The 60948-nt window shown below is 35.1% G+C and overlaps 13 protein-coding genes, 1 long non-coding RNA gene, 2 other non-coding genes and 1 pseudogene across 37 annotated transcripts; 7 read left to right on the top strand and 10 right to left on the bottom strand.

Moving 5' to 3' along the window:
- Nucleotides 1–7006: 7006 nt before the first annotated feature.
- Nucleotides 7007–8739, bottom strand: LOC104748380 (uncharacterized). The gene has a single exon (XM_010470032.3). The coding sequence runs from the start codon at nucleotides 8650–8652 to the stop codon at nucleotides 7189–7191; it is 1464 nt and encodes a 487-aa protein (XP_010468334.2). The 5' UTR covers nucleotides 8653–8739; the 3' UTR covers nucleotides 7007–7188.
- A 39-nt stretch (nucleotides 8740–8778) lies between these two features.
- Nucleotides 8779–10921, bottom strand: LOC104746515 (nifU-like protein 4, mitochondrial). The gene is made up of 6 exons (XM_010468014.3): nucleotides 10509–10921; nucleotides 10156–10317; nucleotides 9887–10062; nucleotides 9386–9489; nucleotides 9180–9291; nucleotides 8779–9071 (listed from the first exon to the last, which is right to left on the bottom strand). The coding sequence occupies exons 1-6, from the start codon at nucleotides 10726–10728 to the stop codon at nucleotides 8997–8999; spliced, it is 849 nt and encodes a 282-aa protein (XP_010466316.1). The 5' UTR covers nucleotides 10729–10921; the 3' UTR covers nucleotides 8779–8996.
- Nucleotides 10922–12880: 1959 nt separating this feature from the next.
- On the top strand, nucleotides 12881–14485 carry LOC104746513 (F-box protein ETP1 pseudogene; annotated as a pseudogene). Its single transcript, XR_015582111.1, has one exon. The product of XR_015582111.1 is annotated as an F-box protein ETP1 pseudogene (transcript).
- Nucleotides 14486–15341: 856 nt separating this feature from the next.
- On the bottom strand, nucleotides 15342–17897 carry LOC104746508 (cytochrome P450 705A22). 10 transcript variants are annotated; one of them, XM_087488115.1, is made up of 4 exons: nucleotides 17764–17897; nucleotides 17416–17490; nucleotides 16253–17163; nucleotides 15342–16162 (listed from the first exon to the last, which is right to left on the bottom strand). In XM_087488115.1, the coding sequence occupies exons 3-4, from the start codon at nucleotides 17123–17125 to the stop codon at nucleotides 15542–15544; spliced, it is 1494 nt and encodes a 497-aa protein (XP_087344241.1). In that variant the 5' UTR covers nucleotides 17126–17163; nucleotides 17416–17490; nucleotides 17764–17897; the 3' UTR covers nucleotides 15342–15541. The 10 variants fall into 10 exon arrangements, with proteins under 10 accessions (XP_087344241.1, XP_010466306.1, XP_087344242.1 ...); XM_010468004.3 differs by having other exon boundaries at nucleotides 16253–17153; XM_087488116.1 differs by having other exon boundaries at nucleotides 16253–17140.
- Nucleotides 17575–20289, bottom strand: LOC104746509 (organelle RRM domain-containing protein 1, chloroplastic). Of its 10 annotated transcripts, none has more exons than XR_015582113.1 (9): nucleotides 19602–19903; nucleotides 19427–19524; nucleotides 19129–19339; nucleotides 18937–19038; nucleotides 18778–18843; nucleotides 18548–18625; nucleotides 18347–18415; nucleotides 18145–18251; nucleotides 17575–18010 (listed from the first exon to the last, which is right to left on the bottom strand). XR_015582113.1 is itself a non-coding variant. In XM_087488120.1 (9 exons), exons 2-9 carry the CDS (start codon nucleotides 19506–19508, stop codon nucleotides 17924–17926), a joined length of 816 nt encoding a protein of 271 aa, XP_087344246.1. In that variant the 5' UTR covers nucleotides 19509–19524; nucleotides 20150–20289; the 3' UTR covers nucleotides 17575–17923. The 10 variants fall into 10 exon arrangements, 6 of the variants coding, with proteins under 6 accessions (XP_087344246.1, XP_087344247.1, XP_087344248.1 ...); XR_015582114.1 differs by having other exon boundaries at nucleotides 18778–18822; XR_015582116.1 differs by having other exon boundaries at nucleotides 18778–18857; nucleotides 18941–19038.
- Nucleotides 20172–22118, top strand: LOC104746511 (uncharacterized). The gene is made up of 5 exons (XR_015582117.1): nucleotides 20172–20596; nucleotides 20692–20753; nucleotides 20856–20973; nucleotides 21207–21228; nucleotides 21682–22118. It is a non-coding gene; the product is annotated as an uncharacterized LOC104746511 (long non-coding RNA).
- A 2042-nt stretch (nucleotides 22119–24160) lies between these two features.
- LOC104785936 (uncharacterized) lies at nucleotides 24161–26690 on the top strand. The gene is made up of 5 exons (XM_010468001.3): nucleotides 24161–24425; nucleotides 24844–25158; nucleotides 25375–25579; nucleotides 25831–26059; nucleotides 26221–26690. The coding sequence occupies exons 1-5, from the start codon at nucleotides 24327–24329 to the stop codon at nucleotides 26441–26443; spliced, it is 1071 nt and encodes a 356-aa protein (XP_010466303.1). The 5' UTR covers nucleotides 24161–24326; the 3' UTR covers nucleotides 26444–26690.
- On the bottom strand, nucleotides 26642–28918 carry LOC104746506 (nuclear transcription factor Y subunit A-9). Of its 2 annotated transcripts, none has more exons than XM_087488733.1 (6): nucleotides 28698–28918; nucleotides 28129–28405; nucleotides 27959–28044; nucleotides 27794–27868; nucleotides 27270–27434; nucleotides 26642–27158 (listed from the first exon to the last, which is right to left on the bottom strand). In XM_087488733.1, the coding sequence occupies exons 1-6, from the start codon at nucleotides 28698–28700 to the stop codon at nucleotides 26844–26846; spliced, it is 921 nt and encodes a 306-aa protein (XP_087344859.1). In that variant the 5' UTR covers nucleotides 28701–28918; the 3' UTR covers nucleotides 26642–26843. The 2 variants fall into 2 exon arrangements, with proteins under 2 accessions (XP_087344859.1, XP_010466302.1); XM_010468000.3 differs by having other exon boundaries at nucleotides 28150–28405.
- Nucleotides 28919–31450: 2532 nt separating this feature from the next.
- LOC104746505 (cyclin-dependent protein kinase inhibitor SMR13) lies at nucleotides 31451–32245 on the bottom strand. Its single transcript, XR_015581611.1, has one exon. It is a non-coding gene; the product is annotated as a cyclin-dependent protein kinase inhibitor SMR13 (transcript).
- A 1030-nt stretch (nucleotides 32246–33275) lies between these two features.
- On the top strand, nucleotides 33276–34225 carry LOC147926496 (large ribosomal subunit protein eL22z). The gene has a single exon (XM_087488112.1). The coding sequence runs from the start codon at nucleotides 33682–33684 to the stop codon at nucleotides 34054–34056; it is 375 nt and encodes a 124-aa protein (XP_087344238.1). The 5' UTR covers nucleotides 33276–33681; the 3' UTR covers nucleotides 34057–34225.
- Nucleotides 34226–36089: 1864 nt separating this feature from the next.
- On the bottom strand, nucleotides 36090–37761 carry LOC104748379 (uncharacterized). Its single transcript, XM_087488111.1, has 2 exons — nucleotides 37558–37761; nucleotides 36090–37273 (listed from the first exon to the last, which is right to left on the bottom strand). The coding sequence occupies exons 1-2, from the start codon at nucleotides 37569–37571 to the stop codon at nucleotides 36415–36417; spliced, it is 873 nt and encodes a 290-aa protein (XP_087344237.1). The 5' UTR covers nucleotides 37572–37761; the 3' UTR covers nucleotides 36090–36414.
- Nucleotides 37762–37913: 152 nt separating this feature from the next.
- Nucleotides 37914–37995, top strand: TRNAS-GCU (transfer RNA serine (anticodon GCU)). The gene has a single exon. It is a non-coding gene; the product is annotated as a tRNA-Ser (tRNA).
- Nucleotides 37996–41406: 3411 nt separating this feature from the next.
- LOC104746503 (zinc finger protein WIP4) lies at nucleotides 41407–43420 on the top strand. The gene is made up of 2 exons (XM_019237410.2): nucleotides 41407–42082; nucleotides 42931–43420. The coding sequence occupies exons 1-2, from the start codon at nucleotides 41453–41455 to the stop codon at nucleotides 43351–43353; spliced, it is 1053 nt and encodes a 350-aa protein (XP_019092955.2). The 5' UTR covers nucleotides 41407–41452; the 3' UTR covers nucleotides 43354–43420.
- A 262-nt stretch (nucleotides 43421–43682) lies between these two features.
- LOC104746502 (zinc transporter ZTP29) lies at nucleotides 43683–47138 on the top strand. 2 transcript variants are annotated; one of them, XM_010467996.3, is made up of 12 exons: nucleotides 43683–44135; nucleotides 44460–44518; nucleotides 44839–44931; nucleotides 45035–45124; nucleotides 45217–45298; nucleotides 45655–45710; nucleotides 45844–45900; nucleotides 46124–46164; nucleotides 46261–46328; nucleotides 46445–46501; nucleotides 46597–46714; nucleotides 46944–47138. In XM_010467996.3, the coding sequence occupies exons 1-12, from the start codon at nucleotides 44072–44074 to the stop codon at nucleotides 46987–46989; spliced, it is 831 nt and encodes a 276-aa protein (XP_010466298.1). In that variant the 5' UTR covers nucleotides 43683–44071; the 3' UTR covers nucleotides 46990–47138. The 2 variants fall into 2 exon arrangements, with proteins under 2 accessions (XP_010466298.1, XP_087344236.1); XM_087488110.1 differs by having other exon boundaries at nucleotides 45027–45124.
- Nucleotides 47139–48047: 909 nt separating this feature from the next.
- On the bottom strand, nucleotides 48048–50838 carry LOC104746501 (serine/threonine-protein kinase Nek6-like). The gene is made up of 12 exons (XM_010467995.3): nucleotides 50263–50838; nucleotides 50096–50162; nucleotides 49920–49985; nucleotides 49797–49840; nucleotides 49674–49719; nucleotides 49503–49583; nucleotides 49321–49413; nucleotides 49165–49246; nucleotides 49037–49086; nucleotides 48873–48946; nucleotides 48748–48799; nucleotides 48048–48648 (listed from the first exon to the last, which is right to left on the bottom strand). The coding sequence occupies exons 1-12, from the start codon at nucleotides 50379–50381 to the stop codon at nucleotides 48136–48138; spliced, it is 1287 nt and encodes a 428-aa protein (XP_010466297.2). The 5' UTR covers nucleotides 50382–50838; the 3' UTR covers nucleotides 48048–48135.
- A 2105-nt stretch (nucleotides 50839–52943) lies between these two features.
- LOC104746500 (uncharacterized) lies at nucleotides 52944–53475 on the bottom strand. Its single transcript, XM_010467993.2, has one exon. The coding sequence runs from the start codon at nucleotides 53460–53462 to the stop codon at nucleotides 53025–53027; it is 438 nt and encodes a 145-aa protein (XP_010466295.1). The 5' UTR covers nucleotides 53463–53475; the 3' UTR covers nucleotides 52944–53024.
- A 426-nt stretch (nucleotides 53476–53901) lies between these two features.
- LOC104746499 (AP2-like ethylene-responsive transcription factor PLT1) lies at nucleotides 53902–57095 on the bottom strand. The gene is made up of 9 exons (XM_010467990.3): nucleotides 56731–57095; nucleotides 56198–56639; nucleotides 56024–56106; nucleotides 55895–55903; nucleotides 55702–55790; nucleotides 55539–55612; nucleotides 55390–55440; nucleotides 55201–55277; nucleotides 53902–55016 (listed from the first exon to the last, which is right to left on the bottom strand). The coding sequence occupies exons 1-9, from the start codon at nucleotides 56846–56848 to the stop codon at nucleotides 54235–54237; spliced, it is 1725 nt and encodes a 574-aa protein (XP_010466292.1). The 5' UTR covers nucleotides 56849–57095; the 3' UTR covers nucleotides 53902–54234.
- Nucleotides 57096–60948: the final 3853 nt, after the last annotated feature.

Here is a 60948-nt window from a genome sequence, read left to right as displayed (position 1 = left end):
CTCTGATACCAAATGTTGAGAAATTAATCGGTTTAATATTGGGTTAAAGTATAATTGGTATCTTGTAAATACACAATTTATAAATTAACCACAAATATATAAGCCAACTAAATAAAACACTCTTATATTTATTTGTAAATCACTCACAATACAAAGTTTATAACTTATAGTAAAAACACTCAAATCTCACACCACTCGTTATTTTTCCAAACCTCACACACTCTCTTATTTATATGTTGCTTAGTATTGCAACTTCTCTTTATTATATTGGATGCTATGGGATGATTTGCTCTCGCTTGATCTCTCTCTATTTATAGGAAGCTTGCAGCCCACTTTTGTTGACAAACATAACAACCACCACTTCTTATTTCAACAATAGAAGCACCGTCCTATTTAATTACCTTCTCTTTTTGACTTTCAGTAAATCTTTGTAGCACATGTGAAAGTGATGATGAATTACTTTTAACAGGCATTTGGTAACTTTTTTTACATTTGGTAACTAAAAGAGGGGTATTGTGTTTCAAAAGATTTTAGAAATTTCTTATTATTCTCTCTCAGAGAAAGTGAGGAGGTTTACTCGATTTCGATCACCTGAACTGAGCCTAACCGTTTGTAATTACCATACGATCGATCCCACAGAGTATCTAGCTATTGTTTTAGATATGTATGAAATCTTTACACTATATATTCCCATACCAAGGTTAAAAAACATTGAATTATTCAAACAAAAACTAGAACGGCTCAAACGACGTCTCGGCGGTAGTGGACCAACACCAACCAGCCAAACCTGTAAAATATATATACTAGGTCAAAAACCCTAAAAACGCTGTAATAAAAAGAAAGATTTCCAAAGATACTAAAAAAAATATATAAAAACAACTCAATCTTTTCCAAATCCGACGAAAAACCAAGATTTTTTCGGTAAACTAAATCTTTTCAACTAAGGGTGAAATCCTTTAGTTGAAAAGGAGAGGCCTAACCAAACCTTTCGTCCCTATACTTTATTGTTTTCAAGTGTATTCACTAAGGTTACTTCACAAACATAATTTTTATGTAGATATAATGTTATGTTCTTAATTAGCTACCCTATTACGTTTCCAAAATATTAATTCTTTTGAGATAATTTATGTTATTCTTTTTAAATTTGTTATTCACTATTTATTGATTAATAATAATATACATAATTACTGAATTATTTTTTTGTTTATACTTGTCAAAATCTCATTAGTATATTTGACACGTGTCATCATCCTGTTAATGGCTAACTTTGAAAACCAAACTTTATATAATAAGATATAATGAATGAGGAAGACAGTTAAAAAATATATATATAATGAGAAGAGGTAAAAAAAAACTCACCTAGTAGCCCGGGTGACACGTCTACTATAATTCTCGACGAGATGATGCGCCTCGTAACAATGGAGTCGACTATCATTTAGAGGGATCCGTACACCTATGGTGTCACCTCTTCCAAGATTCTGCCACAGGCGGCTACAAAACAATATTATGATTGAATTTAAAAACACTGATTTATAATTCATAATTCAGAATGATAAAAATTACTCACTTGCGATCGTGGTATTACCTCATGAGAAAAAGATAAAGACCAACGGTTCCGTTGGGTGGAATGGTAATCGAGTTAGTGAGCTGATCCCAAACATTCATGATCTGGATAATCTCCAGGCCCTGAAGCCACCTAGTGGTGAACTGAACAATAGAAGTGCCAACCAATTCTAACATGCAAAAAAAAGCAGAGCAATGCAATTTCAAATTAACCAGAGCAATTTCAAATTAACCAGAATTAAGCTTTCACATAAAAGCTACAGAAATTTAGAGAGAAATGCTTTCACCGTGGTTTGGGTGTCTTGATTGCAGATTGTAGAGAGAAGGTCTTGGGACTGGTCCAAAAAGTATAGGTGGATGATCTCCATAGATCAATTGCCGCTGCGCCCTTGCTTGCTCCCTTGCTTCAACTAGTCAAACCTCCCCTGCTTCAGCTTGTAGCGGAAGCCTTGCTTGAAAAAATTCACAAACTAATTAGAGAGAATTCACAAACTAATAAGAGAGAAGTTCAAATTCTGCACAAATCCAGAAACCTGATAAGAGCTAAATCATATTCTTCCTAATTAGCCTAAAAAAATTCACAAAATTTTAGAGAAAATTCACAAAACTAATAAGAGAGAAGTTCAAGTTCTTCACAAATCCAGAAACCTAATAAGAGATAAATCATATTCTCCCTAATTAGCCTAAAAGAATTCACAAATTAATCAGAGAGAATTCACAAACTAATAAAAGAGAAGTTTAATTTCTTCACAAATCCAGAAACCTGATAAGAGCTAAATCATATTCTCCCTAATTCGCCTAAAAAAAATCACAAACTTATCAGAGAGAATTCACATGTCAACCACCAAAAAAATCATTTACTCTAATTTCTAACTAACCAAAAATTTTGAGGGGACCAGAATGAAAAAAATACAGAATATAATTAATATATATATATATATATATCCAATGTTGGCATTGACAGTAAATAATTGATTTTTAGATAAAAAATAAAACATGAAAAAACTCGATACATATTGAAAATGGATTCTAGCTAGTGGCTATTTTGCTAATTATAAATAGTGAATATATTACTTTCACAATTATATTTTTAAAATGTACAAAAAAAATTCAATTTATCTCTCAAAGTATTCACCTTGATCATCATATGATATCATATATATATACGTTTCATTTCTTTTGGTTATATATATATATATATATATATATGTTTATCTAAAAACTGAAAAATAAACTTAATTTAACTCAGTTTAAATTATTAATTGGAAATTATTAGAAATTTATGTAAATGTGAACAGATAGATTCTCTTTGTTTTTTAAATATATATGTTAAATTATTTACGTATTTAATTGAAAAATCGAAAATGGGATGTTTAATATTGACTAACTAAGACTTTGTCCAGTTTATTAAGTGTGACGAAAGAAGAAACAAAGAAAACTAGTCAAAGACTTAAATCTAGTCAAATATTATCATTAAATTATTGTTTTTGTTTTATAAATAGTGAATATATTACTTTCACAATTATATTTCTAAAATGTACTAAACAAATTCAATTTATCTCTCAAAGTATTCACCTTGATCATCATAAGATATATATGTTTATTAAAAACTGAAAAACAAACTTAATTTAACTCAGTTTAAATTATTAAACTGGTAATTATTAGAAATTTATGTAAATGTGAACAGATAGATTCTCTTTGTTTTTTAAATATATATGTTAAATTATTTACGAATTGAATTGAAAAATCGAAAATGGGATGTTTAATATTGACTAACTACGACTTTGTCCAGTTTATTAAGTGTGAGGAAAGAAGAAAAGAAGAAAACTAGTCAAATACTATCATTAAAAGATTATCTCTGTTATATAGTATAAAAAAAAGATTAGGCTTTTTCAAACATCATAAGTCTATAAATCTGCAAAGACGTACACAAATATAATTTAGAAGTATTTTGCAATAATACTCATATAAGTACACTTCGATTGATACAAAATAATGAAACTTGCATTAAGCTTTCTGTTTTTCATATTTGTTTTGTGTTTTGTGTCGAATGAAGCTAAATGTCATAAAAACATGGTTGTTCTTCAAAACAACCTTTCTCAAAGTCATAGTATCCTAAAAGTTCATTGCAAGTCCAGAGACGACGATCTAGGGGTTCATTTTGTGAATTTTTAAGGTTTTACATACAATTTTAGTTTCTATGTAGGTATTTTCGCGACGATGTTATTCACTTGTGGTTTGTGGAAGGGAGTTCATATGGAATATCATAGGAGTTTTTAGCATATATAGGAGATCCCATTTATAGGTGTGACACGGTGTATACATGGGATGCACAAGATGATGGTATTTACTTCTCAAAAGATGGTGCGACGGAAAAACTGTATTATTATTGGATTAAACACTAATATTCAAAAGCTTTATTAAAGACTAATATTCAAAAGCTGTATTCTCATTTCATCTTATAAAACAATCGTGTTGCCTTTATGTGTGTTAGCATTGACAACAAAATGAATTTTATCTATGTTTTCTTCTAATTTTATCTACGTTTTCTTCTCATGACTGTATAACAGAATGAGAAGAAATATGAGAGATATTGATTAGCTTGTAGTCTAGGATTTTGGTGATAATATAGAGAAGAAACACTAAATATAAAACTCTGATTTTTTTGTCCCCAAACATGAGCTATAGTGTGGTTTTTCTTTTTGTTATGATTCATAGATAAAAACCAAATACAAGAAAATTATTGTTACCTTTGGTGTCTATATACTTTTAATACTATGAGAATTCATGACTGTAAAACAAAATGAGAAGAAATATGGGACAGAATGATTAGCTTGTAGTATAGGATTTTGGTGATAATATAAAGAAGAAGAAAATGATAAAATGAGAAATGTTGTAATCAATAGTTAAATCAAACAAATAGTTACATAATCAAATTTTGAGCAGCATTATACATAAGAAGAAAATCAAGGAACATGAAAGGGATCTCAAGATGGCCATTGGGAAGTTTTGATAAACAAATTTGAAATTATTTTGTCTCATCGACCACAATATACAGTTTGCGTCAAACATGTGGTTACAAGAAACACTAATTAAATATAAAATACTGATTTTTTTTACCCCAAACATGAGCTATAGTGAGGTTTTTCTTTTTGTTATGATCATAAATAAAACCAAATACAAGAACATTATTGTTACCTTTGGTGTCTATATACTTTTGATAAATAAAAAAGCCTTTTGGCGTTTGTTATAAACTAAAAGACAAAGCTCATAAGATAAGATCTGGAATAAAAACTCAACTAAATCATGAATATTAATTTTTAATCTATCGATACTTGAGTATTTAAGCACTGTTATGAACCCATCTGGCCATCTTAGATCCATGTTCTAGAATATTCTAGATTTACTTTTTCCTTAAGTTCTACTTATTCTCTAAGTCTTGTATTCCTTACCAAAAACAATCGCAGCAAACAATAACTAAGATTGTCCAAACTTGAAAACTGGATCAACCTAACCAAATCAGCATAATAGACTCTGATTACTAGTAAGTCTAGCAATTGTTCACATCCAAGAAAAAACAGTCGCAGCATACTAAAAACCGAATGAACTGAACCATGTTGGCATAGTAGACATTATTCTAGCAACTAGAGGTTACCTTCAACCACCTCCAAACGCAGAAAAAAAACCTCTCTCTTCCCACATGGATTCACCAAATAGTCTCCCAGCCTGATCCTCTACCGTGCATTTGTGAGCGGTCATTACAATCCCATAGCTTGCATGTGTCATCTGACCAACACTCAACACGTTTCTGTCGATCTTGGGAACAAAAAGCACATTCTTGATCATCTTCTTCTTCTTCCCTTCCTTGGTCATGATCCTGACATCTCCAATCCCCTGTGATGAATTTGATCCGAGCTCTGTGTGTTTGGTCTAAAGTAGTGAAATATTTCTCATACGGAGTCATGTGGTTCGAGGTGGTGATGTATAACATCCACATATCCTTATCAAATGTCACAGGAGCAACATTGAATGCTAACATTTGATACTCAGGTAACGCTTCCTTTTTCACTCCTGCTTTGATTCTCTCTGACTCTGTTGTTGCAACTGTCTTCGAAGGCATGCCCTTTACCTTTACATAGAATACACTCTCCGCTTTCATGCCTAGATCTCATGAGTCTCCCTTTTAGCACAATCTTGTTTCACTCGTGATGATAAGCAAAATTTTAAATAAGTGTCAAAATCTAACAATTTATTGTATAGTGTTATTGCTAATATTATTCCTTGGAAAAACGCAAATAATCAAAACAATTTATTACTGTAGGTCAACAAAAGTTACATAGCAAAATCAATCATGATCTCTCAGTAGATTTTCTAGAGTGTGTGTGATTCAAAAGCCCAAAAACACAAGGGTTGAAGCAAAAAGTGTACTCACTAGGATTTGTTCACTAGCAAAGCAGAGAGGATATGCTTGAGGAGATATCTTACTCTACTCCCATCTCTCCAGACAACGTTTCCTCTTCATCTTCCCCATCAAACTCTTGTTCTACACACCTTTCCTACACAAAGAAGAAGTGACACTAACAACTTCTTGATTCTCCAATAAATACTTAACAGTACACCACAACTTTTAACACAAAACATACATATATGATCCATATGCAACAAACTGTTGAGAGGATCTCTGTTACCTCAGTAACAAATGAGCTTGGACAACCGCCACAAGCTCCTTGCATCCTTAACTCTGTATTTTCTGTATAAATTGGTGTAATACTTGACATACGGTGTCATATAGTTGGTGGTAGTGGTGTGTATCATCCCCATATCTTCATCAAATATTGTTATATGACCAATATTAATTGCTAAAATTTGGTACTCAGGTAGTTTCTTCTCTAACTTGGCTTGTACGTTAGCTTCTTTTTTAGCAAATCCCAAAGATCTTTGGCAGAAGTGGTCTCTACTCTAGTGTCTTTCTGAAAACCAAATTTGGAAGAGATGATTGCAACATCTGGAGCGCTTTCGTGTCTTATGCCACACAATCTCTATATATTTCATAGTTAAGCTCATCAGATACAACTTCGTCTCGTAGGGTCGGAGGATTCGCCACCACCATAGCCGGCTACTCATGGGATTTCTTAAAACCTTTTGTTAAACAACCCTAAATTACGATTTTAATAATCACTAATGTAGTTCCTGACTCCTGAGGCGTGCTTAATTAATGATAAATTTTAAATACACTCCTTAACTGGGATGAATTATTTATTCCAAGGGGAATCCAATTTGGTTAAGTCTGGTTCAGTTTAACTCGGTTAATCCGGTTAATTCATTATTAACCGGTGCATGCAAAAACTATACAAGTTTCTCTTCAATGCTGGTCAACAAGAATGGTTTATGGTTTTGACTTGTGATTAGAACTAACCACGCCAAGATGATTTACCACAAAGAGTTAACATAAGCAGTACTATATGTATGTTCATATCCGAAAACAGTCACAGCATACACTACAGTAAGTAATCCAAAAATGTTTCCTCAAAACTAAGATTGATGATGCCAGACAAACTGTAAAAACTGAGTAAAACCGAACGAAATCCTCATAATAGACTGACTGACAGATGATTACTAGTAAGTCTAGCAAGTAGATGTGAGATTACCTTCAACCACCTGCAAACGCAGAAAATAGCCTCTCTCTTCCCACAAGCATTGACCAAATGATCTCCCATTTTTCTCTTCCATTATAATGCATTTGTCAGTGGACATTGCGACAATGTAGCCTGCGTTTGTCAGCTGAGAAACACTCAACACGTTTCTGTCGATCTTGGGAACAAAAAGCACATCCTTGATAGTCTTCTTTAACCCTTCCTTGGTAACGATCCTGACATCTCCCATTCCTTCAGCAAAGACAGATTCCCCGGTGATGAATTCGATCTGAGCTCTGTGTCTTCTGTCTAAAGTGGTGAAATACTTGATATGTGGAGTCATATGGTTAGTGGTAGTGTCGTATATCATCCACATATCCTTCTCAAAGGTCACACAGTCTTTGAAAACATGCCCTTTACTTCCACATCGAATACACTCTCCTCTTTCATGCCTAGATCTCATCACCCTTGTAGTAGCACTACCTTGTTTCGATTCCTTCATCTGAGCTGAGCTGATAGTACCTTCTCCTAATTCCTTCATCTCTAACTTGGCTTCTTTTAGCAAACACCTAAGATCACTGGGTGAATAGCAAACTTCTTTCACATGTGATGTTGATCCAACCACAAATCCTTTCACAATCCCACTTATGGTCTTCGCTGGTAGTGATTCAAACACATCAATAAGCTCACGAGTAGTTTCAAAAGTCAGATTCTTCACACTCACGACTTGCTTCATCACCAGAGGTGTACCATCATATGAATCTGACATGGATGTTATCCATCTGATAAAACCTTCACAATCGCGTGATGCTTGATACTCGTTTTGTTTCAAAACTTCATACAAGGTCCATTTCATTGTATATGATTCAATAAGATCAAGAAGCCGACGGATATTGTTAAAAGTAAGCTCCTGCAGACCCATGACGATGAGTTCCTCCGTTGCAGTTTCATATGAATCTGACAGCGAGATTGCCATATTGGTAATCGCCAGATAATGATGATTCGAGTCTAAACGAGGATCAACAGCGATGATACGTTCGAATTTCTTCTCCTTCTTCCCCTCTGATTTGGATTGTTCCTCGTTAGCTTCTTTTAACGAATCCCAAAGATGTTTGGCTGAAGTAGTAGTGGTGCTGTCGAGTGTCTTTCTCAAAACCGAATCGGGGAGAGAAGATTGCAAAATCTGGAGCGCTTCTTTCTCTTTTGAAAGATCTTCGGGTTGAATCGTCGCCGCCGCTAACTCTGGAATCTTCGATGGATCGGCCGGTGAGATTCCATTTTCAACAACAGCCCAAAGTCCTTTCTCTACTAGTCTAGCTTTCACTGTTCGAGCCCACAGTTCATAGTTCAGGTCATCGGAAACAACGTCTTGTTGACTAATCGGTGCCTTCGTCGCCGCCATTGCCGGCGATTGTTTAGGTTTTTTTGACTTTCTTCTCTGTGTATTCCTCCTCATCTTTGGAGAAGACGACCGGTTTTGCTCCTTTTCCTCCAACACTTTCTATTTTATTCCCAACGTGAACGAGATACTAAATACGGTTAAGTCTGATTTAGTTTAATTGGATTGATCGGTTTACAAAGATTTTTAATTAAGTCAAAAACACTCGTATTGTTTTTTACTCAGAAAATAATAAATAAAACTGTGAGAGATCTCTCAAGTAGATTTTTCAAGTGTGAGGGTTGAAGCAAAAAAACATGCACTCACTAGGAATTATTCTTCTGTACACTAAAAGAGAGAAGAGTAGATATCATATCATAGTAGAGATGAAGATAAGCTTGAGGAGTTCATCTTTTATTCTACTACTCTCTTATCTCTCCAGACAACGTTCCCTCTTCTTCATCTTCCCCATCAAACTCTTGTTCTACACCTTTCACCTGAACACAACAACCCTTTCCATTAGAAGGAGAGACAGTACCAAGTTCTTGATTCTCCAATGGTTACTTACTTAACAGAATACAGATATATTAGGTGATCTCTGTTACCTCAGATACGTAATGCATTAGCATGTTTTCGATTCCTGATTTCAAAGTAACAGATGAGCTTGGACAACCGCTACAAGCTCCTTGCATCCTCAGCTTCACTATACCGCTTTCCCTGATCAAACCCAACCAAAAGGATTTTACTCTCAAGAGATAAAAAGAAACATGTTTCATTGACCATTGCTGCAACTAGAGGGAAGTAAGCTTACGGATCAAACCCACAGTACTCAATGTCCCCACCATCATCCTGGACTGCTGGTCTGATCCGTGTTTCTAAGAGTTCCTTGATCATTGCTACAGTTTCAGAGTCATCCTTCAATCACAAAAAAAAGTTTCACCAGTGAGGGGATAAACAACAAACAACACCAGTTATTACATTATTGTCTTATCTACCAAATCTTGGTGAGGGTTGCAAAACATCAATCAATAATCAACAGAACACCATCTTTATGGGAAAATGGTATCGTTCATTCAAGTTGCCACACTCAGTTACTACATCAAGATCCTAACTCATATTCGACAGCTCGCCAAAACAAGCATAAATTCCATAAATCAAATATCCCATGTCTATATAACATTTACAGCAAATTATCATTCTCAATTACTCAACAAATGTTCAAGATCATGTTCATTCAAGGCAAAAACCAACACAAACTAAAGAAATGAAAAGCTCCCAAGGGTGATAGTGGCATGAGGGGTGTTTGGTTAACCTCGCTGATGGCAGTATCCTTGGCAGCAGCAGCTTGTGCATCCAGAAACAAAGCCTGGCCAGAAGAGTAGAAATCCATGACTGCCGCAAATATCTCAGGCTTGAGGATATCCCATGAGACATCATCTGACTTTGTTACAGTGACAAAATCAGACCCAAAGAAAACTCGACCCACACCTGCAAAAATCAAAGAAAAGAACATCCTAAATCACATATGATCGATTGGTTAAACAAACAAACAAACAGATCACACACGAGAGATAATAATACCATCAATAGAGTATATAGCCTTGGCTAATGGCGAACCCAAAGCGGAACGAACATTAGGAAAATCCGCGCTTCCAACCTCCATGACTGGTTTGTCAGGATAAAACATCAGAGAAGAAGGATTCGGAGTTGACTGTGTTTGAATAAACATCGTTCTTCTCTGCCCTGCTCAAATCACACATGAGTTTAGCTAATTAGACCCTTAAATCCACCATGTTTTTTCGAATTCATTCGTCTAAAAGACTCTACGGATATTACAAAATTGCTCTAATTTCAAGCCTGAAACAATCTAATATCTGAAAAATTCAATCTTTCTCATCGTTTTTGTGATGGAAATGATAGAAGAAGCATCATACCTCCGAGGAAGGTCCATTTCTGAGGAAGTGAAGAAGATCTCGAAGAAGAGGTAAGAAGAGAATTTGTCGCCCGAGAATCGAGTAAATTGGTCGCAGAGATGAAAAGCGAGCGACGAGATAGCACAATAGAGGAAGAAGAAACAGTACTTCCTCCAGAAACGATCTCGCGACACCCGAGTCTCGAAAGAGAAGAAGATACAAGCCTCGCAATCCCTTTCATATTTGCGTCGACGCCGAAATCAAAAGGAGCAATCGTCTGGAGCAATCAAAAGGGGACCAATAACTCGGCCTAATTAGGGTTTCGTCCTAATCGCAAAACTGACCGGAAATAAAAATAAAAACAGAGAAAGTTCTTGTGACGTCGTTGGGACTTGGTTTTGTTCGTCGGAATTATTCCTGATAACGGCGTTACCGTATTTACTAATATAATACGCCGTTTTATTGACTATTCTTTTTTTTTTTACTATATACGAGCACAGTAAAGTTGTAAAAATTTTGACTTTTCAAACTAAAACAAAACAAGAAGCAGATTTGAGGTACTCAAGATAACCTCTTCTATCAGAAAATGTACATAGCCAGCCAGTAGAAGAACTAGCATCATTACAATCTACATTGTGGGGGTATAGAAGAGGATGATAAGTCATTAATGGTATTTGAAAAATGAGATAATACTCTGCGATTTTGATTGTCCTCCTCATTAACCAAGGAACCATAGTAATGGTATTTGATTTTGAAAGTTACCATCACTGTGTCTGAACCATATTATGGCTGAGCTTGCTGCAAGCGCTGAGTAGAATCTGTGATATTGGCTGTTGCAGCTCTATCAGGATGCCAACCAGCCAGAGCTGAAGCTACAGCTTCTTGTTGTTGATAGTTATCATCATATCGATGCCAACAATCCAGAGCTTGGTGACCTTGCTTCCCACAGATCTGACATGTGGATCGTTCTCCAGAGGATGATGAACTGTGATTACCAGAACTGAACTGCTGATGAAACCCTCGATCCCGGGTTGAGAAGTTCCCACGGCTGCGGTTTCTACCTCCTTGTCCTCGAGACCTGCCACGACCTCGGTTTGCAGAGTTAGTTGTGTAGAAAGCCAAATGTGGAGAGACCTCTGGAGCGGTGACATAGCTTTGAAGCCCGTCATCATCATAGCCTTTCAGACGACGCACAATGTCTTCATAAGTTGGTTCAGGAACAGCATCTAAGGAGGTCTCAAGCGAGGTTAAAATGGCTGGCAAGATTAGTCCACACGTCATAGGAAGTTGCAGATCCAACCACCACACTGTGAATATCTTCAGACAACGAACCAAGAAGCCACGCCATGACAACTTGATCTGAACGGTTCCATGCTTGGTAGTCAGGATTTGGAGCAGTAGCGGTTTTCCCTTCATCTTGACGAACAGTAACAGTTGCTACCGGCGCAGTGAAATCTCCGGTGACAAAGCCGAGAAGACCTTGACCAGAGAGAAAAGCCTCAAACTGTGATTTCCACAGAATGTAGTTGCGTTCTGTAAGTTTCACAGTAACACAGTTAGAAATGTTTAGAGTAGGACAGGAATAGAGCTCCTCTATGGCTCTGATACCATAAAAGAAATGTACCTCGCAACAGTCTCTTGAATGCTTACTCGCAGAGATGCAAGATGTCCTTCCTTCTCCCCGTTCAAAACCTGTTGACTACATATAACATAATAAGCAATTTATACAAGGAAGATCTTAAGCAATTTATACAAGGAAGGTCTCAGGAAAAGGCCTATCTTCCCAAATACGCTGAGGAAGACATAATCTTGTTGTGTGTAACTCACAAGGCCCAAACACAAAGAATGCTTCAAGTTCTTACCAAAGATAATAACTCAAAAGATATACAACATCAGAATTTTTTTTAAGCAAAAATAATGCCAATTCTGATAATTTTGGCAGCTACAGAATATGAGTGAATGTGTGAATCCTACAGCCAAAATGTGGATAGAGGGTAAACGTCTATATCTTGAATAGCTGGGCACTCTACACCCTCTTAAACCCTCGATCTAGTCTGAAACATGACACTGCATGCCTTTTCTTTCTTGCCCTGAAGCATCTCCAGTCCCCATGCTCGTATCACCTAAGGGCTAAGACTGGTTTCTAGAACCTGGAACTCGGTTGACTTCTTGTTTGCCTGAATGGTTTGGTCTTGGCTACATCTACTACTATCATCCAACCGTTAATAATCTGCACAGAGAAAACATCACCTTAACATTTGAGAGTCAAGCATGGATTCCCCTCTCTCTCTCTCTCTCTCTCTATCAAATTCAAGATATGTCGATGGAATAAGAACAGAGAGAAAAAATAATAATAATAATAAGTTTGCTGCTGACCCACTTTATCTCTCAGTCACCCACCCACTTTCTTCTCTCTCACTTCTACGTTCCCACTCTACCTCTCTCTCAGTCACCCATCGACTTTCCTTTCTCTCACTCAGCTACCTTTTCTCTCACTATATCTAAGACGTCAAATGTACTGCTTCTCTCATTGTAATAAAATTCAAACAAACCCTTAAAAGAAAGAGCAAAAACCTAGATTTTTTTACAGCAGCTGAGAGTGAGATCGATGGCGATACCGGAGCTTCCTAACGATTTGGTAGATGAGATACTCTATCGCGTTCCAGCCACATCCCTGAAACGGTTACGAGCTACTTGCAAAAGATGGAACCGTTTGTTCAAAGAAGATAGGAAATTCGCGAGTGAGCACCGGGATAAAGCCGCAAAGGAGTTTCTATTTCTCATCAGGACAGGGAAGTACAGGATTTGTCCGTTGAGCATAACCAATCTTCCATCTGTAGAGGTAAAAAGAGAGCTTAATTCCGTTCACAATTCACGTCTATTCGGTATGAACCAAGTCTCTCACTGCGACGGCTTATTGTTATGCGTCCGCGATTTCATCACCGGCCCCACCGCATGCCAATTTGACATAGTGGTTTGGAACCCGTTTACTGGTCAAACCAGGTGGATCGAAGCCGGCAATCGTTGGGAGCCATTCCTCACATTTGTTCTCGGGTACAACAACAAGTCCTCCTTCAGTCAAAGAAGCTACAAAATTTTGTGCTTTTGGCCTGCTGGCAAAGACACAGAAATCTACGACCTTAACTCCTCTGGTTCGTGGAGGAGGACTCCTGAGGATGGTGATCTCACTCCACCAGGCTGGACCACCACTGTGATGAGTGACGACTTCGTGTCTTTGAAGGGAAATACTTACTTTTTGGCTCAGGAGAAATCAAAACCGCAACTTGGAGATTTGTCATTGCTCAGATTTGATTTCTCTACTGAGAAATCATCTCTCTTTGTGCGTCTTCCCTATCAGCGTCCAAGGTATGAAATTGTGAGACTTTCTGCTGTTAGGGACGAGAAACTTTCCTTGTTTTTACAGCCCGATGCTACATGCAAGACTGAGATATGGGTGACAAGTAAGATTGATGATGACTCCACCAAAGCGGCGGTGTCCTGGAACAAGGTCTTTGCATTGGATTTGAGCCCTCATCTTCAAATTACTGCTCAGGTAAAGTTTCTGTTTGACGAGGATAATAAAGTCGCCGTGTGTTTTGAGAGATGGAGGAATGACTACGACAACCAGTGGATCGACAAGATATTCATTTTCGGGGAGGATAATCAAGTCAATGAATTTGGTTTTGATCCGGTTGTCCCATTTCAGACAGGACCTCCGCCAGTTCCTCTTAATTACGTTCCAAGTTTGGTCCAAATCGAGCTACCTGCTGAAGACTAAAAACAACCTCTACAAGATGTGGTCTTGTAGTGTTTCTTGCTTGCTTGCTTGCTTTAAACACAGTTTTTTTTTTTAAGTATTATTATGGTCTAAACATGTCTCGTACAGCATATGTCTAACAAATAAGTGTTATGTCTTAATTCTTAAACGATACCTAGCCATGTTAAGATTCCAACATGTTCAAGAGCTGGTTGGGTAGTAACTGTCCCATCTATTTCCAGAATCTTTTCTCTTTTTAATCGGAACACCAGAAAGCAAAGATGATCCTGACTGGTGCCCTCATCTTCTTTATTCCTCTACAAACAAAATAGAGACTTTCAAAAATGTCTGCAAAGTGATTTGATACAAAGGCGGTCAGCTTCTAATACACAAACTAACGATTGTTGATTTGAGCCCTGATCTTTAGATTCGGTAAGCTTTTTGCTTGACGAGGATAAGAAAGTCGCCGTGTGTAGTGAGAGGTGGATAGAAGACGAGGACAAGTCCATCGACAAGACATTCTTTCTCGGAGAGGATAATAAAGTCAGTGAATTGGGTTTGGTCTGCTGGATACAGTTGATGCACGAAATTCGCCAGTTATTCTTAATTACGTTCCAAGTTTGGTCCAAATCGAGCTACCTGCTCGTTGCAACATTAGAAAAAGAGGTTACTAAACAAGATGTGGTATTGTAGTGTGTTCCTTGCTTGCTTTTAAACAAACAGTTTTATGATTAAAACATATGTCTAAAGAAAGAAGAAGTGTGTTATGTCTATAAATTTCAAGCATGTATATCTAATTCAATGACAAAAGTGTCTCATGTACAAAGCTCCCCTGCTCCAAGTCATTCTTTTTCAAGTAAGTTACAAATTGTACAACAACTATAAGTCATCATTACCCATTCACCTCTTAACTTGTACTACTAAGCCAAGCTGGTATGTTGCAAATATATGTATTCGTCTTTTCTCTATATCTTACAAACACACCGCTAAATCTTGCAAATATTGGACCAAAAACACAACCCACAAACTATTTAAAACTTTTGGGGCATCCAAAAGTTCCGCAAATATAGAATTGTATATATTCTATACATTCTAGCTGTGTGAAGGTTCGTTCGCATTACATAACATAGCAGGCTTTGGAACGACAGTTGAGGTACAATAGTAGTAGAATACAAAGTTTCTTTTTCTGAATTTTCAAACAGCTAGAATCATGAAGGATGATGCTTTAGCCTTCATTGATCTGAATGTTAGACTTTCAATCAAACAAACATGCAAAACGTAAACAGGAGCCAGAAGTTTACAAAAAGGACAGGCTTCGAGGAACTGGAGTGCACTTAAGGGGATGTGCCATGGTAAGGGTCAGTCCTTCAAAAGTCTCTTCCATGTCGACCTTATCTCCTTTGATTCCCCAGTCAAAGCATTGCACCATCACTCCAATCGCAGCTCCTATGAAAACAGAAGCTAGATTTGATCCAGGACAGCCTCTCCTCCCGCCGCCGAAAGGAATGTACTTCTGTGCTTCCTCTCTCTCGTCTTCTTGTCCTAATCTTGAAGAACCTAGAAACCTATCTGGCTTGAACTCATTAGGTTCTTCCCAGGAATCAGGATCTCTCATCCAAGCATAAGCATTAATAACAAGAAATGTCTTCTCCGGAATGTAGAACCCTTTGATCTCACACCATTCTTGGAACTTCCTCGTCAGGAGAGGAAATGGTGGGTGCAATCTTAGTCCTTCCTTAACAACCGCTTGCAAATAAGGAAGGTTTGGTATATCTGTTTCTTGAATCAACCTTGATGTCCCTACAACAGAATCAATTTCTTCTCTCAACCTCTCAAAAACGTCAGGGTTGTTAATGATCTCAGCCATTGTCCATTGTGTTGTTTGCACTGAGGTATCAGTGCCTCCCACGAAAAGCTCCTGCATTGAAAAGACTCGGAACAGTTAATAAGTAATGTTTATTTCGGATCCTCCTCATATATGAAATCTGACACAATGGAAAACATTTACCACGAAAAACGACTTGATATGATTCCTAGTGATCTTATACTCTGCGTTTTCGTCTGCATAAGCTGCCAACAACACATCCATCATATCCGTATCTTTATGCTCCTCGTCCAGTTTCTCTTTGTGTTCCACAAGAATCTTCTCTAGCAGCTCATCGAATTTGTTGGAAACATCCATTATATCCTTCTTGAACAGTGGGATCCCGAGCTTCTTAAGTGGTCTGCGCAGTACAGATGCGAAGAAAATCTTCTTCGCCAAGGCATATGATTCCCCCACCAAGCCCCTGACTCTCTCTGCCTCACCATTCTCCTCTGAGAAACTTCTTCCCATGCTCATCCTGCACAAGATGTTGTTCATGAGCATCGTCGCTTCCTTACCGATCTCAACGTTCTCATTCTTCCTGGCCTTATCGAGAATTCTGTTGTAAAACCGTTGTAGCTCTTCAGCACGAACTCCTCGTGACCGCTCCAACACCTGAGGTCGGAGCAGCTTAGTGACGATGATCTTCTTCACGAACTTCCAGTAATCACCATAGGGAGCGTAGACAAAGCCAGAAGATCCGAACACGAGGGACTCATCTATCGCAGCAGCACCACGGGATGAGATGTTCACGTCCTGGGACCTGAAGATCTCATCGGCCACTGAGGCTGAAGAAACAAGGATGATGGGGATGTTAAAGACCCGGAGGTGGAGGAGGGGTCCATACTTGGAAGAGATTTTCTGTAAAGACTTGTGGGATAGAGAAGAGAGGAGAAGGTGAAGATGACCGATTATTGGAAGTGATGGTGGGCTCGGAGGTAGATCACAGCCTCGTGAGTCCTTCGGTTTCTTGAAAACGAGAGTGTAACAGACGATTGAGAAGAGGCATAAGAGCATGTAGATGAAACAGCTCTGAAAGTCAACGCTGATAAACGCTGCCATTATTGCTCCAAAGTGAAGATAATCAAGAATCCATTAATATAAAGTATGACCTATTCATGCTTTGTTTATTACATTAAAAAATGCTCTCTCTTTGGGAAAACGTCAAGTAAACTCAAATCGGAAGTTGACATTGGTTATCAAATTGATAATATCAATAATTAAATATTTAATGTTCAGACCCTCCCAAGCTGACAAAACAACGAAACAGAACGATTCAAAATTGACTCACAGTGTAAGCAATGTACCTCATAACAGTCTCTTGAATGCTTACTCGCAAAGATGCAAGATGTCCTTCCTTCTCCGCGTTCAAAACCTGTTGACTACACATAACATTATAAGCGATTTATACGCTGAGAAAGGCATAATCTTGTTGTATATAACTCACAAGGCCTAAACACAAAGAATGTTTCAAGTTCTTACCAAAGATAATAACTCACAAGATATATATCACAATTGTTTTAAGCAAATGTTGTTCTTCGCACTATTTATAGAAGAAGCAATTTTTGTGTATTTCAAGTTCCTAAATGGCTAGAATAATGCCAATTCTGATAATTTTGGCAACTACAAAAGATGAGTGAATGTGCGAATCCTACAGCCAAAATGTGGATAGAGGCTAAACTTCTATCTTGAATAGCTGGGCACTCTTCACCCTCTTAAACCCTCGATCTAGTGTGATACATGACACTGCATGCCTTTTCTTTCTTGGCCTGAAGCATCTCCAATCCCCATGCTCGTATCACCTAAGGCTGGTTTCTAGAACCTGGAACTCGGTTGACTTCTGTTTTGCCTGAATGGTTTGGTCTTGGCTACATCTACTACTATCATCCACCCGTTAATAATCTGCACAGAGAAAACATCACCTTAATCTGAGAGTCAAGCATGGTTTCCCCTCTCTCTCTCCATCACATTAATGTTCAGATTTTACTTCCAGTAGATATAAAATAAACACTAGGATCTCGAAAACATAGCTTTACCTTTCCATTCATCTCTTTCAGTGCAGCGCTTGCAGCTTCCTCTGTCGTGTACTCTAGAAAGGCATAGCCTTTTGATCTCTTTGATATCTTGTCCATAATTATTTTGACTGCAGATGAAAATTACAGGCTGTTATTATCTATCTTTTTCTCAATAATATCTTTGACCTTTAAATGAGAATATGGGATAGGAAATCATGAATACCTTCCACTAGTTCACCAAACCCTTCAAATGCTGCACGTAATGTCTTCTCAGATGTGTAAAACGACAGTCCTGAACCCAAAATACATGATCTATCAGTAAATGTTATCTTCTGAACGAACTTCATTCGTAAATTAAGAATTTAAGCATGCATTGGGAGAAGCATGAGTTTTATACCAAAAGCATGCATAAGTGTTAGCATACCAGTTATAAACAATTTCTTCGTCTTAATGGGAGGAGACTCTGAATCATCTTGATCTCCTGAATCTTGTGTACTATCGCCTTTTGGAAAAGAAAAGAGAGCCAAAGTTATTACAATGTGAAAATTTTAACACATTTATTGTCATCAATTAAGCTAAAGGTGAGATTTGCAAAGATTCTAAACAATATTGTAGCACATTGTTTCAATCCGAAGATCAGTATCCAAGACATACCTTCATAGTCTTTGTTTAGTGACTCGAAACTGTTATCAGGAACAACTGCAAGAACAGCAGGTACACCTGCATCAATCAAACTTTATCTCTTCATCTATTAATTAAATCCATAAACAAGTCAACAAACATTGTTGTCTGGTTTCCATTTGACAAACTCACAAACCAGCTAACTCCACAGCACTATTCTCATCGAGATCACAACAAAATCCGAAATCAGACTGCCAGGAAACATGATAAAGACACATCTGTGCATCCTTTTCACTGCAAATAAGAACATGCTATTAAAATCTGAAGAACACAGACAGACAATAGCTTCCTCAAGGCAAAATCAAGCAAGAAACAGAAACTCACTTCCACAAAACCTTGGATAGCAACTGAACACAATGATCAACCATCTGCGCTTTAGTAACAATCCCAACTCCTGGCTTATCTATTCGTACCATCCAATGTTTCACTGTCCCATGATCAAACAAGGAAACAACTTTCTGATTCCCAATACCATAATTCCTCTTCTCTGAACTATAACCTGCTTCAGGTCTAACAGATAATACTCCAGGTAAACCTAAAGTTTCCACAGAAAACCCAATTAAAAACACCAACCATACGAAACAGAATCTGAAATTCTCAGTGATATAATAATAATACTCACTCACGAGCTGGCGTGAAGCATCTTCGTCGATATGACAACAAAACCCGAAATGGGTATCAAAGGAAGCATCATATATACTCATCTGCGCATCTTTTTCACTGCAAACAAAACAACTAACAGTAGTAAGAAAGGAAGAAACTTCGAATCACAAAAGCTCAAAAAGAAAAGAACCTACTTGCCCAACACTTTGGCAAGAATCTCGACATAATAATCAACGATATCGGATTTGGAAGAAACCCATTGTGGAGGTTTGTCCAATAACACCATCCAATATGTGTTTTGAGTAGGAGTAGTAGAAGAAGGAGGTGCGGAAATTGCAGAAGAGGATGAGACGACGAGTTGTGATGATGATGACAAAGTTTTCCAAAAAGTCCCGAACTTTAAGTTGGGAGAAGAAGATGAATGGAAGAATCGGATTTGTGAGGAAGAGTTGGAGATTGGGAGGAAGAAAGAAGTGGAAGCAATAAGAGCTTCCATGGCAAGTCGCTTTGTTTCCTCTACTCTTTTTCTCTGTTATTTATTTCTTCGGTACTGAAGAAAAGGTTAAACCAGGGGACTTTAGGAATTAGGAAGTGGATAAGTTAAAAAGCTAAACCTTAATTTACATATCTATATATACATTTTCAGAAACATTTATGAAAAAATTCCTGAAGTTCTAACTTATTTACAGAGAATGCTACGAGAGAAAAAAAAAATCGGATCGGGTAAAAAAAACACGCGGACCTTTTACGGGTGGTGTAAACCTAATAATTTTTTTTCTTCTTCTGCCGTCATCGTTGTTGAAACCATTTGCAGAGATTTTGTTCTTCTTTGTGCTTCCTTTCTCGAGATTTACTTCTCTCATCATGAGAGCGTACCATTGTCGCAAAAAAAATCTTCTAGGAGAGGGTCATTAAAGGTATTTAGAGAAAAGACTAAGGAGAGAACTGGATATATCTTCAAAGAGAGAATTAATTTAGTCGATGAATTAAGGGAGAAAGGTGAAGACGAGATATGCGATTCAGAATCAGAAGAGGAAATTAGGGATTTGGACACGAACGAAGCTGGAAAGAAGCGACCAGTTCTTGAGACAAGTGGTGAGGGGAAAAAGAAAAAGAGAGATAAGAAGAGGAACATGAAGAGTGATGATTTAAACAATTTTTTTTTGGTTCCATGAACAAGACAAAGAAGGTAACTCTCTTTTTCTTAGTAGAATTTATATTGAGGTAACTTTGCAATGTACGTCTTGTGTTTAATTGGTGACACTGTTTTTTTTTCGTCCCTAGGAATTAGGCAATAAAAGAATAATTTGATCAACTTCGTGCATAAAACCAGAGACTATTGCGAAGTATGATACTCTCCAAACATTTTTCTGTGTTCTTGCAACTTTTTGCAAGGAACTAACAATTGTCTTTGGCTTGGTGTTGTTGTTATGTGTTGCTCTTTTTAGGATAAAAAGTAGAGATGTTGTCTTTTGTTATGTTTACCAGTACAAGGATAATCATAATGCTCTTGGTAGAGCCGACGGGAGCAGACTCTATGTATTGACGACATACGACTTTGCCCTGGTAAGTTAAAGTTTTGTTTTGAAACGTTTACGATTATTAGGTGTAGGCGTTTTATTATTTTTAGTTTCAAAATTTAGTTTTGTTTCATACTCAATCTAAACAGCTCATCAATCACTTTGGTTAATTTTGTTTCGTATTTACTCTGTGATTTGCTAACAATTTGTGTTTCCTCTATATATGCTGCCTCGGTTTGCAACCGGATCTTCTTTTATCCCGGATTGCATATACATTAGCAAGAGACGCCGACTTGCAACAGTGAGTTATTCTTTCTACTTTTTGACCTCTCAAATTAGTTTGTTGTATAAAAATTGATCTCAGTATACATTAACCAAAAAATCAAATTAGTTAGTTTCTATTGCTATAGCAAGTATGTGATTAGGTATAAAACCAAAAAATCTGTTATTTGGTTGGGAGGAATTGATGTTATTAGATAAAACAAAAGTTTTAGTAAATATCTTTAAAAAATTGGATAATCTTTGATGATGTAATGTAAATTATTATCTTGAAAATATTGGTGAGAGAAGCCAACCTTGATTAGCTTGATCTTTGAAGATATTAGGCCAGATTTTTAAAATAAGTTGATAAGATATGCTATAGAAATGTTTTGATAATGGTGCTTGTGTGATTGTTTCCATTTTCATCGTGTCCTTACTCTCATATTCATCTCTACTTATTTCATATTATCAACCCAAACTTTTACAATCGCAGGTTATTAGATATATATAGGTTACTATTCCATCTGATGGACTCAGCAACGGGTTACGCTCGATCCTCCGTTAAAGACGTTCAGTATTACAAGACTTGGAGGACAACACCGGAACAAGCATGACTCCGTTGTGCATCTTAAACATCTCCCCAGCGGAATCGTAGCTCAGGCCGTCGAGGATCGTTCGCAGCATAAGACTCGTGCTTCTGCTCTGAATTAATTGGAGTTTTCTTTTTCTTGCTAATTAAGTATAGGGAGTCATTCAAGAAGAGAGCAAAAAAAATTACGTTATGCTCGATGGAATAATGCAGAGCCTAATAGAAGATAGGGTTACCTCTATGAATGGCATACATGACTATACAATGTGAAAATTTCCAGTTCCATGTGTCCTGACACAAGAAGCTGTTTTACCTATATTAAGTTTTCATGTTATTCGTTACTTTACTACGAAATAATTTAACCACATGTCTTTAACAAAAAAAACTTAACCACATGTATCAATAATAGACTCAAGTATATACCACTCTTAGAGACACATAGTGCTACAAGTACTTGAAAAGTACCTTTACTGCTTAGCAAAAGCGATTTTAACCTATCATATTATTTTGTGTTTGTTCATTTTTTTATATTTACTTTTCAGTTCATCTTAGCAAAATGAGAGGAAAGAAAACTTTTAAATAATATAATGAATATTTACTCTAATAAAAATATTAAAATAACACGGAGCGAAATTATATGGTGGAAATAGGTTGGTTCTATATTAATATAAATTTAAATTATTACTAACTTAATGATACACAGGTAAATATTTATTTCATTATTTTGCTATGATCAATATTAGAATATTAGATATATTTAAGTAAATTGATTAAAGTTTGATCATGTAAAAACAAATTATCTTGCCGTAAACTGACGGTTAAATCCTATAATTAACAATCAAATACAATTATATAATAACAAACAAAATTTATAAATAATAACAACTTAAATCTTAAAAATTTTAGTTTTAAAAGATAGTCCCGCGGTGTACCGCGGGTTAAAATTTAGTTAAGTTACAAAAGTTAAATTATTTTCAAATGATAATCAGGAAAAAAAAATTCAAATGATAATATATGTAGAATTGTTATAGTTGTGAAGATGTTTTATATACATACTTCCTCTGTCCCTCCCTTATCAATTGATGTTTTGGAATATTTTTTATTCTAAAAGGATTAATTTTCTACAATTTTGAATTAATTAAAGTTAATATTTTGTAAACTTCAAAAAATAATTATTGAAAACATTTAAATTTCTAAACTGTTTTTGGTCTACAATAAAATAATATCTTTTTAGTGAGAAAAAAATAATTTATTTTAAATCAATAATTATTATTTTCTTAAAATATGTAAAAACTTGTAAACATCAATCTTTTGGGGGACAGAGGAGTATTTGCTTAAAAGTTTTTGAATTCTTTTTATACGGTACAACTCAATCTTAAAAGGTAAAAGTATCATTAAAATCCCCAAGTCTACACATTTTCGTTGATTTAAAGGTCAAACTATGCTTTTGGAGGGAAAAAATACCAATTATTTGTTAACTTCCAAATAAATAGCAAACACTCATTGACTTAGCCTTTTGAGGCACAACGTTAAGTGGTCAAACAGATAAATTAAACGGAGTTAATTATCCGTTAACAAAATTCGTTAATAGCAAAATGACGTTGTTTATAACACCCTAAGACCCCCAAATTGAGAAATCGATTCTCAATTTTCCCAATTCATAAACCCTAATCGAACATGATATATTCGATGACGAGAAGATTCTAGATTTCTTTTTGTTATACAACGGAAGAACGGTCGACCAGAATTCTCTTCAGTTCTCGGTGTAAAGATCGTTACACCGGCTCCACAAACATACTTCGATGGCACTCCACGGTCGAACAAAGCTACCACTGATGTCTTTGAGCTAGAACTCATCTCGTCAAGTCGAAGAAGAAGAGTGAAATCGAAGAAGAAAAGAGAAATTAAAGAAGAAAATATAAATTGAGATCGATTAGGGTTTGTGAATCGGAGAAATTGAGAATCAATTTCTTAATTTGAGGGTTTTAGAGTGTTATAAACAGTGTCGTTTTGTTATTAACGGATCTTATTAACGGATAATTAATTCTGTTTAATTTCTCCGTATGACCACTTAATGTTGTGCCTCAAAAAGCTAGGTCAACGAGAGTTTGCGATTTATTTGGAAATCAACAAATAATTGGTGTTTTTCCCCTCCAAAAGCAGAGTTCAGGTTTTAAATCAACGAAAATGTAGATTTGGAGATTTTAATGACATTTTCCCGATCTTAAAATGTGAAACATTTGAAGATTTTCATAAATACATTTCAAAAATATTCAAACCTAATAATAATAGTCTACGTTATTTTACAAGCATCTTTGGTAATAAATCTTAGTACTATTGACTATTTAACAAGAGATTAACACACTGATAATCCAATGCCTAATATAAACCGGTTTTTGCAATCTGAATTCTACGGTTTACCAAGAAAACCAGATTTTTTAATTTTTGTTATAACAAAACAAAATATTTTTGGATCTGTAAACAAAAAAAAAAAAATTGGGAAAAAAAAACTCTCCGACTCGAAAGAAGAGGGAGAGAGAGAGAGAGAGATGAAGAAGTCGGTCGGAGCAGAGAAGAAGAGAGTTAAACGATCATCGGGATCTGCATCCACCTCCGTTAGAGATTCTGGTTCCGATGCTCAACCTAGGGTTCTCTCTCCTCTTTCTCATTTTTTTTTTCTCTGATCCATTTTGTAAAATTGTGTTCTTCTTAGGTTACGTTTTCTTAAGTTTGATCTGTTTCAGTCTCTGATGAAGCGTAAGACCTCTGATTATATGAATTAATGGAATTTTTCATGATTAATTTTTTGCTAAATTGTATGTGAATGCGCATAAATGTGTGTTCTCTTTTGGATTTTTTGAGCATATTTTACTGTTTTGTGGTTATGTGAGATGTGAAATGTACCTGAGGAATGTTAAAATTGATTCACTGATACGGCCAAAGTTTGTTTTTTTAAGGTCTTGGTAAAGTGAAATGATGATCCTTTTTTGATGATTACGTTTAAGTTAATGCTTTGTCCATATGCTTAATTTTGTTTCGTTTTTACATTGTCATTTCCTTTACTAGAAGCAAGCTGTGAAGAAGGATACGTTTCAGTTGTTTGCTGAGAAAGTTAGAGATCACAAGGGTTTAGAATCCAGATGGGCTGTTATGGAGCAAGCACGAGTTGAATACTTTAGAGGCAAAGATTTTGTGAGCTTCATGAAGAATAACCCTGATTTTAAAGAGATTCTGGAAGAAGATAAAGACCTCGATACAGACGATATTGCCAATGTTTTGTTGGGAAAGAACCTTTTGGTCCGCTGTGATCGTGTTACTAAAACCCTTCGTCCTGGGAAGAAAAAGCTCTCTACCTGGCCTGCTCATCTCGAGATTTTCCGTGTAAGTTGATTTTGGGATTGGCTCTTTTCTTTTTATCTTCCAACTGCGTATTCTCCGTATAGGTTGAAGTTACTTTCTTAGAGAAAACTTGCTGTTGAACTTGTTGTCTTGTCATATTTTCATTCCTCTTTAGTTCTTGTTTTTTTTGGTGAAGATATGCATTCATTAGTGCAAGTATTTCAGCGTTTTGATTTCATTTTTCTCTTTTTAACGCAGGATGATCAATCTTTCTCTGAAAATGATGCCTTTTTTGCATGGACCTTCGAAAAACGACATCCACTATGGCAAACACTTTTGTCCTTCTTCTGGCCTGTATTGACTCTCGCAATTTGTTTGTTTCCTGTGTACCCACACCGTTGCAAACTAATTGTACTCTACTCATGCGCGGGCATTCTTTTGATGATTCTCTCTTTGCTTTTCGGTAAGCTCTTCACATATAAACTGGTTGATGTGGGTTTGGGAGTGTTCTTTCATCCGTTATTGGCTCTACATTTGGTTTTCTTTTACCATTGACAATTGTTAGATTAGCAAATTACCACTATGCAATGCTAGACATTGATTTACTAGATATGGATTCCTAACTGATTCAGGTCACCAATTAGGGGGCCATATACTTATGTAGTTTTAACTTGGTTTATACTAAGATTAGTCCGTCTGGATTTCCTATTGCAGTGAGAGCAGTTGTTTTCGGTGCTATGTGGATTCTTTTGGGAAAGCGTGTCTGGGTCTTCCCTAACATTCTAGCCGAAGAAGCCACATTGAAGGAACTGTTCCGTTTCTGGCCAAAGAAAGACGAGGAAGAACCACCCAAGTGGACATCTCGACTTTTCTACACAGTAGTGGCTATTGTTGCTGTCATGTTGCTTAGGCACCATGCCCCTGATGAAGCTGCTCGGGCCAGGTATACACTCACTCCCTTCTTATCCACCTATATATATCGCTTTAAACCGCTTTAAAAGAAATTTGTTATCCTGCTTAGTAGAACATATATAATCGCTTTAGGTTCGAGTTTTGGATTTGGTTGCAGTAGAGATTGAATTGTGATGAGTTTTGTTCATACAGGTACCAAAGAAGGATGTCTAACATCATTGATGATGTCCTAGAGTGGTCACCAAAGCTAGCACTTTCTGGTTTGATGGAGAATCAGCAACCTGTGAACATAACAGATGCGGCAAACAACTCCTCAGATGCAGCAGGTCCTGACCAGACTGAAGATGCTGACCTAGATGAAACTCAAGGCGAGGAGGAAGCTGATGGTTGGACTGACCCTGATCTAAAACCATAAAAACAAATATAGAAACGAAAGTTCATTGTAACAAATAAGTCAGCTTAAGTGACCAAGACGAGGTGAGTTCTTATAAGAAAGTCTTGAAAGATTTTGTGGTACTTTTTACTCTTTCATTTTGGCACACTCTGGAATTTTAGTTTTCAGTCACATAGTTTTGTATCTAAAACTTCAAATCTCAGACAAAAGCTCTATCAGTTGCTAAGAAATGTTTACTTAATACTTAAGAGAGAGTTGACAAAGAAAAGCGGCAACCGTTGAAGTATTCCAAACTGAAAAAAAAATAAAGACACAAAGCTAAAAGTATTTGTACAAGATAAGAAGAAAAAAAACTCTTGAATGGCTGCTACCAAATAAGCCAACAAAGAGAAAGCCAAGAATGAATTGCCGCCTTGTGAGGTCATTTGATGGCTAGACGAGCTTGAGAAGGATGGTTCGAGGAAAGGCTGTTCCATTGCTGCCCTGAACACTCTCCTTCTTCCCTTCTATTATAAGCTGAGCTCTGCATCTCATCTCCCTGAGGTGTTCTATACTCAACATTCCAAGCTTCACCTTGATCAGAATTAGATGACGTCGGGGACTGAGTAATACTACCATTGCTCTTTTCTTTGGCTTTGCGCTGTGAAGCTTCGGTGTTGGTTTTCTTTGCAAACCGTCCTCCAGTACCCCTTGGTCTCCTCATAGCATGTTGATGCCGAGATTCATGTAGATAAGGCTGTGGACCACGCAAACAAAGAAAAAGATGCATTAAGCAGTGTAATGCATTCACATTGGGATCAGAAAGCTCTCAGGAAACTAATACTATTCATGAAAACACGCAATTTACCTTTCTGGATTTTATTAGCTTCTTCTCTAACTCGGCCTTGGCGCGTGCCTGCCTTCGCCTCAGAATCGCCTGGTACTGTTTAGCATTCACGAAAACTGGTTCTTGTGCTATCTCAGGAGGCAGTGGCATTCTTGAATGAGGCATCCCACCATATGGAACAAAACCCTGACAGGGAAAGTGTTATTTATCAGAAACTCACATAGAAACTTAACAAAATAAAACAGCCATAGAAACCCTGTCGACAACCAAATGCATTTCCCAATCTCTCCAATATTAAACTGCAACTTTAAATCATAATAGATATCAAGAACAGTGTTAGGCACTTATCATCATGCTAGACTTCAAAGAACCTACAACTGCTAGGATATTATTAACCTGCAATCTCACGATTCACATCCCAATAGCAGCCATGAATTATGGATCCAAACATGTCAAATGATCAAATCAAATAGTCTCAACAGAGAAAATTAGCTGAGGCTTCAGAAAAAGCTTATAAATTATTTGGAAACAAGAGTCACATATACCAAGGGATGATGTCCATAAGCTCCAATCACTCCTGCATAATAAGGATCCTGGTATGGATTTGAGGATGTCCATCCCTGCATGATTCATAAACCAAACAAAACTGTTAGCAACCATAGCTAAAATTTCCATTAAAAAATTGATATATACATATCAGCTAAACTTACAACTGTGTGGCCAACAAGTTGAGGGTGAGGAGGTTGATTAATACAGGGATGCATAGGTTCTTGATTTTTATCACTGTAATCTCCAGCTGCAAACCAAAATAAACCAACAACACTTGGGGTGATGGAGAATTCAAAACAATTATAAGCAAACCCACAAGAGCGTAGCGCACCAAGAGAGCAAATCAATGCACCTGACTGAGGAGACGTTGCCACATTTGATTCCTTGTTAGCCTTATCATCTCTATTGAAAGGTGATTTCGGACCATTTGATTCCAATGCTATAGACTTAGAAAGTTTATCTCCAGCTTCCATAACAGAATTCGCATTGCAGGCAGCTGCAGCACGCTGCCAAAGGTTTAAACTATTTATAGAAGACGACGATGCTCGATGAACCTCTGAATCGTTCTTTTCCCCACTGTTAGATTTTGAATGCATGTCTTCAATTCCCTATACGAAACCCAACTGTTAGTGATAAATTAACGACTACCTAATCCAAACAGAACAGCAACAACAAAAAAAATCAAAACTTTAGCAATTTTGACTCCTCACAATACTCAACGAAAGGAACAAGCAAAACCCAGAAACGTTCGAAGGTAGAATTCACCAAATCAGACTTAAATTTCGAAACTTTGAGAATTTTGAGAGAGGAAGAACAGAAGAAGACAAAAACCCTAGAAGGAAGGTATAAGCAGCTTCATGCAATCTAAAAAACAACGATTTAAATAAAGAATCAACATACCATTCAATCTAAAAACGTAGGAGACCGTCTCGGAGAGAGGAGGCGTTCCACGGTGATTTGAAGAATACGGTTCCGCCTTTGGAAGATGGAACGATCTGAGGAAGTTTCCAGTCAGAGGAAGGAAGGAACAAAAGAAAAAGAAATAAAAAAAGGGAACCAATTTTTATGGAATTGAATTTAATGTATTATTTAATATTTTTGTTGTTGTATTTGATCGTCGTAGGAGGAACTACACAAAGTATTTAAGTTTTTGTTCTGTTTTGAATCTTGGTTGACACGTGCTGTCCACGTGAACGGCGGCAACACATCACTTTTTCAACTTATTTATTGGCTTTGGATTCGAATATGAATTTATTGAATAGAATAATAATTCGAGTATTGTTTAGTTTCTCTGGGCTTATTACGGGAATAAGGCCTTATATTGTGCAGGCCCAACATCTTAACATTTTATCATTCTTGTTTAACATCTATAACTTTGTGTTGATTGAGTAATCAGATATAAAAAAAAAAAAATTAGTGGCAGTTATTGGTTTGAGATTTAAATAGAGCTTTAAATATTTTAAATGTTATGAAGATTCTGTTGTTATTAGATAAAGATTTTGTTAAAGTTTAATGTTATTAGTTTGTGATTTATAAAAAGTCATTTAAAATCTTAACAATTTTGGTTATTAGATTCAGACTTTTATAAAGTCATTAAAAGTTTTATATTATTTAATTAAAACAAAAAAATTTAAGATTGTTAATGAATGTAATTATTATGTTATTGGTTCATGATTTTATATATTTTCTTTACAAAATAAAATCATAAAAATATCACAAAATTACAGAGATTATTTAGAGCATTTTACAAGATTTTAGAAAACTAATCAACAAAACTCTATACTACTTTTTAGTAATCTTTAAAAATCTTTCGTTATTCACTTTTGATGATTTTGTTGAAGTGTTCAAAATTCTTTATAAATTAGAAACATATATACAAAAAAATTTTAAAGAAAATACCTAAAAAATACCACTAAAATAACTTATTAGGTATTTGTTTCAAAAGTACCATCATTAGGTTTTTTCCAAAGATATCACTACAAATCTTTTTAAAGGTTTATAACTTAAAAAACAAATATAGGTTGTTGTTTAGTATCTTGGATATACGGTTTAGAGTTTGGTTTTTATGGTTTATTTTTGAAAGGTTAAAATGTAGTTTTAATTTTTTGTATTTTTGGAAAAAACTTATTTTACTGGTATATATGAGAATTAGAATTGCTTATGAATAAAATAAAGAAAAATATTTTATTTAAAAGAATATGTGATTAATAACTTTTTGTAAAATGGAGTTATTGTACTTTATCAATTAAAAATTAAAAATACAGTCATCATGATATGTTGTTTTTTTTGTTCTTTGTGTCAAATCTTTCTTCTCCGTTTTTCTCTTATCCTCTGAGTCGTTTCTAAGGAATCAATTAGCTTTACAAAAAAAAAAAAAAAAGATAGATTTTTGGACCTATTGGCTTAGAAATTCCTTGTTTACTTTATGGAGTTTCGTTCTGCACATTTCTAATTTAATTAGAACTAATTCAAGGTCACTTTTGAATTTGATTACTTTAACCCTTGCATATGGATTTGTATTCCAAGTAAGACGTAAAATGGTCGAGAATAATTTTTTCTGTTTTTCTAAAAAGAATGATCATTTCTGTATTATCGATGATGTGATAAAGATGTGTTTTTAACTTTTTTTATGAAAAAAACTATAGATGAAAAGAAAAAAAGAGAGAAAGAAAATAATGAGAAAAGCCGCACGAGTCGCTTCATTGGATTCCCTTGGCGGATGTTATCCTCTCTGGCCTCGACACTGTGGCCATCCCCACTAACTCTTCACATATTTCTCCTCTCTTTGCTTTCACTAATATTATAACATATCTTATATTTTCTAATTAGTGAACATTAAGTTTACATGTTTGAAGTTAAAAGAAGTGGAACAAAAAGATGCATTGAATAACAGTTTCTATGGACACTAAACTTTGAAATATTATATATTTGGAATTAGATTTTAGAAAACGATTGATGGTGGGATTTGATTAGTGATATCATCCCCCATTAATTATATATTACTTACACAATTAAAAAAAATGTGCATCTCATAAACTATATACTTTTTTAATTGACAGAGAGAAGGTAATAGTTTATTTAGAATTAGAAGTGTGTGCACACATATGCATATAAAAATTTACTTTTATATTATATAGTTGCTGAAGATTGACTTGGTAAAATTAATTTATGCTCCTTTCTATGCGGTGTTAATGTTATTGGACCTAAACTCAGTGCGAAGGTCCATGTAGAAAGTGATTGTTTCTCAATCAAATATATAATTTTGTATAAATATCTGCATATATATATATATATATATATATATATGTCTAAGATCAAGAACTTCCTGATTAAAAACGACTAACTAAGAAGTAGTACTTCACTTAACCGAACTTTTACGGTCAAGTGAACTAGGATCATGTACAAACGATCGATCAAAGCAAATAATGAACGAACACATTAGGTGAAACCAAAAGAAAAACTCAATCCACATCAAAATTACAATAACTGACAAAGCTAATAATAATAGGCCAGAAATTAAAGTCAGTAGAGGAACCTAACACATAGCACTTAGAAAAAAGTGAAGCAAGAAAAGTATTAAATAATTAAAGGGGTGGTAATGGTATCAATTATAGTTTAAATCATAGTTGATTTCTGATATACCCTACCACAAAAACTCAAACCGACTTAATTCAAATCATCCCAAAAAAACAAGCGCCAAAATAATGATAAAAAAAAAAAACAAAATAGGAAAAAAACATCTCATGAATTTACCAAAATGAAAATAACAAAAAACATCACACGAAATATTATAAAATACTCTTCGTTATTGTATTAACAAAATCAAAGAGATGAATTTTTGATCAGCTTCTTATACTACTTTCTCTATCAAATCCTAACCAACAAAAAAAAAAAGAAAAAGCTAATTAATAACTTAAAAAGTTGTTCATCGATCGTGTGCGTTGACGAAGAAGAGCTCTATCTCCGGAGGAGCAAAGAAAACGATCTGCCTCCTTCGTAACACGCTATTCTGTGTGACCCTTTGCTTCTTAGGCGCCGGTGGACACGTCAGCATCTCTGGTATCCTACACTTCTGAGCTTTGGGAGTACAACAACCGCCGCCGCCGCCTGGTGAAGAAGCTAGCACCGCCGGGGAGGGAGAGGGAGGAGAAAACGAAGTCGTTGAGGAAGAACACGTAGACACAACACTAGATGCAGATGTTTGATCAAGAGTTGTACTTGTGTTGTTGTGTTGTTGAAGTTGTTTCTTGAAATGGCTTCTCGTGAGTACCTTATCAGCTCGATTTGGTTTTCTTGCTTTTTTTGATGCCATCTTTAGACCTTAATCAAGAGGGGTTTTCTCAAAAGGGAAAAGAGATAGTAAGATGGTTATTATTTTCTTTTTCTTTGCAAGGTTAGGTGAGAGACATGGAGAGAGAGAAGAGGAGACGAGAGTCGTTGCTTACTTGCCTACGTAGCATATATAGTATGAAAATACGAGTCAAAAACTTAGTGGGAGTGTCACTTTAAAGTTTCTAAATTTTGACTATCAAAAGTTTTTCACTGAGTCGAACAGAAAAAGGAAAAGAAAAAAAGTGATAGATTGATCTTTAAAAAGGTGAAAAGAGTATTCTCTTTAAGGATCAAGATAAATGCGTGTAATAACTATGTAAGTCTGACCACATAATAATGGGTACTAAATATAGTTTTATTTGCAATTTTAAAGACTATGAGCATTAACAAGAGGTTGCCCAAGTGGTAATATCAAAGAAAGATGTGCCAATGATATAATGAAAACTATGAGTTTTTAATACAAAATTAATTGACGCGATAAATATATTTATCCATATCATTTACATAGTATAATTATTTTTTTAGGATTAATTTCAGATATAGGATCCTAATAATACCACTAGAACAATAAAACATGGATATTTTTTGTAAGGTAACATACATGACGTCAAAAGGTCAAGTTAACAGTAGTGCCGGTGCACAGATAAAACAAGGATATCTCTGTATATGGTAACATACATGATGTCATAACTTCAGATTAACAGTGGTGGTGCTGGCTGGTGCACATACTTGAGCCCTTTCACAATTCACATGGTGACTGTAACTTTTGGAAATAACTAGTAAAAAGGTTCCAATTTAATACATTTATAATTGGTGTCGGACGAGAGAGAGAGTCTTCTCACACTGAGTGAAGGCCCCCAAATTGGTTAAATATTATTTGGATTTGGATGCACATATGACCCGACAACGACAAACCGAGAAAATTGACCTTCTTTGCCCATTTCTCTTTATTAATTGTTTTCACTTTTTGAGTAGATGAGGTTACTATTAACTCGTTTTCTCTCACTCTCTGCCGTCCAAATAGTTTTGAGACTAAAACGGCAAATTACTACTGGTCACATAAAACTTTCATAACCTTATTTTCTATCTTACGCTAAACCAAATCAAGAACATCTATTTTTAAAAAATATTTGAAGACTAAAAAACAAAACATGGAGTATTACATTACATTACACTGCATAAGAAAAGGAATACAGTTTATATAAAAATATAAAAATGGAATAGAGGGAAAATAGAAGAAAAATAATAAGATAAAAAAAGTTAACACAAACTTTGATGTAAGAGGAAAATCACGTGGGCTGACATGCAAATTCAATGTAATACAAAGGATAAACTACTTATACGGTTCTATGTACGCCCGCCAACTAACTATTTTCTGATTTTAGTTGAGGTTGTTGTACGAATTTTACTATAAGTATCATTTATGCAATACTTTTTTTCGTTCTTTGAAATCTTGAATTTTTAAAAAGATGAATTAAAAACTTTAGACGCCGCTCGTCTCTTCAGAGAGTTTCACCTTCTAGGGTTTGTTTCAAGAGAAGGGTTGGGAAAAATGAGTCGTGGAAGTGCAGCTGTTGCCAAGGGAAAGAAGAAGGGAGTTTCCTTCTCCATTGATTGTTCCAAGCCTGTGGATGACAAGATCATGGAGATTGCTTCCCTTGAGAAGTTCCTTCAGGAGAGGATCAAGGTCGGTGGCAAAGCTGGTGCTCTTGGTGATTCAGTCACTATCACCCGTGAGAAGAGCAAGATCACTGTCACTTCTGATGGCCAATTCTCCAAGAGGTATTTGAAGTACTTGACAAAGAAGTACTTGAAGAAGCACAATGTGAGAGATTGGCTCAGAGTGATTGCAGCGAACAAGGACCGTAATCTCTATGAGTTGAGGTACTTCAACATTGCTGAGAACGAGGGAGAGGAGGAAGACTAAAAACCCAGTTTGGTTTAGAAGTATACTCTATTCCATGTTTCTGCTTTTTGGTTTCTACTCGGTACTGAATACAATTTGTCTTTGCCCTTCTGTCTTTTTTTGTCAGATGTTATTTAGTTTTGTTCAAGTTAACTCTCGTTGGTTATCTTATCTTTACTTTGAGCTCGTATGGATAATCTTTTTTAAAAAAAAAAAAAAAAAAAAAAAAAAAAAAAAAAAAACTTTAGAACCCTTTTTTTATAAACACAAAAAAAAAAAGTACGAACATATTGATGCGCGATTGGTTATTGTCATGGGATCCTAAACATAGGATTCACAATGCAAGTGGCATTCCGATAAGTCTTTGGTTTCACACTTGATAAACGAATTACAAAAAGTTCTTAGCAATTAGAATATTCATATAAAAGTTTCATATCAAACTAATTAAATGTGTTACACAAAATAGCTATCGAAACTCTTTTAGAGAGGGCATAGAATATTGGGAGATTATTAAACAACAAGACTACATGTCATAACTCTTTTTGTTTCAGTTTAAGCTTTCATTACCATCGGTGCTTGGAGAAATTGTATAACTCACCTTCGTCCTTCGGCCACCCACATTACCTATAACTCTTCCATTATAGCATATTCACACATCAAAAATGATTAGAGTTCTTTTTTGTTTGTAGACTTTTCAAAATTTAACCAATGATTAGCTTTTCGCAGCTATTTGAAAATATATTATTATTTCAATTATTTCAAATTCGTGGCCGCTATTAAGTATTTACAATGACTTTTGGTATTGTTCAACTCTTAAACATTTTCAATTAAAAAAAAAAAAAAGATTCCCCTTCAATGTTAAGCGTCCACCAGGGTGCAACGTTTGGTACAATCACACTAATATATGGTGTGATAACGCGAAAGTAGGTCATGAACCGTGAATTTCTAATGGATATCCCGTCACAAAGCATACTTGAGAGAACCATCTTTAAATACTTTTCTAATAATTTGTATTTTTATAGTCTCTAAAGTTGGTGATGATATATATCTCCAAAGTCCATCTTTCGATCTCCAACGTCCAAAGACAAAAGGCTACAACTATGTAAGTGAGCTTCAATCCGTTGTGTCACCCATTACTAATTGGCAAAAGGTTCAAATGGGTGTTTCTGTTATCATCTTCATTGGACTTAGAGTGGTTCTCTTTTGGATATTAAGCTTAGTAATATGAACTATAATGACCTTAAGCTTGCTGCATTATTTCTGAAATATATTTTGGGATTGTATATGCCTGAAATGTAAACGTAACATGAATACATAATCTGTGATCGTAATTTTTGGTTCGAGAATATAAGTTTCGATGTAGTAGGGATTTGGATAAAGTTTGCAATGTAAAAATCATTCTAATCGTATTCACTCACAGTAGACTATTTACAATTACTTCCTATGTTATTATTGTTCAACTTCTTAAACTAATCAACTAAAAAAATCAGACTCCCTCTCAGATGTGTACAAAGATGGCAGAATGATAAAGACATGAGATGCAGTTTAAAATTGGAAAAACCCAAAGTTTCTTCTGCTTGCATAATGATATTTCCAGAATCGTGCTAACAAGTAGTTTGATCTAGCCGTTCATTTTTCTGATATTATTACCTGGTCAGTTTTAGATGTGATAGGCGAAGTGAAAAAAGGGCAAGAAACAATACCTAACAAATAACAACTATTCTACCATTTGTATTATACTGTCTATTGATACATATATGTCCAATGGTTTTGTCCCTACATATAAAATAATGTCTGAAGCATTGTTAAGAGAATCGATTCATACCCTCCCACAAAACCAAAAACAAAACTAACAGTAAGAAAGAACATATATACAGAGTAATGCTCCATACTGTTTTTGTTTTGTCACGAAAGTTAATTATCAATGAAGACAAATTGCTTTTACTAGTCTGTTTAGAAATTACTACAAAGATTCCAAAACGATTCATCTTTTCAAGGTGTCTGACGACCTTGAGACGGTGACGGTATATCAACATGTCCCTGAGACAAGAGTATCAATCAAGATTTCTCTTTCAACAACTTTAGTAAAGCCTTATAATGTTACAATCCAACAAGGGTTCTTACAATAAACAACACGAGTGGATCAAAAGATCATTAAGCACCCATTTGATTCAAAACTTACTTCTATTGATAGCAGGTGCATGAAAAATCTTGACAAATAATACAGCACAACATAATCTAAAAAATGGACAAAACCCCGCTAGTATTCTTGACCAGATAGTACATCAAAACCGGAACCACCAATGCAATCGGAATTGAGATCTTAGGATAACCATTTAGAAGAGGTATGATGGAAAGTACCATGAGAGAGATGTTGTATCACCTTCCTCTTGATAGTGCCTCCTCTAACTCCTCAATCGATGAAGGAAACAATTCTATGTAACGGCTCCCAAGCGTCTTCCTATCCTTAACCATTGCAGCTCGAGACTCTTCCGCATTCCTAAACTCCACAAACGCTTCCCCAGTTGGTCTCCCTTCACCATTAACAGTAACATGAACAGAGTCTTCAGACAGATCAAAGTCTTTGAAGAAGTCAAGTATGTCTTCCTTTCCCGCTGAGAACGGTAATCCTCTCAACCTCAAGATACCCGTATGCTCAAAATTCTCTTTCCCATCATCACTCGACCTAGCCCTCTGCACATGTCTGCTGCGAGGTGGACTTGCACCACTTACCCCGCCTCCACCGCCATTTCCACCTCCACCCCCACCGCCATTGCCGCCACCACCGCCACCCCCACTAGCCATACCATGGACACGTGATTCAGCAACCTCATTAGCAATAGCCTTATAGTACTCTTGTTTAGTACTCCTAAAAACTTCGACATATCTCCTCCCCATGTTCTGCCTGTTCTTATGAAGAGCGAAATCAATCTGGAGGGGATAACCAAGAACGCAAAAGGCTTCACCAGTGAGCTTATTGTTCTTGTGAATAAACAAGACATCAACCACATCTAAACCGTGAAAAAACTCTACAACATCAAGCTCAGCGCAGTCAAAGGGTAAACCACGGAGTCGAACCACAGGAAAAGGAGGAGGTGGAGGAGGAGGAACAAAACCATAAGGGTTATACATAAAGCCAGAACCAGGATGAGGTCCATAGAATGGTCCAGGAGGACCTTGATCAATCATTCTTTGACGCTTAGGTCCCATCTCACGCCCATCAGGACCATCTCCATATCTACAATTCACCACAACTAAAGTTCAAAACTTTCTTGAACAAACAACTTCTTATATCAAAACTAAAGCAAGACTTTTTACACTATACTATTCAGAGAGAGATCACAGGTCAAATAAATTTCCGAAAGAACAAAACAAGTAACATTACCAGAAGATGAAACCGAAGTGATTCAGGATTGAATTTGAAACCATACACAAACGAATACAAATAAACCCTAATTGCGGGGGGAACTAATGAAATCAAAAATCATTGGCGAACAAATCAGAGATAATTATAGGGCTTACCCTCTGTAGAACATTATCTCTCCCTACACTGTGTCGCCTGTTTTTGGATGATCAATTCGATTGGAATTTTCGAGGAGCTTCTTCTTCTTCTTCTTCTTCTTCTCTGAGCCTTCGAATTCGAAATCGTGCCCTTCCAAATCTTTCTTGATTAAAGAAAAAAAAAAAGCGTTACAATTAGAAGGAAAAAAAAAAAAAAAAAAAAAGAGAGAAGGAAAATAAAGGGTATTGGGCTTATAAAGGCTTGGGCTTCTTATTACATTCAAGATAATCTAGTTGGATCAGCCTTCGTGCGAATTTTGTTGTTTCTAAGGATTAATTTACAATATAAATTTAAGTTGAGAACGTAAAATAAAACAGTCGCTTTGGCCGAGTGGTTAAGGCGTGTGCCTGCTAAGTACATGGGGTTTCCCCGCGAGAGTTCGAATCTCTCAGGCGACGTAATTTTTTTTTTTTTTTTTGCTTTTATATTTGTTCCTAAATTACTCAACTAATTTACTGGCGGTAAACTTATAAAATGTGAAAATTCATGTTTTATGCCATGCCATTTATGAAAGAGAATGACCTTTTACACCTTAAATTAACCCTGCGAGTTACAATTTTTATAATATAGTTAAGGTAGTAGATGGCTAGAACGTTAGTTTTTTATTTTCAGTTTTTTCTTTTGTTGGAGGGACTGAGGGAGTATAATTTATTAATTTTAATTATAAAATGTTAGTTATAGAAACACTCTGATAGGGAAAAATAACTTTCAACATGGCAGAGTAGTGAAAACAAATTATTTTAGTAAAACAATAATTAATTTTTATTTAATTATAAATATGGCTATCACGTACCGTACAAATGTGAAACCATCAAAGAATGTATTCGTGATTCACAAATGAGGAAGAAAAAATATTAAAAAATAAAAAAAAAATTGAACATATAAGAGAATGTATTCACCGACGTATACATCTAAAGGATATGTCGATCAATATTTTTTTGGGAAAAATGTTAAATAATTGTAACCGTGCAGACTAATTCATTCAGTTAAGTATAAAATTTTTATAAAACAAGATTTTGAATATAAAAATTACATCATGGCCAATCCCAAAAGCGAATAGTTTAGAAGCACATATATACTATACACATACAGAGTTACAGACATGCACTTTGTATACACACACACATCCAAAGACTTTTACATTGTAAAATATAATAACATTTTAATTAACAAGTGAAATTAACACGAGGTTCGCATATAGATAACAATGTCTGAGAAGAGAGAACAAAGTATACATATAAGACACAGTAGTAGAGAGATTAAAGAACGCACTTATATATGCAGCCTACACAAAAAGGTTCATATACAAATACAAAAATCCACACACACACACTCGTGCTTGCTCGGGAACATGTACTGATTTATTTTATTCTAATCTGATTCGAACCAATAAATAGCAAATCAACATGTTCTATACATTATTTTGACTTACTGGCCCAATCTTTCCGAGTTCATACATTGCGACCAATGCAATTTCTTTTCAAACCCACTAATTTTGACCCCATTCGTCTTACAATGTCGCATCTTACTACGACAACATTTTGATATTGTTAAGATCAGTTTCTAATTTTCTATGCATGAGAAACTACCAATATGTCATAAGAAACAACAATTTAATCAAGAATATCCTTTAACAGGAACAAAAGAAAATCATTTCTAATAGTAAAGAAAAAAGTTACTTGCTTGGTCGTAGAACTATATTTCTATATAACCAAATCTTCTTGATCAAATCCAAAAATAAATTTTAGAATCCGCCGCCCATATATTAAAGAAGATCATAAACCAGTATATGCACCCGATCATGGTTTCGACCAATAAAACAAAGCCACTAGCTAGGTTAACGTAATTTTATTACATAGAAATATCTTATAGTACTAAAATAGCCTGTAGACACACTAAACTAGTAAACTCTATGACTAAATATACTAATATTTTCACCATTTTTTAGAACATTGGCCATTCACGTGTGCTGATGTGCATATGATATACCCGCAAAGGACTGTATAGAGCCTATAGACCTCAACAAATTAGGCCATCTTATCAGTGGTTATAGACTTGTAGTTTCCGGTATTCTTACTACTCAAGGTATATAATTAACATCTAATTTAATTCATAATTAACATATATAATTAAAAAGATAGGGGAATTTGCAACAAGATAGCTTATTTAATTAGTGAATAAAGTTAAATAGCTCAATATTTATATATATATATATATATAAAGGCATATTTTAAATATAAAATACTAGGTTTAGACTTTAGAGTATTATTTTCAAAATATCATCAAATTTTTAAATTAAAAAAGGCCACATTCCCTAGTATTTTACATCCAAAAACTAGTGTTTAAAACAAAGGAATGCCATAATTTTGAAAACTACACATACATAGTTTTTTGGATCGTTGAAAAATTATAATAATGAGAAGTTGGATCTTCTCATTATGAACTAGCTTCTTAAATTAGGCCATAATGAGAAAATAGGGTTTTTGATGCTAGACTATGGATGCATGAAGTAAGCTAGCTTCTAAAATTACCTGAACATTAAAATTAAGGGTTTAAACATCCACCAACATCGGAACATATAACTTCGTCAGCTTTTACCTTTTTCTTTGTATAAATTTATTTATTAACTTTTTTTAAAAAATAGTCGACGATATTCATTACTAACTAGTATACGTTATGTTAATTAATTAAATAAAGATTTGGGGTTTCCAAGTAATATGTTTCTGAAGCCGAGCCGACATAGAGATGAGGCCACCAACGCAAGTGCTGTCCTGGATCACGACCATCTCTTTTTCCAACGCGATCAAACTCCCCACAAAACCAAAATGTTTATCATCTGGATTCTATGCTTCATCTCTCTCTATCTTTCTCTACATACATTTTATATTTCAATTTTAGACATTAAAGGAGACAAACTTTTATCCTTGATTGTCGATCTTGTCCATTTTTTTTATCCTTTCCATACTATGTTTTGTCTATTGTACTGTTTCATTGCTCAGTTAAAAAGCTGTTATCGGTAGGGATTGGTATCAAAACTCAAACTAATCAAACCAACAACAAGAGTTACAAGACATATGAACTATTTATACAACATTGAACCTAAAGATGATTCGTATAAATTTGATTTGATTAGTGATCTTAATCAGTAGATTTAAAAGACGCATGCCTATATCTATTTTAATCAAATTTTTATAAATATGTATATAGGTTAATTTCATATGATGTTTAAATATTTTTTTTTTTTGGACAACCGATTAAATCTAGTAATCATTCTAATATATTTAGATGGTTTCTCCCCCCCTTTTTTTGGACTACCCAGAGGTTTTTGGCCTTTGGCTATCCCTTTAAGCTATGGAGTCATGGAGCAAAACATGTATTATTTACCAACAGCAAAATCTATACCCCGAACTTTAAGGCACACTCCCTTCAGAGTATATTGTGGTACACCATATTTCCGGGTTTTAGCCCCGATCTTATATAGTTTGTGACAATAGTAATACTCTCCCTTGCTTATATGGTTATTTTGTTTCATAAAGATTTAATAATTGACTTTATTTTAATAAATACGTGCGTGCACTTCGAGTCCCAAGATAGTAAGTTTTCTTTTCCCTTCTTCAAACGTTCTCCTTGTTTCTTTTCTACCTACTATCTTCTCCGTACCCTTTTCTATCAATTATCATATGCTATTTTCCACCGCTTTGTCACATCACAACACTCATCTATATAATACACATGCCTGTATATACCCACTCATACAGACATCCACATATACATGCATATCTAGCTTTCACTGGTTTCTTTAACATAAACCCCATCATCTAGAGATATTTTGCCTTCTCCCTCTCTCTGTCTTTAATGTCTGATCCAGCTTGCATTTTCAACAATGGATACGTCGACTACTATGACTATAGCTTTAACTATTCCACTTCTCTCTCACGCATCTACAACTCTCATGGCAACTTCTACTACCCTCACCATACCACAAACCCAAACATCAACACAAATCATCATAACCCTACTTCACCTGACTCTCCTCCACTTAGAGAAGCTCTCCCTCTCCTTAGCTTAAGCCCCATCCATAAGCATCAAGAACCTATTGTTGATCACCAGCGTGAGTACTATTTCATGGAGACGGCAGAAACCTCTTCTAATTCAAACTTTCTTGATCATGATCTTGATCAACGCCAAGAAACCCATCATCATGATGTAACCGTCGATCTTCATTTAGGGTTACCAAACCTCGGTGATGGTGGAAGCAGCAGCAGCGATGTGGTCCTTGATTCCACCGACGACCAAGAGCATCATCAAGATCAAGGAGTAGAATTTACTCTTGCTTCTGATCATGATGATGGTCATGGTGGCTTACAAAGGGGTAATCATCTTCATCACTTTTGGATCCCTACTCCTTCTCAGATTCTGATGGGTCCTACACAGTTCACTTGTCCTCTATGCTTCAAGACCTTCAACAGATACAACAACATGCAAGTAAGGATATATTAATTCATCTAATAAACCTAACTTTATTTAGTTGCTAGCTACTTGCCCTAGAATGATTTTCAACTTTTTGACTTTTTTTCTTGTTCTTGAAAATGGATCTTAATTCATACACTTTTCTTATTTTTCTTCTAAATAAAAATTATCGGTGTGTTTCTTTTTATATAAAATCTTCATCATGAGAAAATCTTTAGTACAGACTACGACTTTTTCAAAATAATTATTACTATTAGAACTTGAGAAGAACTTTTTATTTGATGGTACAAGTCATCAGCTGTACGATGGATTGATGGCTATGAAAAGATCAACTAAAATCAATCAATAGGTTTTAAAATCAAGAAGATCTTCTTTAGCCAACAGTCTTTTTATCATACTGACTCTTTCAAACCCTAAAATATATATGATCAGTCTTTCTCTACCATTTGTATTGCCTCTCTTGATTTTTGCGCAGTTCTACTACCCAACACTCATTACCCTAAAAAGTAAAAGAAAGAGAGGATGATAAATGTCTTGCAGATTGTTCTATACCTCTTTAAATCTTCACACTAGCTATATCATAGATAATTAGATATGATATTTTTATTCCTAGTGACCCTAATCACACAGTTTTAGATCTTTCTTTTCTTACAACGCCTGGGACATTTCCTTTATTTTTATTATAAAGATCATTAGTTTTGAAAAGAAAAAAAGAAGAATTTAATTATTACCGTCTGACAACAGCCTGTTTCAAGATTAGTTTGGATGCTAACCTGAAATGTCCTTTTGATCATAAAATCAAATATAAATGATTAAACGCAAACAAACATATGTACTAATATTATGATGAAAATGTTTATTAGATGCACATGTGGGGACATGGCTCACAATACAGAAAAGGACCGGAGTCGCTAAGAGGGACACAACCAACGGCGATGCTGAAGCTGCCTTGCTACTGCTGTGCACCGGGGTGCAAAAACAACATAGACCACCCAAGGGCAAGGCCGCTCAAGGATTTCCGTACGCTTCAGACACATTACAAGAGGAAGCACGGAGTGAGGCCCTTTGCTTGTCGTAGATGTGGGAAGTCTTTTGCGGTCAAAGGAGATTGGAGGACACACGAGAAGAACTGCGGGAAGCTATGGTATTGCTCATGTGGGTCAGATTTCAAGCACAAGAGGTCTCTTAAAGACCATGTCAAGGCCTTTGGGAATGGTCATGTCCCTTGTTGTGGAATTGATCATGAGGACGAGGAGGCTGCTTCTGATGTCGAGCAGCAAGAATGATCATGTTGTTGTTGTCTCGTGCATTAATTGCATGCTATTTGCTTTTGTATCTTCTTCTTTAATTGCTTCTTTTTTTTTTGGGGATTAATTAGCTAAGTATTAATTATTAAGCTTACTGTATTTTGAGGTCTTTGTTAAAGTTTTTAGAACGTGTCTTATTTAATTAATCTAAGTTTCTGGTATAAATCCTCTTTATCAACACTTTAAAGGGACTTAATGTTACTAAACAAAAAATTCGATCCTTTTCATAAGTTCACCTAAAAGTTGAGGAAGGTTTTGTAATTTGTTTTGCAAATTAAAATTGGGTAGATGGTGCACCGGGTTAAACCGACCCGAGAAAAATACGGGTCGAGACAGACCATTTAGGGGGATTGGGGAACATGGAGAAGAGACTGGTAGGTAGAAAATGAGAAGCAAAGGTCAGGTCAGGGATAAATAATCATCTAACATGTTTGCTTCACTAGGCTAAGAATTTTGCACAGAGCAGCAAAGGCTATGAATTAGGGTTTCAAAATTCGATTATTAAAGCTATTATTATCTCTTCCTTCGGTTTTAGATATTCTTCTCCTCCTCCTTCGTCTCCCCCGTCTGCTATATACACACCAACCGTTTTCTCAAAGTCCACTTTAGAAATTTACCTTTGGTTGTGGATTTTTTGTTTATACAACTGAGACGCGATAAGGCTAGCTTTCACAAATCGTATTCAGATAACACAGCGATGGATTCTCAGATGCTCGTTGCGCTTGGTTTATCCCTCGTTGGTGGATTAAGTACTTCTTTAGGTTTGTATTTCCCACTTCCCTGGAATTGCGAATATTTCTTCTTCTGAATTGCTGATTGTTTTTAGATTAGTGTTTTGGTCTTGTAGAATCAGGATTAGTGTTTGCCTTTGTTTTAGTGTAGGATCAAATTTGTTCTGGTATGTTGTTTTACATATGTGCAGTGATGCTGCTACCAAATGCGATGCTAATCTTGTTCTCAATACGTTGCTACTTCATTTGATTTATATTTTGGTGTCGTAACTGAACATTAGGAATTGTAGATCCTTTTCAATGTGAAAATTTCAAGTTGCTTTGGTTTAATCGAGTTTCATGTTGCTTTCGTAGGTGCTCTTTTCGTAGTTCTTAGTGAGACTCCCAATATGAAGATGCTTGGACTTCTACAGGTGAAGTTGACACGCTACATCTAATTTCCATTCTTAAAAGTCCCTATATATTATTCCCTATCCTCTCATACATGAGGCGTTCAGTTTTCTGGTAAAGCAGGGTTCTCGTAGTTTTAGGGAGCCATTGGTGGAGTTTCATTAACTGCTACATTCTCATTTTCATATTGCATCACTGCTATATTCTCTTGTTGTCAAGTTTTATAGGGTTGCTAGTGACTAGAGTTTTGTTCCCGTACCGACCATTCTTTTGTACAAAGTTTTTAACTTGGGTCCATATTTGGTGGAGTTACTTATCTGATGATTTTAAATCCTTTCTACAGGGTTTTGCAGCAGGTCTAATGTTAAGCATATCGTTCCTGGATTTGGCTCATAATGCTATAAACTCTATTGGGTTCTTAAAAGCTAATCTCTGGGTTAGTACTTCTCTCCATCTGGCTACTTCAGTGGTTTTTTATTCGAATATTGTCTCTCTTTTTTTTTTCACACTGAAAGTAATATAGTTTTCTAGTGATGCAGTTTTTCGGTGGTGTGATATTCTTTGCGTGTATTGCCAAATTCATACCTGAACCAACTGTTGGTCCCTCTACTGACTCGAAACGAAGAAAGGCAAGACTGGTTTTTCTTTTTATACGAATTGTTCTTCAAAGGCTTTCTGGTTCTATAGTATCATGAAATTTTGGCATATTTGTTGATAACAGAAAAATGGAGACGACGGAGGTAAGGACATGATGAAGAAGAAGCGCAAGCAAGTTATGTTTAGTGGAATTATTACGGCTATTGGTATACTAACTTTCACTACCATCTCTTTAATTTGTTAAATCATTTGTTATCCGAGTTTGTCTAGTTTAATATATGTAATCTGTTGGCTAGATGTTTCTATAGTGACTCCTCAAAATTATTGCATCAATGTAATTGAACTTCATTCTATGCACAAACACCTAGAGTGGACGTGCAACATTAAGCTCTTATGTTTAGCAAGCTAGTCAATATGAATGTGACATACCTAATGATCTGTGTGATTGTTCAATCATGAAGTATCACATTTGTTGGACTTCTATAAATTTTCATGCTTTAGATGCTGTGTTTTTATTTTAACTCTTCATGTATTTCTCATCTTATTTTTCTTTGAACTATAGGCATAAGCTTGCACAATTTCCCAGAAGGGATGGCTGTATTTCTCGGATCAATTAAGGTGAGGGTTGAGGAACAAGATGACCACAAAATTTCAGGGAGCATGCATTACTAATGATCTCTATACTCTCTGATGACTTGCATCATCAACGTATTGATATCTATCTTTGCTTGTTGTATTCTCTACTTCACAGGGCATGCGAGTTGGTGTTAATCTGGCTTTGGCAATCGCTCTACACAACATTCCCGAGGTACAAATTCTGTAACCATTGTAAATAATTGAAGCTTATTACTGACTTACCAATTTCTTCTTATTAGAGGAAACCTAGAAAGAAAAAGTCTCACTTTTCTTGCCGTGTTTCCTGTTTGACAGTCTGTTTTGCTCTAAACTAATCTTAAAGACGGTAAACAACTAAATTATTGATTTCTCTGATTTAACATGCTTCTTTTGCTGCTATGGTGTGATGTTTTCAGGGTGTTGCAGTTGCACTTCCTATTTACTTTGCAACCGAGAGGTAACATCATGGCTTGTTATTAGGATAGGATGTATGCAGTTCATTATATACCCCTGTGGTTTTATTCATCCCAAATTGATGTTATGCATGTAACAGCAAATGGCAGGCATTCAAGTTGGCAACACTCTCTGGTTTAGCTGAGCCTCTAGGTGTAATTATCGTGGGTAAGTTGCATCGGTCTCTTTGCTCATGTTGCTTCTTCTGTACAAGTAACTATTCTCCTAAGAGTTTTGAGTGAGTATCATAAATTCTGGTTTGATCCATCTTCCTTATGATGCAGCCTATCTTTTCCCTAGAAGCTTAAGTCCAGAAATCCTTGAAGGTTTGTTGGGAGCAGGTAAGTAGAAATTCTGCAGCAAATCGATACTTTAAAATTATAATCATTGGACATATAAAGCGTATCGATGCAAAAATGTGCTTTATATGATGCAGTTGGTGGAATCATGGCTTTCCTAACGTTGCACGAAATGCTTCCTTTGGCATTTGATTATGCGGGACAAAAACAAGCTGTGAAGGCTGTGTTTTTTGGCATGGCATGTATGTCGGCGAGGTTAGTATTTTCAGACACGTGACACCTGATATTCATAAGTTTACTTGCTGTAAAAACATAAGTGCGATCTTGAAATAGAGCTTGCATCCTATAGGATTAGAGTTCAACCTAATAGTTTGAAGATGCTTTTTCGTAATCATTTGTTGACATAATTGACGAGGAATTTGTGATAGTGATGTGTAGTATAGTTTATGATTATGATGTGTTTGTCTATGTGGTTTTGTTGCAGTCTTTACTTTCTGGAGCTGAGTTTGCCTGACACAATGAGCTTGTAAGGTTAATGATGTCATATGCAATAATTGCCTCCCCAAAGAGATAAAGCAGTCTCTGGAGTGAAAAGTAGTCTCGTTTGTATCTGTAAAGACTGAAATCTGTAAACAATGAGTATTCATTTTTAATTTAAAGGAATAATAATCTTTCTTAACATCTACTTTTTACAGTATTCACATCATTCAACCTTTCTAGCTCTTTCAATTTATGCAAATGTCACTCTTAGTCTCTGATTTGTTTAAGTATATCACCACACAAAAAAAACTAGTCACTGTATGAATTTTTTTTTTTGTCTCATCACAATCTAATCTTTCTTTTCTTAAAAAATCCATGGACCAAATATGTTTTTGCAAAACGTAAGAGATAGAGGTTCTTTCTTTTTAATTCGAGACCAATTCAAATTTCAAACTATTTCGAGAAATTTATGGCTTTAGTTTATTTTTGCCATTTTCATTCCTAAATTTAGCAACAAAAATTAGAAAATTCTTTGAATACTCCTGTCTTGCTAATTAGTGGCAGACCTTGAAGATCTCTCACCTTCTCCTTCCATATGTTATTAGATATAAATACCTGCACAACCTTCACCTTCAAGGCATCACATCAAAAAAAACACAAAAAAAAACAAAAAAAAATAAAACATAAACAACAATAAAAAAGGAACAAAACAAAAAAAAAACAAGAAATCATGGAGATGAAGAACGTCAACAACATGTTTGTGGCCCTATTTATCTCGGCCGTGTTAGTGAGCTCAGTCACCGCGGCTACAATGGAGTCTCCAGCACCATCACCAGGTGGTTCCTCCGGTGCCGACGTAGCTTTCCCAGTGGTTGGCTCCATCGTTGCTGCATCACTCTCCGCCTTCTTGGCTCTTCTCTTGCAGTAAAAAGGAAGACAAGAGTCCTTGATCGATGAGAAGGAGATATATAACAAAACTCATTTTTTGTTCTGATTTTGTTCCTTAGAATCTATGACAAATAACCCATTTTGATGTATTATCTCATTGTGTAACTTATTACACGAATATTTATGAGTGTATGATAATAATAACACTATTTCTATCAAATTTTATGAATCTGATCAAAAACTTTCATTGCTTTTTCGATTAATGTCTTTAATACACAAAGTGGTGGTTACATGAAAGTTGCATGTGGTTAGTGTTGATTGGTTTCATCATCGTTTTGCTTTCTCTTTACATTCATGAGACTTTTTGTAAGCCAGATCGCGGTTTCTCTTGATGAAACTGTTTCATCTCCAAAAGGTTTCAAGACTCCTTCAAGCTCATCAAACTTCTCTTGCCTAAGTAAACCTGCACAAAGCTCCAACAAAGATTCCAGTGCTTCTGCCCTCTCCTCGCTTTTAGGACTTTTCCTCTGGAACTCTCGTAGCAGCGTTAATGTGCTAATCAATGACATCTCTTGGCTCTTTGCTGGTCTCTCCTTTTCATTTGAAGAAGTACTTGTATCCTTGTTTATCTTTTCTCTTTCCTCTGATTCTTGATTCTGTTTAATGGGTGTTTTTAATGATTTGATCTTGGGAGGGAGACCTGTTCTGTTTTCGTAAGTGTTGTGTTCTGATTTGGATACAACTGGTTTGAAAACTGGAGACAGATTTTGGCATTGTGCAAGATATGGCTGTAAGTGAGGATGTCTTAACAATTCAGCAGCCTATATAGACAGACGTTTTCCATGTAAGAAAGTTAGAAGCAACCATGGAAGTAAAGTTTTTCAAAGAGAAGAAGAAACTAAGGGAACTCATCAACTCACAGTTGGTCTATGTTCAGGGTTCTTGCGCAACATACATTTAATCAGTCTTTTTCTGAAAATAATATTAGAACATTAACACTCAAAAGCTTGTTTTCAGTACTAAAACTAATGTATGTGATACTTACAATGAAGAGGAATACATGACCGGGAGAGGAGAAAGCGAAGAGCGGTTAATCTTGTTGATGAGTCCTGCCATGTCCTGTTTGCAAACAAGAGATCACATTTTTAGAAACTCGAAAGGAACTACAGATTTAATAACACGTCGAAATTGGGGGGAAAAAATTCTTACAGGAGCCTTGAAGGCCGGTTGATGTGCAGCTACTTCAAACATACAACAACCTGTAAAGCCAAAATCTTTATGAGAAACCAAGAACAAGAAATTTTAAAGAAAGTAAAAGTTAGGAATGTGTATTAAACCTAAAGACCAAATATCAGATTTGTAGCCATAAGGTATATCTGCAAGAAGTTCAGGACACATGTAGTTTGGTGTTCCCACCATCTACAAAAACAAGACAATGGTTCAGAAATACTTCGGCCAAAAGTTATAAAATCCCAATGGAATATGAGCATTACCGAGGAAGCAAGATCGTCTTTGCCAAGAAGTTTTGCTAAGCCAAAGTCACCTAATCGAACCTCGTTGTCTTTAGTGAGGAATATGTTGGAGCACTGGAAAATTTTGAATTGCAGTGTTAATGGATGCTCTGTACAATAGAAGCAAAAGAAGCATAGAGAGTAGTAGATCGAAGTTGAGTAACCTTAAGGTCACGGTGAAGAACACGATTGTTATGGAGGTAATCTATTGCCAACAATAACTGCACCATCCATCTACAGAGTTTCTACAGAGAAGAACAAAGCTCATTCTTAGTTAGTTTCAGTATCAATTCATCATTTTTTTAGACCAAATAGATTCTTTAATGAGTACTAACTTCTTCGGATGCAAATACTCCTCTTGACTTCTTTATCATTTGAGTCCTGCATTTACCAAAGTCAATTAAATAAACATCACCAGAGAAACATAGATATGACATACGTAAATAGTTTTGCCTTACATGTCTCCACCCTCGCAGTAACTAGTTACAATGCATACACAATCCTGCATAAACCAATCCAAATCAGAATTTTAAGTAAATTTGCGCTTAAATTACAAGCTTTGAAAAAGAAGAAGATATCACCTTTTCAACCCATGAATCTTTGTATTCCACAATATAAGGACTCTTAAGCTTTGATATTAAACTCATCTGCATCACATAACAAATAAAATATAAACATATTATGATTTTCAAGAATCATCGTTGGATATAATCAAGAATCAAGATCACAAATAAGAAAAGCTTGATAATAAATTAACCTCTTGGATCGCAGCAAGCTTGCATCTCTCTGTTTGTTTAGCCAAACGAATCTTCTTCACCACATACCTACACAAAAAAAAAAAGCCATAGATTTTTTAATCTCTTAAACAAGATCATAACAGCATATGTAGACAAACTACAAAATTGAGATCTTTTAAATACTCACTTTCGTCTCTCTGACTTGTGAATGACAAGAAAAGCAGAACCAAAAGCGCCTCTTCCGATCTGTTCCACGACTTCATAATCATCCATCTTGGAAGCTGTCTCACCTATCTTGTTTGCCATATGAGATCTTCCTTCTGTCGGTTTAAAAGGATCCAACTATCACAAGTTGTAACTGTTCAATGGAGCCTCTAAGTTTCAGGGTATTCATATAAAGCACATGAGCATTAATGAGAGAATCAAGAATTAAAGAATCAGGCAAGAAGAACAAAATAACAAAAACAAAAACAAAAACTGGGACCCTTAAACCAAATCTTGATTTTGAAATATCGTGAAGAAGAAAGTTTCGTAATTTCTTCTTTTGAACAAGATGAGGAGGGAAGATTTGAAGATGAAGCAAAGAAAAGGACCAGAGAGAAAGTGTGAAGATAAATTATATTTATTTTAATTTTTAATTTTGTTTTGGTCAGCAGAGAGGGAAAGTTATTTAAAAGAAAGGAAAATAAAATAGAGGAAGAAGAAATGTTCAATTGACAGGTACCAAAGCAAATTTTGCTTGAGGTTTCAGACTGTTGTTGTTGACATGTTTGTTGTTATCATTACATTTAGTCCCTTTTTTAATTGTTGTTGAGAAGTCTCTTTCTCACTTTTACACTTTTTAACAAACAAAAAACATTCTCTGAGTTGATGTTTTTGTTTTATTATCTTATCACTTGGGTCGTTAAGGGAATTTATCAAATTTAATTCTCTTGAGCGTAGTTTATTTGACCCAAATGTGAATTTCATGACTTTTGATACATAATTGTTTTACCAACCAAAGAAAAATCTATACACTCTCAAGATCTTCTCTTAGTGCTTTGGCTGGACCATATCCTTTACTCTGATGGTTGGACCATATATCTTAACTCTTTTGGTTAGAACTTAGAAGACTCTTTTTGGTTAGAAGTTAGAACAACCAAATAATAAAATATTGTATAGATAATTAGATATGGTCATCAGAATCCAGTCAAACCAACCTGCTTATTGCAAGTAATGAAAAGTACAATACATTTGTTTAACAAGTAGGCTTTTAGTTTTAGGCTTCCTATCCTATGTTCTCTCTCTCGAGCATAATTTTGCGACATTAATAATTCCCCGGTCACACCGTTTCTGCTAGTGTGCTATATGACGTGTGTGCGATCAATGGCCCAAATTTTAATTTAATTTCCCCCAAGCGTTACTGTAAGGCAAAGCCCATCACGGTTCCAATCTTTTAAAAGTCAAATCTAGGAAATCCTCTTTCAGGTTTTTTTGATTAGTTGTTTTTTGTTTCAAGGAATAGTTGTACTTTTGACAATTTCACACAAATTTAAAATACCAGCCCAAATTTTGTATAGAGGTAGACATTTCGGTTTAAGTATTTTGTATAGAGGTAGACATTTCGGTTTAAGTTCGGGTTTGATTCAGTTTGTTGTATTCGGTTTTGGTAAAATTCTAACCAAACTCAACCGAAGTTAGTTTGATTTGGTTTGTGTTCAGGTTGATTTATGTTTGCTTTAGTTTGGTTCTGTTTTAATTCGGTTTAAAAATCAAATAATGTAAAAAAAAAAATGATTCTAGTTTTATAAAGGTTGATTAATCAAATAAATTAGAAAAGCTAGAAAAATAAAATTAACACCTAATATTAAATATAATTAAATCGATATTTCTATTTAGTTAATTTTATATAGAAAAGTTAAAATAAAGTAAAATATAAACCAAATGCGATTGGTAATAGGTAAGATCACATATTTATAATTTTAATAATATTATTAATTAATTTAAGAAACACATCGAGTTATTGGTTTGGTTTGGTTTTAAACCGAACCGAACTGAATTATTTGGGTTGAGAAGAAACATAACCGAATGGTTGGAGTGTAGGATTGGGTTTGGTTTGGGTCAGTTTGAGTTGGTTAGGTTCGGTTTAAATGCCCACCCCTAATTTTGTAAATATAGTAAAAATATTTTCAGACCTTTTCATATCAAATTTAAAGAGGAGTAGAAAAAAAATCATATTCAAAACACAATTTTGACCAAAATAAATTTGACTATTAATTTGTTAGTCTGATGCGGTTTTGACCAATACGATCAGTGTATTTATCATCAGACCCGGCCCACAGGGGAAACAAGTGAAGTCAAGGATTCAGGCTTAAATTTTTAAAAGCTTTTTTCACTTAAACAAAAGTCCTTTTTTATTTTAAAGATATGTATAAGGGCTTTTTTATTTACATGTAAATGACATTTTTTCCTTTTTAGGATAAGTGAAAGGCCTTAAAAAATATCAAGTTATGACCTCTATAGAAAACCTATAATTTTTGTCATAGGTGAAAAAGACACATTTTTAGATTTTTGCGTAGGACCCTCATGAATGTTGGGCCGGCACTGTTTATCATCTTCTAGGAAATGTTAAAATACCTCAAACTAAAAGTAAGATGAAACAACATAGAATATAAACAATATATTGGTTATATAATTTACTCGCTAATATATAAGTTGTAAGTTATATTTCTTAGATCTACATGCGTACGTAATTATATTTAGTCGAGATCAAGATTTGCAATTATCACAACATGAAATCATTGCAGTACAACAAAAGGTTACGTTAAACAAACCGTTAATGTATAACTTCACTCGCATTACGAAAGAGCAAAAACAACATTTGTGATTGAAATATATATAGAAGAAACCTCGGGTTAATTTAGAGACATCAAAGGCATCACATCACTAATGCACTGTGTCTTTAACGCTTCATATCAACCACCACCATGGTCTGGCGGGTGGTGGTGGAGATCTCCTGTAATAGTAGGCTTGGTAAGCTTGAGGAGGAGGAGGGTAGATCGGAGTAGGGGGAAGAGGAAGATCCACAGGTGGAGAATAAAACGGAGTAGGAGGAGGAAGAAGATCAGCTGGAGGAGGATAGATCGGAGATGAATGAGGAGGAAGATCCGCTGGAGGAGAATAGACTGGAGTAGGAGGAGGGGGAAGATCAGCCGGAGGAGAATAGACTGGCGTAGGAGGAGGAGGAAGATCAGCCGGAGGAGAATAGACCGGAGATGGAAGAGGAGAATGTTCCGGTTGGTAGTTAGTGTATGTTTGTAGGAGCTTACGGTTGTTATTGGCTTCACCAAGTGTGATTAGGGTGGCCAAGAGAAAAACTATGGTGAAGGAAAGACCTTGGGACACCATCTTTAATGGTTTTGTTCTTAATTTGTACTCAATGACAATGTTAAGTTCCTAGACATAACTATATATGTTTATATATGTAATTATTCCATTGGAAGCTCTTTTGATTAGAGACTTAATTAGAGGATTCCCACTAACTTTTAACGTTTTATTCTAATGTAGTTCTTAAGTATATGCTGAGCGGCCTTAGCTGTTTGTATTTGCATTTAAATGCCTCTTCTTTGCCTAATTGACGTCTCACCACTAGATGATAGTGAGCTTTCTTAAGTGGTATTAAAATATATATCAAGAGAAAGGTTGTTCTTTTGGGCTTTATACAAGATTAGTTTTATATTATGTGATATATAATAGGTTGATTTGGTGAATGCTTTCCAAACAAATTTAACAAACTATCTTACTAATCTTTGACTTTTTTTTGTCGGCTCGCTTTGGTATACATATAGATAATAATAAAATAAGAAATAGAGAAAATATCTCTATAAACGAATTACAAGTTTGGAAATTAGTCAAAAGGGTTAGCTTTAAACAAAATTTGGGTACCCTTAAACTTAACGAGTACCCATAAAACCCTAACCCTCAAGAACCATTCTGAGAATCATTACCTTAGCCGTAAATATTAAAAGAACCTCTTGCGTCACCTAAATTCTTCTACCAAAGGTCCCTTCTAAATTGATCCTATTACTTCCAAAAGAAGAAAGAAAAAGAAAAATGAAAGTACTGATTAAAATAGTTACTACTAAGACCCTTCCTTGTGACACAAGAAAGAGATCCTTGTTTACTCATTCCACATTGAGAAAACACCACCAGGATTTGACCCCTGGACAGACTCACCGGTCCAACCACTATACCCTCCGGTCCCATCACTGGAAGGCATATCGTAATCTGTTTTAACGGTTGGAAACTCCTCAGCCGATCCAACGGTCGAGCTCGACCCAATACCAATACCGTGGTTCCCAAGAAATGCTGCAGTGTTGTAGCTCCCACTAGAGCCTCCATTGTTATTATTGTTGTCAACGATAGAGGTCGAGACAAGGCCGTGAAGCAGAGCCGGATTGCTATGGAGATACGCGTTGTAGAGCTGCTGGGAGTTCTGGCTCGATTGTTGCTGCAAGTAATTATTGGTCTGTTGATGGAGATGAAGCTGTGTCTGGATATAGCTATGGTGATTAAAAGAGGAGGAATCATGAGCACTGTTGTTGCTGTATTGAGAGATGTCATTGTTCTGAAGAGATAGAAAAGGCTCCAATGGTTGTTGAATGCTTAGAGGGTAAGGTTGAAGCTGAAGCCTTGATGAGCTCGAGCCAGAGCCTGAGCTCGAGCCACCACCGTACTGGAAACTTGAACCAAGGGCTATCATTTCGGCCTCGCGTTTCCTCGAAGATTCAAGAGCTTGAGCTTCTTTAAGCCGCTTAGCTGCACCTCCTCCTATGGGAAGAGTGCTGCTCTCTAGGATGGCTTTGACGTCATACCGGTTGATTTCAAAGTTGGTCACTGCATTAAGTCCTCTAAACTTGATCGCAGCTATATCATAAGCTTCCGCTGCTTCTTCCTCAGTGCCTAAATAAGATTAACCATACCATTCATGTAAGATGATGGTATATATGTACCGCGCTCCGTTTTTTAAGGTTTAATTAACTCCACCGTGAGTTAAATTTATTCTGAACCTATAAATAGTTAAAACGACTCCTTGTGGTTTGCCTACCAAACGTAGTACTCAAAAGTCTAAGAACTAAGTACTTACTAAAAGTTCCCAAGTAGAGGTCTTTGTTTCCGGCGACTCGGCCGATCCTTGCTTGCCATCTTCCATGTTGGTGATGCCTATATATAAATGACAAGTAAAGATGTGTTTTTATTTGGGGGTCAACGTCAAGTAAATATATATTTTTAGTATATGCTTCTTATAAGAAGTATGGTAATATATATTATAAACCTTGTAACTCCTCGATACATTGAGGCGCCTCTTGAAAATCCGCTACTTTTCCTGTGATTTGACGTACGTATAGATAAAGATGTAACTAGATTAGGAATGTTTTCGATTTATATGAAAAATGCCCTACGGAAGAACGCAAAAGAAAACACCTTCTAATAGCAGCCACGAACTCTTGTCTCGTCATGTGCTTCATTTCCTCTACTTCTTTCTCGTAGTTAGTAATCTAATATATATTGTATAATGAATCAAAGATTTGAATCATACACAACTAATAATCAAGAGATGATTGCAATAAAATATGAACCAACATACAGGGAAATTAGTAGTAGTTGAAGGACCCCAGTACTTAAGTGCTGCTAGATCATATGATCTTGCTGCTTTATCTTCTTTGTCATACCCACCTATACCAAGAATTTGGTTTAATTTAGTTTCTTTTAACGACATAATATAATTAATTAGTCCACGAGGATGATAAAGAAAACAAATTCCAATTCGACGTACTCACCCAAGTAAACTGGACGGTTGTTTATATGATTCCCAAGATTTACGCATTAAGAACAAAGAGTGAAGACAAAACATAGTTAGTCTGAGCCAAATGAAAATTAAAAGACAAAACCTTTATTTAATTACTTACCTTGTCTTCCTTTCCTAGACTGCCCTTCCCTTCTACAACTATTATCCCATAGATGAGCCTCATATCGACCAGTCCATCGATGTCTATATATGCACATTTCATCATTACACTTAAATATAGATCACAAAATCATTAAAGAATCAAATAAAAAGAGTGATGAGTCACATATCTAACCTTGTGACACCACGATAGATCGATGTTCGTTGTCCAAAAGTGTCTAATGCACGTCTCGGCGTGGCCGTCTCAACAACGGCTAGTGCTCCACCGCTAGTGTTTTCTCCGGTGGTCTCGGACGGTGAAGCTTTGGCTGCAGCGTTATTACCAGCGGTGGTGGTCCCCATGGACAAAGTGAGTGACTGTAAATTGTGAGCACTTTCTTGAAGCTCATGATAGCTATTGTTGTTAGGAGTGTTGGAGTCACAAGCTGCTACAACGACGTCGTTTGATTGGACGCTAGGCATCAAGCTATTGGTATGGAAGTAGTAATCTGAGTCGTTGTAAGCTACTAGGTGGTCGGATTGGTTTTCGTCCGGTTTGCTCACACCAAGAAAATCGGCCACTTTTGGAACCTGTCCTCCTTCACCTCCTCCACCGTGTGGATTGATCATATTCCACTCTACAAAATTACATTTTGTTATCTTAGTATATAGTTAAACATGAAAAGAGAATCATATGTGTATATATAAATATATATATAGAGGTATTACCTTGTGTTTGAAAAGGGTTGTCCATATGGTCGCTGACCAAGCCAAGGTTGTATTCATGAGGAGGCAAAGAAGAGTTGTTTGGTGAAAGAGGAAAGCCAAGCCAGTTGTTAGAATTCATATTCTTCTTTTCGAGTCAAATTCGTTTGGTTTGTGTTCGGGGTAAGCAATCAATCACTACCACTTTGGTATGATCAATATACCAAGCTCTAAGCCAATCAAAGAAGAAAGGAAGATTCAATAATCAAGGATTGGGGAAAGAGAATTTAATGATCAAGACTACTTTTCAAAGATTGGTAGAAGTATTCTTCAGATTTATATAACCTCTTTCTTTTCCTCTCTCCCTCTCTCTCTCTCTCTCTCTCTCTAAAAAGCTACTCTATGATAAGTTTAGGGTTTTTAACAAAGGAGAAGATACTTGTGAGAGATGAACTTTGTGGAAGACCAGAGAAGTTTTATGGTTGAGAGACCCTTTTAGAATATTATTTGTTGTATAAATAATTATATATGCACTATACATTACTATTGTTTAGAATTATTATATGAACGAGTCCATTTTAAACCAGCATTGATTTTTTTTCTTTTTCTAACACTTTACCAACGTATTCTGTCGGATTTAAATATCGGTGAATATACGACGATATCACTAGCATGGAATATCTGCAATAATAAAGGTGCACGATTGACGTAATTATATGCAACGGGTCTGGCACATGACAGTTTTGTATTTGAAATGTTTTATAAATGCATAAATATATTTGTATACACGCTTGTAAATACCAACACATATAGTATTGGTCCTATTTATTGGATATACATAATATATATCCCAAAGAATCATAGTATTTAACATTTGTTATACGTTTTGAACAAGAACCTCCATTCTGTAAAACTTATCTAAATTACCATAATCTGAATTTCTAATTTGTTATCAGAACGTAATAAACTCTATCCAATTTAATTTCTTTACTATGCTGCTGTTTAGAAGTCCTCATACTATAAGACATTTGGAAAACTAATTTACTTCCATTAATTTATTTCGATAGATATATACAGAAATCGGTAAAATGTGAATAAATTTGATTAGACAAAATGGGCGGTCTATAGTAAGACAAAACCTAAGATTCCAACCGAAAAAATCCAACACTTTACGCAAATTAATTTATCACTCACGATTGAAATTACTTATAATGTTTTTAGAAAAAAAAAAGAAGATTTTAACTCTCTCTCTCGTTTGAGCTTCTCTCTCTAAACCCCACTAGGATCATGGGAACTCACGTCCTCGTTTAATGCGATTCATGACTCCACAAAGCCCAGCATTCCCACACTCTGCAACTCACCTCTACGCCTTAATTACCATTTGACCATTCTACGTAAAGTCTCTCTTTCCCAATCTACAGCTCTCTACAGCTCTCTCCTTTACTTACCATGTATACTTGCGTATCGATCCATCTATGCATGTTTAAGCATACGCCGACGTACGTATGGATGTCAATATACATGCGTACATTTTACAATATACAGCAAAAATAGCAACTAGGTTACTCTAAATTTAGAAGCTATAATTTATTGTAGATCCCTGAATTCTCTCTCTTCCGCATGTGTACGTTCATGCAATATTATAAGAGCCAATTCATTAAATATTAAGATCATACAAAAAAAAAAAATTGCTTCGATTAACAAGAGAAAAATATATTCTTTTAATTTTACTTTAAAGTTTTCTGGTGGACAAGAACATTAAAAAATGTAAAGAAAAATCGTAAAATTGGTAGGGGAATTTGTTTTGGTCTCCCCAAGTAAAAATCTGTTGACCGCTAAATCGATCTTCGCACCCGTCAAAAGAAAGAGTTTTTATGAATTAATTAAATTAAACAGCATGTTTAAGTTTAAAGTTATTATTGCTTATGTCCTTTGCACACTAGGAGATTGTATTGTGCTAGGAGCCAGCCCTCTTTTTTAATCGCATGCCTTGTGTCATCCATTAACATCGTTCATTTTATAATACTTATCAAAATATATAAGTATGTGTTTTGAAGAATATACTAGTAGAAGTACATGTGCACCAAACTTGATTTCACATGTGAATTTTTTTAGTATGGCACATATAAAAATTTAGTATTCATTGGTATACTAAACATTATGTTTTAATTAGTTGCCAACCAAAAATAATGTTTCAAAATGGTGATCATAGTATAATCGATTATGCATCTTTATTAAACATGCATATATAGGTGCTTTACGTTGTCGCAATATAACCAAAACTGAACTTCGTGATCAACTTCATTGTACTCTACTGTACGCTGGGTATAATTAACCGAAACTAAGTTGATTAATTATTTAAAAATAAAATTAGGAAAGAATTCGATCAAGTGATACTGAAACATCTTTTAAAAGAGATTTTTTAACTAAATAGTAAATCTATACATGTATGAAAATATTATGGTTACTTCGTATAAATTAAAAAAGCTGACACAAATATATCTTTAGTATTAAGTATTAACACATGTCATATGATATTAAAACAACCAATGAATTTATCAATTCAAATACACATTAAAATAACTCATACTACATATATATATACTAATATCGAGCAGGTGTAGGTCTGCTACAAGGAAAGTTCTTATTCCACTTTTTAGATTTTGCTAAATCCTTCTAACTTTTTATCATTATATTAAAATATGACTAAAAACCTATCTGCAATAATTCTACGAATGAGAAAAAGAAAGAAAAATAGAAAATTCAGAAGAAAGCTTCCTTTTATGGCTTCCTTCCAGACTGAACCACTCAGAGTGATCAGTCTGCTGTACGTAGAATCTAAGCGCAGAGGAATAATCAAATGACATATTCTGAAACTAGTTTTCTAAGTAAGATGGATATATACGTACAATCCAGGAATAATCTGTTACCTTTGATGTGACATTTTTCCCGCTAAATTATTGGTTACCTCTTTTTTCCTATACCAAATTTGTTAGAAACCAAAAAAAAAAAAAACAACTAAGGAAAAAAAAAAGTTTGACTGTACAACAACAATTTTAACTACCTAAAAATATCAACTTCTACAAATGCTACCTCACAAATTAGTTGATTAAAAAAATTTGATTCTTAATTCTTTAGCCAAATTTGATTCTTAATTCTTTAGCCAAATTTCTACGAAAAATCATCATATTAAATTAAATTTACATCTTGTTTGGCTCTACTGATAGAGGGACTAGGCTTCTTCCAAAAAATATCAGGTTATGTCATTTGATTATTCCTGTATTTCCATGGACAATATTAGAACCATATGAAAATAAATAGTTCTTATTTAAAGTATATATGAGTAATAAAATATATCATATATATAAATAGAGAAGCACACTTTTGAAAAGGCTGATGTGTCGTCACTAGAGAGCTCTGTGCATATTTTAGCAAAATATCCTTAAACTTTCTACTTAATTACATTAACATGTCATTATATATATATTTTTAAAAAACAATTAATTGAATAATAATTATATCATCATTTTTCACACAAATTTAAATATCTCATATTAAAACTAATTAAATAATTACATACTTATTTTAAGGCAAAATTTCACCAAAATTTACTTACAAATATACAAGTCAAAATTATATTGATTTCTTAAAATTAGTATAAGTAAAATATTCTAAAAAGGCTATAAAAACATATCAATTAATATAAAGTTAATAAAAATAAAAACATATAACTTTTTTTTCCTTCCAAAATTTTTATTAACAATCAGATGAGATCATTGTTTACATATTGTTGTAAGAAATTTGGACAGAAATTAAACATCTCCCATGGAGTATAGGGTGTACAACAATAGTTTTTGCTAAAGTATCGGCACAGGTGTTAGTCATATAAAATGAAATGTTATTTTTTATGTTAGTATATCACTATAATAATTTAAATAACAAGCTTTCAGTAGTTATTATAATTGATTATAAAAAAAGTATATTACCCCTGAATTATCTCCAATTCATTAAAATAATTCTCAATAAATACAAGATTTATATATATTCATAAATAAATATAAAAATGACAACAAATTAGGGGATATTCTGATGTGTGATAATTTATATATATCTAAGTATGTAAACTAATTAATCTCAACATTTAGTGTGATTATTCATTAAAAATAGAAATATTGATAACCGAATAGGAATATACGTTCTAATTGTATATTCATCTATGTGCTATTAAAAAGGAATGAGAAA

The sequence above is a fragment of the Camelina sativa genome, chromosome 15 (assembly GCF_030686135.1).
Source record: "Camelina sativa cultivar CO46 ecotype springtype chromosome 15, ASM3068613v1".
Classification (NCBI taxonomy): Eukaryota; Viridiplantae; Streptophyta; class Magnoliopsida; order Brassicales; family Brassicaceae; genus Camelina; species Camelina sativa.
Note: the sequence above shows the minus strand (reverse complement) of the source record. Positions and strands in the feature narration are given on the sequence as shown.

Coding starts and splice junctions, on each gene's coding strand:
- LOC104748380 (XM_010470032.3), bottom strand. CDS start 8,652: ATGAGGAGGAATACACAGAGAAGAAAGTCAAAAAAACCTAAACAATCG.
- LOC104746515 (XM_010468014.3), bottom strand. CDS start 10,728: ATGAAAGGGATTGCGAGGCTTGTATCTTCTTCTCTTTCGAGACTCGGG. Junction 10,318..10,508: donor GAAATGGACCTTCCTCGGAG/GTATGATGCTTC, acceptor TGATTTGAGCAG/GGCAGAGAAGAACGATGTTT. Junction 10,063..10,155: donor GGCTATATACTCTATTGATG/GTATTATTATCT, acceptor TGATTTTTGCAG/GTGTGGGTCGAGTTTTCTTT.
- LOC104746508 (XM_010468002.3), bottom strand. CDS start 17,498: ATGTGTAGTCAACAGGTTTTGAACGCGGAGAAGGAAGGACATCTTGCA. Junction 17,154..17,415: donor ATTCAAGAGACTGTTATGAG/GTACATTGCTTA, acceptor AGCGTTTATCAG/CGTTGACTTTCAGAGCTGTT. Junction 16,163..16,252: donor ATATCAAGTCGTTTTTCGTG/GTAAATGTTTTC, acceptor TTTTCAATGCAG/GAGCTTTTCGTGGGAGGCAC.
- LOC104746509 (XM_087488117.1), bottom strand. CDS start 19,903: ATGGAAGCTCTTATTGCTTCCACTTCTTTCTTCCTCCCAATCTCCAAC. Junction 19,525..19,601: donor CTTGCCAAAGTGTTGGGCAA/GTAGGTTCTTTT, acceptor TTTTGTTTGCAG/TGAAAAAGATGCGCAGATGA. Junction 18,011..18,144: donor TGAAAGAGATGAATGGAAAG/GTAAAGCTATGT, acceptor TTCTCTGTGCAG/ATTATTAACGGGTGGATGAT.
- LOC104785936 (XM_010468001.3), top strand. CDS start 24,327: ATGAAGAAGTCGGTCGGAGCAGAGAAGAAGAGAGTTAAACGATCATCG. Junction 24,426..24,843: donor GTTCCGATGCTCAACCTAGG/GTTCTCTCTCCT, acceptor TTCCTTTACTAG/AAGCAAGCTGTGAAGAAGGA. Junction 26,060..26,220: donor GATGAAGCTGCTCGGGCCAG/GTATACACTCAC, acceptor TTGTTCATACAG/GTACCAAAGAAGGATGTCTA.
- LOC104746506 (XM_087488733.1), bottom strand. Junction 28,045..28,128: donor TGCATTGATTTGCTCTCTTG/GTGCGCTACGCT, acceptor TTTGGTTTGCAG/CTGGAGATTACAGTGATAAA. Junction 27,159..27,269: donor AGCTAATAAAATCCAGAAAG/GTAAATTGCGTG, acceptor CGTGGTCCACAG/CCTTATCTACATGAATCTCG.
- LOC147926496 (XM_087488112.1), top strand. CDS start 33,682: ATGAGTCGTGGAAGTGCAGCTGTTGCCAAGGGAAAGAAGAAGGGAGTT.
- LOC104746503 (XM_019237410.2), top strand. CDS start 41,453: ATGTCTGATCCAGCTTGCATTTTCAACAATGGATACGTCGACTACTAT. Junction 42,083..42,930: donor ACAGATACAACAACATGCAA/GTAAGGATATAT, acceptor AATGTTTATTAG/ATGCACATGTGGGGACATGG.
- LOC104746502 (XM_010467996.3), top strand. CDS start 44,072: ATGGATTCTCAGATGCTCGTTGCGCTTGGTTTATCCCTCGTTGGTGGA. Junction 45,299..45,654: donor TGGAATTATTACGGCTATTG/GTATACTAACTT, acceptor TTTGAACTATAG/GCATAAGCTTGCACAATTTC. Junction 46,165..46,260: donor ATTTACTTTGCAACCGAGAG/GTAACATCATGG, acceptor TGCATGTAACAG/CAAATGGCAGGCATTCAAGT.
- LOC104746501 (XM_010467995.3), bottom strand. CDS start 50,381: ATGGCAAACAAGATAGGTGAGACAGCTTCCAAGATGGATGATTATGAA. Junction 49,720..49,796: donor TACTGCGAGGGTGGAGACAT/GTAAGGCAAAAC, acceptor TGGTAAATGCAG/GACTCAAATGATAAAGAAGT. Junction 48,649..48,747: donor ACCCTGAACATAGACCAACT/GTGAGTTGATGA, acceptor CTGTCTATATAG/GCTGCTGAATTGTTAAGACA.
- LOC104746500 (XM_010467993.2), bottom strand. CDS start 53,462: ATGGTGTCCCAAGGTCTTTCCTTCACCATAGTTTTTCTCTTGGCCACC.
- LOC104746499 (XM_010467990.3), bottom strand. CDS start 56,848: ATGAATTCTAACAACTGGCTTGGCTTTCCTCTTTCACCAAACAACTCT. Junction 55,613..55,701: donor CAACTACTACTAATTTCCCT/GTATGTTGGTTC, acceptor AATATATATTAG/ATTACTAACTACGAGAAAGA. Junction 55,278..55,389: donor ATGTATCGAGGAGTTACAAG/GTTTATAATATA, acceptor ATTTATATATAG/GCATCACCAACATGGAAGAT.